Source organism: Heterocephalus glaber, unplaced genomic scaffold (assembly GCF_053883595.1).
Source record: "Heterocephalus glaber isolate CG9 unplaced genomic scaffold, H.glaber_assembly_v1.0 deba00000818, whole genome shotgun sequence".
Taxonomy (NCBI): domain Eukaryota; kingdom Metazoa; phylum Chordata; class Mammalia; order Rodentia; family Bathyergidae; genus Heterocephalus; species Heterocephalus glaber.
The window spans coordinates 2,254,594-2,326,682 of NW_028258164.1; the positions used below are offsets into that span (position 1 = coordinate 2,254,594).

Here is a 72,089-nt window from a genome sequence, read left to right on the forward strand (position 1 = left end):
TAGGGGTGATCTCTGCAGAGTTGTATTGCAGGTTCCAGCTGCCCTTCCCCTAAAAATAGTCCCCATCCTGATGGGAGGTGAAGATGACTCCAACTTACCCAATACAGTGGCCTGGTGGTCTGGTGTCCTCTGCGTGTTTGTAGTGTGGAACCAGGTGGCTGTACAGAGAAGAGGCCAGAGGAGCGGGGCGGGGGCGGGGGGGGGGTCCAGTGGCGTGTTCTGCACGACTTGCGACCTTGGTATGGTGTCCGCAGACCTGCCTGTCTGCAGCGGGCTGAGGTTATTGATTTTTTGCACTATTTCTCATTTCGTTCATGAAGTCGTTGCCTACCCTTATGTCCTCAAGAGTTCAACCTATTCTCTCTTCCAGCATATTCATTGTTTCTTTGTTAATATTTAGAACTTTGATCCATTTTCATTTTAGGTTAGTACATGGTTAGAGATATGTGTCTAGTTTTAAATCTTTGGCATGTAGAAAGCCAGTTTTTTCAGCACCACTTATTAAAGAGGCTTTCTTTCCTCCAGTGAACATGTTTGGCCCCTTTGTCAAAGATAAAGGTATTTTTCTTAAGGCACCACAGCTAGGAAATGGAAGGGCTTGAACTCAACCCCAAAATTCTTGTATCAAAATCTGTTGTTCTTTCACAGCAATTTTGTCATTTAAAGTAAAATATTTTTTAAGTCAGCGAGGATGTAAATCACTTGACTACTGCATTGTTTTTCAAAGTGAAATCATGATCTGTAATCCAGGTCAGTAGCTAAGCAACCCAATAACCAAGCAACCAATATACCAAAAACATAAAGCTACCTGTTCTCCACATCCAAAAGCTGCGGGACCCTTCAGGAGCTCTGAGGGAGTCAGCAGCAGTGTGAGGCAGGAGGTCAGCTCCAGGGCAGTAACTTAATGATAGCCAGGGTTAAAACACAGGAAAGCTAGGACAAGCTGGGCACTGAGGAGTCAAACCAGGGGTCCATATCAGAGTCTGTGCCGTGTCAGGCCACAGCATGAATCACATGAATGTTTCAGAAACACTGAAAATAAATAATGCACAACTCACAAATTACTCCCATCACATCCTGTGCTTGCTCTGCCTACACACATGCACACCACACACACACACACACACACACACACACACACACGACCACATGCTTGGTCCCATACTCTTTCCATGGTGACAGGCACACTATCTTCCTGTTCTATCATTTTCCTGTAAATATGGGGTATTAATTCCTACCTTATAAAATTCTTGAGAATATTTAAAAATAGAATGCCATGAGAAATGCTTAGAAATAGAGCTGGCAGGAAAAAATTCTCAATAAATATAGCTGCTGAGGTTTTTTATCATCATTATTGAGAACCCAAACCTTAGAGCTCAAAATCAATATTAACAAGATTTTACTCTTCCAAGAAACTCTCAGTTAAGAAGATAAAGGAGCAAATAACTCTATTTTTTTGTTTGTTTCAAGAACTTTCATCATATCCATACTTTCAAACTTTTGACTAATGTTCCTTACTTCCTTTCTCAGGACAAAAACAAAACAAAAAACAAAACAAAACAAAACAAAACTAGCCTTACCAAGAAACTACTTACTCTCTTTCACACTCACGCAAAATCCTTGCCTCACTGAACGCTCTGATTCTGTCCTCTTATGTCACAGACTCCGCATTCCTATTATCTCTGCACTGAAGGGCTTGCTTTAATCCAGACCCCTCAAACGTCATCACACTCCTGTTTTTTACTTCTCTCCTCTGAACGTCTGCCAAGACGTCAGCAAGATATTGATATGTGCTATTGACTTAAGAATCAAAGTTTGTTTCATTTTGTTGGGTTTTTTAGTGAAAATGTCAGAGAATTGGAGAGGAGCATCCAAAATGATGTTTCACTTACCTACTCAGTCCACCACAAAAATTTTAAAAAAAGGGAAAGAGGAAAATAAAAGAAAAAAGCAACCAAAAGCTCTTCTATGCAGAGCTGCTTTGGCTTGACAATACATCAATAAATGTAATTCTCAAGCTCCAGTAAGCGAAGTAGTACCTTGTCTGATCCATAGGACCAGCTCAAATGCATTGATGTACTATTATCATTATGAGTTAAAAAGAAAGGTAGAATGAAGAAAAATACAATGCCGTATGAAATTTGAATGAACTCTGCTCCTTTTTCACTCACTCTCAATATTACTTTCAAGTAGGAGTATCCCCCAAACCTCTTAAAGCTCCATAGTGGCTTCAGACAAGATCAGTACCTATGAGGATCTACCTTTTTTCCTCACATCACACTAAACTTGTGAATGTACAATAAGAGAACAACAGCCCAGGAAAGGGAGCTGACAGACCAGCCCTGAGACAGTAAATATCCTGTTCTGCCAGGGGAACCACAGACAAGAGAGCTTCAGGACATGGAGCAATTTTGTCTTTAGGATCTGTGTCTCCTAATTTAAGGAAGAAAGAATTCAATGTAAAATCCTTTCAGAATTCAGCCTTAAAAATCTTTAGGGACAAATTTGCAAAACCAGATATTGAATTTGTACTTCTGCCTCTTTGCTTAGCAACATGCCCTGCTAGCAGAACACATGCGCACGTGCACTCACACACACACACACACACACACACAAAGAAGCTGGGATGATAAAAACTTCCTTTGTTCAATTTTTCTAATGTATTCAAGTCCTGAAGTCTCACCTTAAAAATCACTAGTGTGAAAGAAAATTGAAAGTAGTGTGTGCCCATAGGTACTCCAGACCACTTTAAAATCATGTTTTAATTCCCAACACCCTAGGTTTCTATTTTTGAGTCTTCTCCAATGTAGCTCTCATCATGGGACTCAGTGACTCTGGTTAGTCTCTTCCTCTGGTCACTTCCTGACCCACCATCATCCGAACTCACTCATTTACACCTTCATATCAATTTCAAGTCAATTTGCTGTACTCCCAAGGATTGGGGGACTAAGCTGCATCTCCAAAATTGGAATAAATAGATGTGACCACCACTAATGACATGATAGGTTTAAAAGAAACAGGTAAGAAAGTTCCTGAAATTCCCTTTCCGCTATCACCCTAATAAATCAAAGACTAAAAATATTCTTTCTCTTCTTAACCCCAGAGGACTCTATAATGGGGAAATTACTTTTAATAAATTGCCTTGCCTTTAACATTTTTCTCTATGTTAGCTTCATAAAAATTTGTAAGTACTAAGAATGTTTTTTGAGGAAGAAATTGAAATCAAAGGACAAAGCAGGTTGAGACATGTCCACAATATTAGGCCAAGAGGACAGGAGAGACCAGACTTCAGTCACATCTACCTGAGAGCTTTTGTCCCTGTGCAGATGCAGATTTCTTTCCCAGTGTATATTGAAACTCCACCAGGTCAAAACTTGCTACATTCTGTAATTTACGTGAGAGCTGGAGGTTTCATTAGCATGGAGTATTCCAGTCCTACAGATTGCCACTGGGATCATCTGTCTCCTAACTCCCTTTCCCAAGAATGTCTTTGCTCTTGTCCTTCCTGCTCCATATTGAAAACTGCTTTATGTGTATTCTTTAAGTTACCAAATCCTTTTTTTTACATAAAAGCTTGCAACCTTGCCTACTCCAATCCAAATTCCTGGCAAAGAACTGATGTAATCCCTTCCCCATTTAGGTTTTCAGCCTTTAAAACTTGTTTGAAATAGGTAAGACCATGGAGCACAAATGCATGAATCTGTTTTCTTGAGTTATAAATCTAATGATCTAATAAATTCTTTGTTCTTAATCAGTGACTCAGTTTCTCTTAAGGGTAGACACTAAAAAAAACCCCCAACCTACCAAAGTCTAGGTTAACTATATTCTGATCTGATTTTTGACAAATGCTACAGGGTCATGAAGATTGAATTGCATCTGAGTTGGAGTGTGAAACCCAAGTCCCAACCACTAGCTAGAGTAATGGCTAATCCCACAGGGCTGGTGTAATAACACAGTAAGGCAACTCATTTTGAAAAATAAATTCTTATCCCCTACAATATGTCCAACATAACACATGAAAAAACTTAGGAAAATCCCTAGCCAATGATATGATCCTAATACACATGACTATTACATATAAAATTACATCTTGCTTTAGAACATACTGATTTTTGAGATTCACTTTTACTGTCTCTCAGCCCTAACATTGTTCTCATCGAGCCAGATTCTGCTTTAGTTGCTATTTGCTAAGGAGAGTCTTCAAGAACATGTAAATTTTGATGCTTTGATTTCATTCTCTCTAAACTCCCACAGAGGGAAGTTAGTTCCTGTTATGGTTTAGATCTAAAATATCCCTCAAAAGTCTCGTGAGTTCAGAGGTGGGGCTTGTGAAAGGTGAATGGACTATGAGGACACTATACTTATCTGTGGGTTAATCTATTGATAGGTTCATGTGTTACTTAGCAGGTGGGGTCTGGTTGGAAGGGCAGGCCACTGGGAGTGTAACCTGTGAGGGTATATTCTTTTCCTCCTCTGGTTCTCTCAGCGCTCTCTGTTTTCCAGTTGCCAGGAAATGAGCAGCTTTCCTCCACACCCTTCTTCCATGACATTTCTGCTTTGGAGCCAGCTGACCATAGACTAAATCCCCTGAATTCTGAGCCAAATTGAACCTTTCCTCCTTTGAACTGTGTGTGTATTGGATACTTTGTCCTACTGATGGGAAAGCTGACTAATACACTCCCCATGTCTCAGAACCTTCCACGTGTTATTTTGTGTCTGGGCTGCTCAAGGAGGGCCTCTGATGACACATACACCCTTCTGAGCAAGGGCAATTTACAAGCAGTTGCTCTCCTCGATTTTGGGAAACAAAAGTAGCATTTCCTTGAAATTCAAGGCAATGTCATTCCCCAAAATGAATGATTTCATGATTGGACCCTTTTGCGATCAGCAAGAAGAGTAACAGGGATGTCCATGGTATAGGGCACATACCTGGAATTTCCTTTTTACACATTATAATGTGACAGGAAGGCTTTGTGATTGGCATTTAAGATACCAGGCAAAATCCAGAAGCAGTGAAAACAGAGATTCAAAAAGTACTTGTCCATCAGGGTTTACAGAAGCCTTATTCACAGTAGCCAGGAGGTAGAAACAACATAAATGTCCTTTGACAGATGAATGGGAAAACAAAATGTGATATATTATTCAGAATAGAAAGGCATGGAATTCTAATACATGCTATAACATGTATGAACCTTGAAAACACTTTTCTAGGTAAAATAAGCTCGGCACAGAGGGTAAACATTGTATGATTCCACTTATATGAGGTATCTAGAATAAGAGAATTTATAGAGACAAAAAGTAGAGTAGAAATAACCAGATATTAAGGAGAAGAAAGAACTGAGAGTTAACATTTAATAAGTACAGAATTTCAGGTTAGAATGATAAAATAGTTCTGGAGATGGATAGTGGTAATGGCCATTTTAGATGTATTTTACTCCACCGAATAGCATTTAAAAGTGGCTAAAATGCTAAACTTCATGTGATGTATATTCACCACAGTAAGAATGTTTCAGATGGTGCTTCTCAGTTCTGGAGACATTGTTCACGGGCTCATTCCATCCAAAGTGAAGTTGAGTCAGCTGAGTTGTGTTGAAGATCCGTGTCGTTTGTCAGTGCCAGGAGTGTTTTACATTTTTGGTCTTCTGCTCATTTTGCATCATAGATCATTTCCAGTGTTCTTGCTATATCCACTGTTTATTTAAGGCTCAGTCATTTTCCACTTGCACTATAGCAAAAATCCTCTAATAGGTTTGCCTAATTCCATTCATTTTACTCCATGTTTGGTCTTCCTATATTTTAATTCTAATCCCCGAATTAAGACCTTATATCCTAAATATTAATAATCAAATACCTTAGGCCAGCATGTAATTCTCAGCACCCCTGTAGTCTGACTTGAACTGCAGCACCTCCTGCTTGTCCTCACCGTGTTCCAGCCAGGTTGGATCACTCATTGACCTGCCTTCTCCCTTCATGCCATCGCCTGCTTGTGAGATATTTCCGTGGTCCCCATGTGGTACTTTTCTGATAGCATCAGACTGAGACAGTGTGAAACAGCCACCTCCACAGGAAAGATATTCATGACAATCCTGATGGGTTACTTTCTCTGGCCATAACCCCTCACCCTGTGAAAAGTCTGAAGCACGGTTCCATGATGTGGTCTATGACTTACCATTTTTACCTCACTTCAGGGGGAACAACTTCAGACAGGTTTCTGTCATGGGTCTCTGTCCTTAGGGAGGCAACCTGCTGTCTCCTTAGCTGACTTGTATATTTTTGCTCCAGTTCATGAGGTACTGATTTCCAGTTTTATGTTTCGAGGGCCACTCTGCCCATGCTTTCAAGTCAGCTCACTGTCATAAAATGTAACATCAGATCCTGTTTTGTTTTTGTTTGGTTGGTTTAGGTACAGAGCATTGAACCCAGGGCCTTGTGCATACTAATCAAGAATTCTATTTCTGATATGATCCAGCTATTTCCCTGCTGGGTATCTTTCAAAAAGAATTAAAAGAGTCATACCACAGTGATATACGTGTTCCCATGTTTATAGTGGCACAGTTTGTAATAGCTAAAACTTAGAAACAGCCCAACTGCCTATCAACTGGAGACTGGATAAAGAAGATTTTTTAAAAAATAAAATGGAGTACTATTCAGCCATAAAGAGCAAGAAACTAGAGACATTTATACTAAATGTATGCACATTGAGGCCATACTCTTCCCCTAGGAGCTTGGGCTGGCAGCGGGGGAGCTTCTTTCCGGGTTCTCAAGGCCATACTCTTAAGTGAAATAGGACATACATGCTCCCTGGCATGAAAAACTAAAAGTGTAAATAAGGATCAAAATGTATAATATTATGAAATAGGAAGAAAAGGTCCAGAGGAGTAGTGGAAGTGAGAGGGGTAGGGGAAAAGAAAGAAGGGAAAAGAAAAAATATGAGAAAAGTAAAAAAATGAAACAATCTTTGTAAATAGGGAAGGGTGGAGGGGGTGAAGGGAGAGCAGGAGAATGGGGAAAAAATAAGAACCAAGATACATTGTGTAAAGGTACAAGATCTCAATGATGAATGTAACTGTATTGCATATCTAAAATGTACCAATAAACTTAATGAAAAAAAAAAGAATTCTATGAGCTACACCCACAGCCATTTTTAAAAATGTTTTTGAGACAGGGTCTTGCTAAGTTGTCCAAGCTGTTCTCAAATTTACTATCCTCCTTCCTCTACTCTCAAATAGCTGAGATTACATGTGTGCACCACCATGCTTGGTTTTGTGAAACCTTTAATAAATTCTCCTATATAACTTATCCTAGCTTATTAGCTTCATGGAACACAGCCAGACAACTAATTACCACATTTCCAGTACCTGTTGGAAGAGTTGAACTACAGAATGTTGCTTCAGTGTGACACTGAGAGATTTATTATCAGAAATATATGTGTGTTATATGTATACATAGAGTTGATTGATTGCTATATTAACACTAACAATTCGATTCTTTAATACCTAAACTTCATTATCACCAATATCAACTTGTTTACATATAAATATTCCAATATATAAATATTGGAATGCATATTTATTTATATATAACCTATACTGTATATACATATATAGAGTTGATTGATAATCATGTAAACCAATCATCATCAGCAGAGCTTCAGCTAATCACAGTCATCCAAGAACCAGATCTTTCCTAAATATTACAAATGCCCAGCGATAGCCCATCAAGTACTTTCTCTACTTCCATGTCCAGACTTTGGGAGTTCACTGTTGCTGTGAAATCTGTGAACCGCCTCTGGTTCTGAGTGCTGCCTAATGTCCATGCAATGGCATGAGCAGAAGACACCTTGCAGTGGGAAGAGGACATGAAGGAAGTGGGGGGGGTGACATAGCTCCTGCTGGTGTGTGAGGACTATGAACTTTGTTGCCTCTATGCTCAGTGGCACCATACTGAGGTCCTCCATGAAGAGGTCAAAATTTAAATATACCTTGTTGTTGGTGGTGTTGTCTCCCTTCTCTCTTTTTAAATTTCACTCTCTATACTTCCAGGTACCTGAACTGCAAGTTCTATAAATTCCACCTTTTAGAAGACAGTAGATAATACATGATCTTTATCTGTTTCTCTCTCAGTGGAAGGCATTTCTACAGCAAGAGCCTCTCAGATTTTACTGAAGAAAAGAGAACTGACTTTCTCATATAGTTATTCACTGATATGGTGTGAGTGTGGTTTATTCTCCAAGGGCTCATGTGTGGGAAGGTTGCTACCCAGTCCAATGATATTGGGAAGAACCCTGACTTTTAAGAGATAAGACCTATGGGGTTGGTTGGGTCACTGTGGGTGCTGTGTCGAGAAGTGATTCAGGCAGCTTTGTGAGATCCCGAGTTCTTGAGAAATTGGTTGCTGTAAGAGCCAGCCTGACCACTGAATTGCTTGTTTCAGACTTTCTGTCTGGCAACATGATCTCTCCTTCTTGCGTACTCTTTTGTCCTGAGGTCCTTGCCACAGCCAAGCTGATACTGGTGCTATCCCCTTGAACTTCTAGAACTGTGAACCACTTCTTTCTTTCCTTGTTTGGACTATGAAATCCTGGAAAGCAGAAGCTGATTTATATTTTGTAGCAATTTTATGCCTTATACAGCAGTCAAATGTGAACTAGGTAAAGAACTTTTCTCAGTGCGTCAACCAATTCACACAATAGTGTGGAGAATAGGAAAAGTACTCAGTATGGTGAGACATGTACCCAAAAGAATAAAAATAGTTTCTGCCCTTGGGGAGTCAGAAGGATTAAATTAATACACCTAAAAAAGCTTAGGAAATATGTTATCACTGTCTGGATCTATCTATAAAACTGTTCATAGAGATTAGAGGCCTATATGCCCTGTAATTGGTAGGGAAGTTCTAGTAGGACAGGTAAAACTTGATGTGGCTCTTTGTGAAGGGGTTGGCTTCAAATAAGCAGTGGGAATATAAATTTAACATCTGGACTGGCAGTGCTAACTTCTAGAGAATGAAGGATTAACCCAGTATAACATGGTAGAAAGAGCAGGAGCATTCGGGTTGGTGGGAACTGGGAAGGGAAGAACTGTGGGAGAGGTAGGAAAAGATGACATGGACCCTATGCACATGCATCAGACACACATTTCTTTCTGTCAGACACTGGGTAAGGAAAATACTTTATTCCAGCTTTCCCCTGCTTTGAAATTCATGTTCCTTCTCAGGGCTCTGTCACCCATCAGGTGCCACAGACTTAGTAGGGCCTTGGGATTCCCCAAACTGCAGACATAGGTGATGAATTTGGGAGACAGTCTGGAGAAAGAGAGTCACAGGAACAGATTTTTCAGTAACATTCATTTCCTGTTGTCCCATCAATATGATACAACTGATAGCACATAAGAAGAAACGTCCCTCTTCTCGCTAAAGAAAAGAGATAGGGTGGGATGTACCTAAGCAAAAGGCTATATTTTAAGTGAAAATGCTTGCAATATGGGTAACTATTTTCCTATAGGTGGAAAATGAAACAAAATTTTGAAATAATTCTAAAAGGAATAACTCCATGAATAAAGTCATGAAAAAGCAGTACTTTTTTCCAACAGTTTTTTTTTAAGGGAAAGAAAACCTCATTCTGTGTTAATAATGTAACAAAATCTTAATTAGGTTATTTATAGTGACTTCATGTATTGTCCTGTTTTAAAGATTCACTTATTAATTCTATTTTTGCAGTTACTGGAATTTAAAAGATCATAACTCACAAAAAGTATTCTTCAGAGGGTTTTAGATTGACATGCCCATCGTATCCAACAAAAAATTATTAATACTCACTTAACAGTATTAACAGTGTTTGGCATGTAGTAGATGCCTCATAAATATTTGTTCACCTCAATTAGCAGGAGACTTCAATATGTTTTGCTCCAGACTCTCAAATGCCAGGCCTAGAAACTGTTTTGTTTGTAGCAGCAGTGATAAAATATATTCATAACAATCTATTCTCCTCTACTAGATTGTAAATTCACAAGAGCAACAATTTTGCCTGTATTGTTTGTTGTCTGGTATACATCAGGCTCTCAATGAGTATTTATTAAATTAATTCACATATAAAACTGACCTACTTAAGGGCTAGGGATTTAGCTCAGTGGTTCTGCTGTCTGCCTTGCAAGCGCAAGTTCCCGAGTTCAATCCCTGGTACCAAAAAAACAAAACAAAACAAACAGACAAACAAACAAAAAAACTGATCCACTTAAAATTTATGTGTGAGAGATTCTTAGTAATTTATATTTACAAACTTACAAATTTACCTCCCAAAATTCATGTGTGTGTGTGTGTGTGTGTGTGTGTGTGTGTGTGTGTGGAGTAGTGCAAGGAACTGAACCCAGACCCAGGGTCTCATGATGCTAGGCAAGCACTCTCTCAATGAGATACATCCCCCACCCACAGTACTCATAGTTTTGGTAGGAGACCTCTTTTTATTATCTTGCTTTAAAACTACTCAAAATGTTTTGACCACCACAAGTAGACAGAATTGGACTGTATCAGATTCTGAATGGATTGGACATAATTTAGAACTTTCAGGAATTAGATGTCATATCAATACTCATTTTTTTTTCATTTACTGACTACTGAAAACTTGGTTTCTGAAAAGTTCTGAAGAAGTTCCAAATTAAAAGCAAATATAGCATTAGCTCTGATTGGGTAATACTCTTACTCAGGCCAAATTTCATAAGAGAAAATGCTATGCTTTATTACAATATGAAAATCTTACTTAAGAGCTATTGAATACAACAGTTTGAGACAAAAATAAACATAATAGAGTGTGTTTTTCTAGAAATGCTCCATCATAACTCTTATATCTGAAAAACTTTCATTGATTCTTCATTATTTGCATCAGCTTGGAAACTTTTTACACTTTTACATAATTCTTTCAGAGAAAGTTCTTGGGAAACTTTAGTGTTTACTGTGAAAGGGAGCTGCTCTGGCAAAAAGCCGGGGTGAGTGAGAAGCTTACGGAACCTGGTGCCCACACTTATGGCCAGAAAGAGCTTGTTTCTAAGTACAGGCTTCCACTAACTGGGCTGAATGGTTGCCCTCCATGCTTGAGGATCCTTTCCTATAAAATGGAAAACATTCCCCGCCTTGTGGAACTGTCAGAATGAAAGGAGATGATTACTGGAAGTGTCCATTTGAAAAGCTGAGATGCAATAAGAAGTCACTGAGTAGCATTGTGGCAAAAAATGTTGGTGCCCTTGGCCACTCTCTGCAGATAGCTTGTGACCACTTTAGTACACTTCACCCACCCTCCACCTTGCACTGGCTTCAAGAGAGACCAAGGAGGAGCCCCAAGGTGCTTGAATGTAATTTACATTGATGAAATTTACCTCACCAACTCTTGTCCCAGGTCCAAAAACATGTGAGGCTCTCCTCTCCCTTCCTGGTGCCCCATGCAAGTATCAAGGAGGAGCCACCCCCTGGAACTGTCTGAGAAACCATCTCCCATATTTGGCTTCCTACCCTTTCCTTTCCTGGTGTCTTGCTCCCTTCTAGGCCTTCTGAGATGTGCTTCTTTAGCAACGCATTAAAACATAAATACTCTTCTCAGGGTCTGCCTCTAGGAATCCAGCCCAACTTCAAGTCAAGCTATGGTTGTTAGCATCATACACAATGTACTCAATAATAAGCTTAGCCTCATTTTCAGACACTTACCCCATAACATCCTCTCCATATCCTTTCTAATTAACCCAAAGAGGCACTGTGGAACCTCTAGCATATGATGAATGTGTTGTTCTTCTTTCTGTTTAGAATGAATTTTCCTGTAAGAGACACCAACTGTCTTTCAGAACACAATCCCATTCCTTGGTGACCTGCCCTGAAATGCCAGCAGAAACCATCATTCTCTCTCTTAACTTTCATCCATGACTCTTCTATAGACACTACATACAGTGCTAGTGAGTATGTCTTGGAACTCTTTGAGGTAGGTGACTCTGTTCTGTCTTTCTATTTCACTCAGCTCCCCTCTGGTCATACTCCAACCTGCCCTCACCTGTGTCACATACATATCAAAAATCCTTTAACCGCTGAGGACCAGAGAAGCTTTGGAATTTGGAACTTTCCAAAGATTAAAGCAGCTATATTACAATCCATGTACCACAGGTAGTAAAGGCCATATATACCACTCTTCATAGGCTGTGGAATAGCCTGTACAAACCATAGTATTTCATAGATTCTTCAATGACAAAATGAACATTCACATTACATGGCATGAATGAAAAATGCACATACTTTTGTATCCATTTGGGTCAAATTTTGCCACTAAATAAATTCAGGCTTTTTAGAGATTTTTTGGCTTTCACATTTATAGTTAAGAGGTTGCAGATCTTTTAATAGAAGCCCGACATGTGTTTATTGAGCTGGGTTCAAGAAAACATGCCTTCATTGCTGTTCTCATTAAATCTTCTTTCCACTTAAAAAAACAACTTTTTTAAAGAAACTGGATACAGCTGCTTCTTCCACCAAGTCAAGATGAACTCCTGAATCACCAGATTCCCTCACCCAATTCCTGCAAACACAAATTTTTCTATTTGCTATTATTGCTCTAAGTGCCAGACCTGTGAAGCAAGATCTTCTGCAACAATGCACAAAAATTGCAGAGCCTGGAATAGTATGACATGGACTACCAAACCTGCATCCAGCAGTCACTTAAATATCGTGTCTTTGTTTCCATTTGCACCTGGCTAATAATAATATCTCATGCACGGAAATTAAATCTTCTAAAGAGATGGAATCATATTAAATCACTAGAAGCATGTTTGAGGGTACCTGATTCAACACTTTCACTTTACAGATGATAAAACCCAGGGTCAGAGAGGTTTGCTGGCTTTCATGAGTTCACACAGCAGGTCAGTGGCAAAGCTGATTCTAGAATCCAGCTTTCAAGGATGAGTCGTTGATTTCCTACTCTATGTTGTATCAATGGAATAGGAGTTCTTTTGATCCTGATTCTTAATAACATCCTGCTTTTCTAAAGGGACAGTTAGTCTGTTCTGTTCTCTGAACATCTGCATTGCATTATGTGCTTCCAAGTTTTACACAATAAGACTTCATTTAAACAATCAACATTTAAACATCAAGGGACAACCTACAGAATGGAAACAAAAATTGCCATCTATTCCTAAAATCTAGAATATATAAAGAACTCAAAGATATTGGACAGCCCTCATTAAAAGATCCAATTAAAAAAATGGATAAGTGAAGTGAATAGACACTTCTCAGAAGAAGTACAAATGCCCAATAAACATGAGAAAAATGTTCAATATCTCTAGCAATTAGAAAAATGCAAATTAAACAACGCTAAAATTTTATCCTACACTGGAAAGAATGGTTATCATAAAGAAGTCAAATAACAAATGCGGGATGGCTGTAGTGAAAATATTGTTGATGGGAATGTAAACCAGTGCAATCATTGTGGAAATCAGTACAGAGATTTTTCGAAGGACGAAAACTAGAAATTTCAATTGATTTAGCTATTCTTCTAGGTGTCTTCCCAAAAGAGCTAAAAATGCGATATTACAGTAATACATAGATACCAATATTTATAGCAGCACAATTCACAATAGCTAAATACTGGAAGCAGCTTATATGTCCATCAACAGAGGAATGGATAAAATGTGGTTTCTATACATAATGAAATACTACTCAGGTATAAAGGATAAATTTGAGATATTTGTAGGTAAATGGATACATCTAGAAAATGTAATATTAAGTGAAATAAGCAGACACATGATATGACATCTCTCAATTGAGTAAGGAAAGAGCAAATTAAAGGATTGATAGATGGAAACAGGGAGATTGATCTTTTTTAAATGGGAACGGGTCTAAGAGACTAAGGTTGAAGGGAGGAGGAGAGAGGAATAGAAAGCAAAGAAATTTAAGATGGGTCATTCACATATGCCAAACACAATGAATGTAAACATTATACTTCGCCGGTTCATCCAGAGCCCCACTCCATCCAGCCCACGCCACCCACACCAGCGGGGACCAGCCGGATGGTGAGGACCCCCCCCCACTGGCCACAACCATGACAGCAATCCACTTCCCGCCTCTGGCCTCCTGGCTATACAGCTACCTGATTCCACACTACAAAGACACAGGGGACACCAGACCATGGTACTTTGTAAGTTGGAGGGATCATCACCTCCCATTGGAATATGGACTATCTTCACAGGAAGGGCATCTGGAACCAACAGTACAACCTTGCAGAGTTCAACCCTACAGGAGGACAGGGAGCTCAACTTGGGACATGCTGCCAGAAATCTGCCTGAATCCCATGGGTCTGTAACTGGCTTGCTGAGACTCACTGACTTATATCTGCACACTGCTGCTCATGCTGTCTATTATGACAGCAGAGACATATCCTGAAGGAGGCCCTTCACTCTCATTTTTATTTTTTATTTCCAAAATTATTATTATTGGGTTTTTTCGCTCTTAGTTTTAATTTTATTCTACTCTTTTCAATTTTTTACTTTTCTCTTCTTTTTTCCCCTTCTTTTCTCTTTCCTTTCTCTCTCACTCACTCTCTTGCTGTTCCACATTGTTCTCCATCTCCCTTTTTGTTACTGTTCTGCTCCTAATTCATATTTCTTCTTTATCTTTCTTTTCTTCTCTTTCTTTCTCTTGCCTGTGCCCTCTGGCCTCACTGCTAACCTTTCCCTATCCTTCTACTTACCTATCCCTCCCTCCCCAACTCCTAACTCCACATCACAAAGGGTAAAGTTGGTATATTGAAGAGTTTATTCACTATAAACATATGTTGGGTTGGTCTTCAATTTTGATTTAATTCACACAGTTAAAGGTAATAGATTAATAACTTTCACAAATTGTCATTTTCTAAGGTGTACTTGATGCAATGGTGTTGCTGATCATATCACTTGGGCTAAGGTGTTCTGATTGATCTAGTTGGTTGTCCTTCTTGGTATAATGAAAATGAAATAGCCTCAGAGTCATTGGAGACTCAAAACTGAAAAAGCACCTATATTTGGAAGACACCTCTGAGGAGCAATCTCATAAAGGCTCTAATTACAAGCAACAAAGATACTTACAATAAGCAATTTTGAAGTATCAACCCAAGAATTAAACCAAGGACAGTACCAAAAACAAAAATGAGAAGACATTTAAGCAAGGCACAAAATCAGACTTCCACCCCACCAAGGGTAAATTCTGGGGGAAAGGAAGTGGAAAAGTCTGATAATCAACCACTTGGACACCCTGAACTGATAGTACAGGAAATAACAAAACAGGTAAATGAGGCTCTAGAAAAATTCAAAGCAGAAATAATCTCTCGGATATCTACAGAGATGGTGAGCAGAGTGAAAGACATGATTAAAAGCTCTAGAACAGAAACAGATTAAAAAAAAATAGATGAGCTCAGAAACATTTTGGAAACCATGAATACCCAAGAAAGAAATAGAAACCATGATTGCCTAATATAAGAAAGAAATGGAATCCATGAAACAGATATGCAGGAGACTAAAAATTCCATTGAAAGCATGCAGAGCAGATTAAGGGAATCTGAAGATAGAATATCATATATAGAAGACAGGATTGCTGTGAAGGACCATGAAAACAGAGATTTCTTAAAAATAGTAAGGGACCATGAGAAATCAATCCAGCAGCAGCTAGATGATGCAAAGAAGAATAACATAAGACTGATAGGAGTCCACATAAAAACAGGAGAAAGTACAATTGACACACACACAAAAATGTTCACAGAAGCAATAGTTGAAAATTTCCCAGACAGAAGTAGAGAATTGAACATACAGATAAGTGAGGCAGGGCTGGGGATTTAGCCCAGTGGTTCCGCCGTTTGCCTCGCAAGTGCAAGGACCTGAGTTCGATCTCTGGTACCAAAAAAACCCCAAAACAAAACAGATAAGTGAGGCATATAGAACTCCAACTAGCCATGATCAAAAAAAATCTACACCTAGACATATGATAGTCAAGATCTCAGAAACCCAACAGAAGAAAAAAATCCTACAAGCAGTTAGAGAAAAGAAACAAAAAGCCTACAAAGGAAGGCCCATCAGAATCACAGCAGACTTCTCAACATAAACCCTCAAATCAAGGAGAGCCTGGAGTGAAGCATTTCAAGCCTTAAAAGAAAATAACTTCCAACCTAGACTGTTGTATCCTACAAAATTATCTTTCAAAATTGGTAGGGAAATTAGATACTTCCACGACAAAGAACACCTGAGAAATTTCATGCACACCAAACCAGCACTCCATGCAATTCTAAACAATATCCCAGAAAAAAGCAATGAAGGTCACAACTCCATGAGGCCCAACAGAGGGAAGCCATCAGGCAAGGTAAGAAGCTAAAGAGAAAGGGGGAAAAATAAGAAATAGAGGAGCCAATAAAATTAAAACATCATGACAAAGATGAGTCAGTATCTATCAATTACAACCATCAATGTTAATGGCCTCAATTCATCAATCAAAAGAAATAGACTGGCAGAATGAATTAAGAAGCAAAATCCAAGAATATGCTGTAGACAAGAAACACACCTAACTCAAAAAGAAATTCATAGACTGAAAATAAAAGGATGGAAAACAGTTCTCCATGTGACAGGAACCCAGAGAGAAAGCAGGGGTAGCAATCTTATTTGCAGACAAAGTAGATTTCAAACCAAAACTAATTAAGAGAGACAAAGATGGTCACTACATCCTTGTGAAGGGAACAATCCAAGAGGAAGAGATGACAATCCTAAATATATATGCACCAAATACAAATGCCCGAACTATACTAAACAAATATTAATGAACATGAAAAACCAAATAAGTACTAATACAATTGTTGTGGGGGACCTCAATGCCCCACTATCATAAATAGACAGATCATCTAAACAAAAAATTAAGAACAAAATTCTAGAACTGAACCAAGCTATTGAACAAATGGCCTTAATAGATGTTTACAGTGTGTTCCACCCCACAAAATCAGAATACATATTCTTTTCGGCAGCACACAGGTCATTCTCCAAAATAGACCACCTGCTAGCTCTTAGGACATTTCTAAGTAAATGTAAAAGAACTGAAGTTACCCCCTGTATATTATCAGACCATAGTGTGAAAAAATTAGAGATCAATAACATAAGAAACTGAAACCCCCCCCAAACACATGGAAACTGAATAACAAACTCCTCAACAACCAATGGGTCACAGAGGACATTAAAGAAGAAACTAGACAGTTTCTACAAGTAAATGATAATGCCAATATAACATATAGGAAACTGTTGGACACAATGAAAGCAGTTCTATGAGGGAAATTCATAGCAGTCAATGCCCATATTGGGAAAACAGAGAGAACTCAAATAAATAACCTAATGCAGAACCTCAAGCTCCTAGAAAAAAACAGCATAACAAACCCAAACAAAAAAAATCAATGAATCAAAAAGTTGGTTTTTCAAAAGAATAAATAAAATCAATAAACCTTTAGCCAACCTTATCAAAAAAGGAAAGAAAAGATCAAATCCAAACAATTAAGAATGAAAAAGGTGAAGTCACAATAGACCCAGCAGAAATCCAGAGGATCATCAATACACACTTTGAGAACCTGCACTCTAATAAAATGTAAAGCACAAAAGAAATGGACAGATTCCTAGATCATATGAATTGCCAAAGTTACATGAAGAAGATATAGAAATTCTAAACACCCCAATTACAATGAATTAAATTGAAAATGTAATAAAAAATTTACCAACAAAGAAAAGCCCAGGTCCTGATGGCTTCACTGATGAGTTCTACAAGATATTTAAGAAGAACTATCGCCATTACTCTTTAAGCTCATCAAGGAAATTGAAAGGGAAGCAATACTTCCAAATTCATTCCTGGAAGCAAGCATCACTTTGATTCCAAAACCAGAGAAAAACCCAACCCAAAAAGAGGACTATAGGCCAATCTCCCTGATGAGCATAGATACAAAAATCCTCACAAGATACTGGCGAACAGAATACAGAGGGTCATCAAGAAGATCATACACCCTGACTAAGTTGGATTTATCCCAGGGATGCAAGGATGGTTCAACATATGCAAATCAATAAATATAATATACTATATTAACAGAATCAAGGACAAAAACCATATGATCATCTTAATAGATGCAGAAAAGGCATTCAACAAAATCCAACACCCATTCTTGATAAAAACCCTACAGAAAATTGGAATAGAAGGTGTTTCTCTCTACCTTATTAAGGCTATCTATGAAAAACCAACAGCCAACATCATACTAAATGGTCAGAAACTGGAAACTTTCACACTAAAATCAGGAACAAGACAAGAATACCCACTATCACCACTCCTGTTTAATATAGTTCTGGAAACATTAACCACAGCAATTAGAAAAGAAAAATAAATAAAAGGAATAAATATAGGAAAAAAAGAATTTAAACTGTCACTATTTGCTGATAATATGATACTTTACACAAAAGACCCAAAAACTCAGCCAAAAGACTTCTTGACTTAATTGACAGATTCAATAGAGTAGCTGGACATAAGGTCAACACTGAAAAAACAATAGCCTTTTATACACAAATAACAGACTCACTGGGTGAGAATTTAGGGAAATAATTCCTTTTACAATAGAATCCAAAAGCATGAGATATCTAGGAATCAATCTAACAAAGTAAGCAAAAGACCTCTACACTGAAAACTAAAGCACTCTGAAAAAGGAGATTGAGGAGGATATAGGAAAATGGAAAGACATCCCTTGTTCCTGGGTAGGAATAACCAATATAGTGAAAATGGCCATACTTCCAAAACTACTATATAGATTTAAAACAGTGCCAATTGAAATTCCAACAGTATACTTCACAGAACTAGAGAAAACAATCCAAAAATTCCTTTGGAACAAGAAGAGACTTAGAATAGCAAAAGCAATTCTAGGCAACAGAGACATGGCTGGGGTTATCACAATCCCCAACTTGAAACTATACTACAAAGGTACTATGATAAAAACAGGATGGTACTAGCAAAGAAACAGACCTGAGGATCAGTGAAATAGGTTAGAAGATGGAGAAATAACTCCAGTCATACTCACCCACTTCATCTTTCACAAAGGAGCTAACCACCCTCATTGGAGGAAAGATAGCTTATTTAATAAGTGGTGTTGGATAAACTGGATTTCAACCTGCCAAAGATTAAAACTAGACCCATACCTATCACTATGCACTAAACTAAGATTGAAGTGGATTAAAGATCTAAATATTAAGACAGAAACACTAAACTCGCTGAAAGATAAGTTAGGTAGAACTCTTGATGACATTGACATAGGAAAAGACTTTATGAATAAAACCTCAGTATCATGGGAACTAGCACAAAGAATCAATAATTGGGATCTCATCTTATTAAAAAGCTTCTGCACTGCAAGATCAACCACCAACAGAGCTAAGAGACAATTTACAATGTGGGAAAAAATTTTTAGCAGCTGTACCTTAGACAAAGGACTACTATCAAGAATATATAGAGAACTTAAAAAAATCAGACCCCCCAAATTCAAAGACCCGATTCAAAAATGGGCATCTGAAATGAACAGACATTTCTCAGATAAAGAAGTAAAAGCAGCAAATAAATATATGAAAAAATGTTCAACATCACTGGTCATTCGAGAGATGCAGATGAAAACAACACTGAGATTCCACCTCACCCCAGAAAGAATGGCTACTATCAAGAAATCAACCAATAACAAATGCTGGCGGGGGTGTGGGGAGAAAGGAACACTTCTCCATTGTTGGTGAGAGTGTAGACTGGTGCAACCACTGTGGAAATTAATATGGAGATATCTCAAAGAACTAGGGCTGGAGGTCCCATTTGACCCAGCTATTCCCCTGCTGGGTATCTTCCCAAAAGAATTAAAAGAATCATACCACAGTGATATATGTGCACCCATTGTATAGCGGCACAGTTTGTAATAGCTAAAGCTTGGAAACAGCCCAGATGCCCATCAACTGGAAACTGGATAAAGAAGATGTGTGTGGTTTTTTTTTTTTTTTTTTAAATAAAATGGAGTACTACTCAGCCATAAAGAACAAGAAACTAGAGACATTTATAGCTAAATTGATGCATATTGAAGCCATACTCTTGAATGAAATAAATAGGACACACATGTGTAAATACCAAATGATTTCTCTAGTGTAAGAGACTGAAAGTGTAAAAAAGGGTTAAAATGATTAAAATGAAAAATTGATAATTCGAAATAGGAAGAAAAGGTTCAAAGCAGTAGGGGTGGTGGGTGGGGAAGGGGAAAGGAAAGAATGGAAAGGAAAAATTATGAGAAAAGGAAAAAAAATGGAATTGAAGTCTATGTAAATAGGGAAGGGTGGTGGGGATGACGGTTGCACAGGTAATGGGGAAAAAATAAGAACCAAGATACATCATGTACAGGTACAAGTACCCAATGATAAATGTAAACATATTGTGTACCTAAAATGTACCAATAAAAGAATTTAAGAAAAAAAGCATTATACTTTGTAAAATTGAGCTGAAAAACAATAATAATAACAATAATACTGAAAATGGGGAAAAGAGATCTAGAGTTGGAAGGAGAGAAGAGGGTGGGGAGCGAAAGGGGAATAATAAAGAATCAGGATATATTACGTATATGTACCTACTTCCCAAGATGAATGTAAACTTCATTCACTACAAATATGTACTGATAAAATAAATTTTTTTAAAATGACTTCATTGGAAAACAGTGAGCGTAACAGCTTCCCCTTTGAAACTACACAATATTTTAATTTCTACACTGAGGACCTAATAAAAGGAGAATACAAATGGAAGATAACATTACCATAGGAGATTATGATTTTCACAAACATACATTAGAGGTTTAATAAAATTATTCTTGAAAATGCCTTTTTTCTTTAAATATACACATAGTGAAACAAGCCACATTAATTAGGATCATTAATCACATTCTTAATATGAAATGATTATAGAATTCAAGTCCTTCATAATCATTTTATTGAAATATTGTCAGTAATTTAAGTGCTCCACACATTTTAATTTGCTCACTCTCTAGCATCATTTAAACAGGGATTTTGTATTAAATTCTAATCACTGAATTTGACCAGGAAAATATAAGTTCAAGTATATAGCTAATTTTCAGTATATAGCATAAAACATCAACATGATTTAAAATTCTTGTTTAATGAATTGCAAATATCTCCCCCCACCTTAGCTAGCATTAAACTTCATAAACTTAGAAGAGGTAGTAATTTTAGCTGAGTTTTATACATGGCAAAACTGAATTCCAGAGAGGGAAAAATAAATTTGCATCTGTGTTTTCTATCACAGAGTATGCACAGATGATTTTCCTCTCCCTGAACTAGCCTCCTCTTTCCTACTTTGGGAAACATGAAAAGAAAAAGAAAGATGGTCAAGAACAGACATGAGCGTACGTCTGCTCAAAGAATGTAAAGACACTAAAATGGGAAGAGAAAAAAATGAAAAGTTTGGAACATCAGTGCTCCTCTTCTTCAGGTCATTTGGAATACAAATGAAAAAGTCTTCCATTTCTAGATGAAAATATTCTTCTGTCAGTTTGTTTCCTTTTTCTTAAAGCATTGATTATTGTCAGTAAAAACACTTGAATCCCTCTTACAAATCAAAGCTATGGCAAAATAAATAATGAACCATCCTAACTGACCTGCTAAAATGTCCTGTTATTAAAAATATACTGATGACAGGTAAGCTACTCTAGCAATTAACAAGCAAGGTTTTAAATGCATGGCATTTACCTGCAAGAAAATATTGCAAGAGTCCAATATGTAAGGCCCAGCACTACCGAGTTTCTTATGGGCAGGAGGCAATCATAGCATTGATTTTTTCAGAGACTACACTGAGTTTCATTTGAGTTTCTTAAAAGAGCTGTAATATTTAATTTCACTAATGATCAAATTTCCCAGCCACAGTAATTAGAACAACTAGGTCACTGAGAACTCTTAATCAATGAGGAATTCAGAGCCAGTTCTGCATATCACCTAGATCTAATTTTCCATGCACCCTCTGCTAGTCATTTCAACCTAGAAAAGTCTCTGAAATGTTTGTTCAAAAGTAAAATGTTTTTACACAAATTTACCTTCAAAATTTCTGATTTCATATTGCCTATGGCTCTCAACTGTAGGTTCCCTACCACAACACACACAGAATTCTATTATTTCTGTAACCATACTATGTAAAATACTTACTTTTGTTATTAACAAGGATAACCAGTGTAAAATGGGAAGCAGTAACTTGAAGTGACAGGTTGGCAAAAGATAACAAGAAGAAGAAAAGATCTAAGTAAAAATAAGTGCAGTGTGTATTGGTCAGTTTCCATTACTGCAACAAAATAATTAATATTCACAACTTAAAGAAGAAAAGGGGGTTTCTTGGATCAAAGTTTCAGAGGTTTCAGTCCATGGTCCACTGGCTCCAAAATAGAAACATAGCAGAAGATGGAAATCTGCTCAACTCATGCCATCAAGGAAGCAGAGATCAGGGGGAAGAGCCAGAAAGAAAGGGGCCAAGGAGCCCGCAGAGGCCAGGGATCTAACACTATACCTCCATGACACACCCAGAAGCACCAGGAATTTGCTTTACTAATCTAGGTGTTTCTCAAGTTGGTAAAGTTGGCAATCAAGATAAAGCATCACAAATCCACCCTTGTCAACTCAACACATTTTAAGTACATCTACTTAATCTCCAAGCAGAGATAATAACAAGGTCATAATTCCACCTAACACATGTAACTATTCTGCATACAACTGAAAATGCACTAATTTCTTCCCCAATGTCTCTACCATCCAAACATTACTTAAAAGTCTAAGTCCAAAGACACTTTTGAAATCAAAGACAACTCTTAACTGTGAACCTCTGTAAGAAAAAAAAAAAAACCCACCTTAATCCTCAGATACCAAGGCATAGGGTAAACATTCCTATTCTAAAAAGGAGGAATAGAGATATAGAAAGTAACTGGACTAAAGTAAGACCAAAACCCAGCAGGGGAAACATTAAGTCCTATAGCTCCACATTTGGCATCTGTGGGATGTGGTGACAAGATATGAGCTCCAAGGGAATGGGGTCCCCCTGCCTCTATGGCCTTGCTGTTGCAGCCCACATGGCCTCTTTCTTGGGCTGGCTCAGCTAAATTTCTGTGATGGTCCTTTACAGATGTTCCACAGTCCTGACATTTCCAACTTCACAAGGTCTTCAGTGTAGTTTTGGCAACACTCTTTACACATCTCCCTCCCAGAAGCTCCTGGCAGTCTTGTTGCTATTTACAACAACTGGTTATTCTAGGCATCTTTCTGGATATATTTGGGAATAAATTAAAATTTTTCACTGCTGTTCCTCAGACAAAGGTCTAATATCTAGAATCTATAAGGATCTTAAAAAAATCAGACCTCCCAAATTTAAAGGCCCAATCCAAAAATGGGCATCTGAAATGAACAGTCATTTCTCAGACAAAGAAGTAGAAATAGAAAATAAAAATATGAAAAAGTGTTCAACATCACTAGTCATTAGAGAGATGCAAATGAAAACAATGCTGAGATTCCACCTCACCCCAGAAAGAATGACTGCTATCAAAAAGTCAACCAATAACAAATGCTGTCAGAGCTGTGGGAAAAGAGCAACACTGCTCCACTGCTGGTGGGAGTGTAGACTGGTGCAACCACTGTGGAAATCAGCATGGAGATACCTCAAAGAACTAGGGCTGGAAGTCCCATTTGACCCAGCTATTCCCCTGGTGGGGATCTTCCCCAAAGAATTAAAAGAATCATACCACAGTGATATATGTGATATAAAAGGATCAAAATGTATAATAGACAGTGTTAAATAGGAAGAAAAGGTCCAAAGGGGAAGGGCAAGTGGGAGGCATAGGAGAAAGGAAGGAAGGGAAAGAAATAAATATGAGAAAAGGAAAAATAGAAACAAAGCCTTTGTAAATAGGAAGAGGTGGAGGGGGTGAGGGTAGGGTAGGGGAATGAGGAAAAAAAATAAGAACTAAGATATATCATGTAAAGGTACAAATTCCCAATGATGAATGTCATCATATTATACACCTAAAATGTACCAGTAAACTTAATGAATAAAAAAAGGAAGTAAATAAATAAATAAAAACTTTTCAAGTTACTTTGTGACTCTGAAATTATGGGAGGACTCAGAAGTCTGAGTCATAAAACCTAATAAATAGACTTCTGTGACATGGCCTGAAGAGCTTCAGTAAAATTCTTACAGAAATACTAATGTAAATAGTGAAGTGCTTCTCCCCTAATAGGGAAAGTCATCTTGGAGAAAATGATCAATTAATAAAAGTAGCTCCCATCTTGAATTTTCTAAATCAATCCTTATAACATGCTTTTTCAAGTATCCCCTTAGCTCATTTCTAAATGTATTCACTTTAAAACAGTTCTTACGTTATCCAGCCAGTTTGTGGAGGAAGATTTTGACTCACCTTGAAAACAAGTTTAATAAATTGCTTTTTACTGTCTAGGGGAAGTCTGAGAAAACCTGCTAAAATGCAATAAATTAATTTTCTCGGTTGTAAGTTTTATGTGCTCAACTATTCATATATTAAACAGTTGTCAGAACCTCTGTTTTCTCACAGCCCCAGAAACCCCTTTTCTGCAAACATCTTCAACAAGTAACAATTAATGATGGGATAGAGACAAAGATTAGTTATGCCATATGTACAGCTTACATTCAACTATGTAGCTGGGTTAAAGTGTGCTATTTAGGTGCCTAACATACAGGTGTTATAATTTCTACTGTTAAAACCCTAAGATCATTTTAATAAGCTGGAAAAAGCTATTGCTCTTATTGATTTTTAATTAGCTAATGACAAACGACTATGACAATTGATGTCCTTTTTTTGAGAATCAGGTGATGGTGAAAACTGGGTATTTCCACTGGAGGACTGGGATGTATCCAAAGTTTAAGAATTCAAGAGTAGAATAAATAGTCACTGAGGAACTATACAGGTTATGTCTATAGATAAATGGAATAAGATGGTTTATTTTGACTTTTCCTGTTTTTTCAACATTTCTACAGGGTGACACTCATGAAAGACATGTTAAGATACTGTAAACTTGTTTATAAGCTCTTGACTGTCATGGATCTTTAGTTGCCCATCTTCCAACAGCAGAAAGGAAGAGGTCATTTCTCACACCCAGAGCTAAGGAAAGCACTTTCTGAGAATCTTACAGAGAGTCGGAGTCTGGGGGCTTTGTGCCTTACTGCTACCTGGAAATATCTAGAGTGGAGCATGGTTACACTTTCCTTCAAGACAAGAGGAAGAGAGAAAGCTAGGGTTGGAACAGAAATGAGCTGTACCTGCACCATGAACAAGAGCCCAATCAAAAGTGCACTTGAAGGAGAAAGTCTCCCCAGGGTGATCCTAACAAACAGTCTAGCAGGCTGGGTTTCTGCAGAGGAGCTCAACCAACAATGGAGATGCATGAACTAAACAACCCAGAAAGTATTCCACAGGAGAAAGTCAACATTGGATATCTGGCCCATTTAGAACATTTTTTTCTTTTCTCATATTTATTACTTTCCCTTCTTTCCTTTCCCCTACCCCTCCCATTTCCCCTTCCCTTTTGGACCTTTTCTTCCTATTTCACATTATCTATTATACTTTTTGTTCTTTATTTACACTTTCACTTTCTCACACCAGAGAAACCGGTATTTACACGTTTGCCCTATTTATTTCACTTTAGAGTATGGTCTCAATATGCATTCATTTAGCTATAGATGTCTCTAATTTCTCATTCTTTATGGCTGAGTAGTACTCCATTTTATTAAAAAACACATTTTCTTTATCTAGTCCCATCCAGTTGATGGATAATTGGGCCTTTCCCAAGTTTTAGCTATTACAAACTGTGGTGCTATAAACATGTGTATATGTCACTGTGGTATGATTCTTTTAATTCTTTTGGGGAGACACCCAGCAAGGGAATAGCTGGGTCAAATGGGGCCTCTAATCCTAGTTTTTTGAAGTATCTCCATGATGATTTCTACAGTGGTTGTACCAGTCTAAACTCCCACCAATAGTGGAGAAGTGTTCCTTTTCCTCCACAAACCCACTTAGTTCAGTGGCACTGTGCCTGCCTCACAATTTAGATCATTTTAACAGGCAAGAGAAACTTTCAATCACCCCAGCTTCAGCTATCTATGAATGTTCTGCTTTCTTATCCATTTTCCTCCTTCTCAAGTTCATAAGTGCTAGAAGCATTGCATGGGGAGAACAGAAAGTGTTATGACTTATGTCTAGCTGTCTCCCCAAAGCCTCGTGCACTCATTGGTGGGGCTCTTGGAAGTAACTGGATCATGGGCCTGTGATCCTGGTTTAGTTCACTGATTGGTTTAGCACAGTTCTAGGTGTGAAAGATGGGCTTACTGAAGAGTAACCATCCTGGGTGTGGGTGGCACCAATCAATAGCCCTGTAGCTTGGATTGGAATAAAAAGAGAAAGCAAGAAATCTCTCTGCTTCCTGCCTGCTATGCCCCTCTGCCATGACACTGTGCCTTGAAGTTGTTGACCACAGACTGAAGCCTCTACAAACTATGGGTCAAAATAAACTTTTCCTCCTTTAAATTGTGGGTGTTAGATATTTTGTTTCAGCAGCTAGAAAATAACTAACACAGAAAGTATCAGAAGGAGTATTAGGAAACAGAGACTACTCTTTTTTTTTTTTTTTTTCTGGTACTGGGGATCAAACTCAGGACCTTGGGGTTGCAAGGCAGGCACAGTGCCACTAAAATAAATCCCAGCCCCCAACATTTTATCCTATGATAGACCTTGGATCCTGAGTTAAACCCAACCTGGAAGAGAGAAAATGGATTGCATAAGTTTGTGGAATTGATATGAGATTGGACCAGACTTTTCACTCCTGAAACATGACATAATATTATTTGTTAATGCAATCATGTCTCACTTAACCGTAGGGATACCTTCTGAGAATGGGCTGTTTTGGCATTGGGCTGTTTTGGAATTGCAAAAGCATCATAGAGTGTACTTATAGAAACCTATATTGTATGGGATGCTACATATTTAGGCTATATGATAAAAACAATACAAATTAAATCAAACCCAAGAAAAATGTTGCAGTAAAATGGCATGGTAAACAAGAGACATATGAAGCCAGTATAAATGGTAAACTGTTATACAATAAATATCTGTGTGTGTGTGTGTGTTTGTGTGTAAAAGGAGCAACTCTAATAATAAAATGTTTATCAGCAAATAAACATGTAAAGCAGTAGCAGAGTTGTATACTATCACATACATAATTGCATGTGCTATACTTTCATATTTGGCCACACAGGTTAGTTTACACTGGAATCACTACACACATCTAAGCAACGTGCTGTGCCACAAATGTGGTTGGGATAGCTGGAGCATCACTTGGCAACAGGGAGTGTTAAGCTCCGTTATAATTTTATGAGACTACTCTTTTATATGTGGCCTGTCACTGACTAAGACATTACTATGCGGGACATGACTATACCTGAAAACAATTAGGAAAATGAATCCAAAGAAGCAGGCCATTTAAGAAAACAAAATACCAGTTTTGTTAACAACCTGGAAGACCATCAAGCACCTCAAAGCAACCATCTAATGAAATCTAGATGGAGACCATTACTGAAGCTGAAATCCCTACATGAGACTTCTTAACTTGCTCTTCCTCTTCAGTGAATCTGGGAATGTGTCACCATCAAATCTGAGCTGGAGAATTTACCACTGTGACCTAAAAAAGGGCAATACAAACCATACACATTCATGCAAGAACAAAGGAAGGAACCCCAGCATTCAGCACATGTGGCGGTGCTATCTGATCTGTGTCTGGGGAGTAGCCCAAGACAAGCTGGTGTGTGGAAAAGAAAGGCAGGGGATCTTCCAGCAGAAGCCAGGGCCCTGGCATGCAGAGCATGGGAGGCCCATGCTATCACAGGTCTCAGGAGGTGAGAGAGGTGAGCACATCCGTGAGTCATACCCTTTCACGTGGTGGCACATCACCACATCTCCTCAGTGGAGAAACACGGCCCTGTGTGTATTTGTATCTGACCAATCTGGGCTGACTCCTTTCTCCTATAAGGGCAAATCTTGGAAGAAAATGGAAGGTAGGGTATGTTTTTTCTTCCCCAGGGCAGAAAGAGCCCTGACATCATTAGCTGACTGTTTTTGAGACTAGATATGGCCTAGCCAGGCATGAGGGCACACACCTGCAATCCTAGCACTCTGGGAAGCTGAGGAAGAGGATTGAAAGTTTGAGCCCAATCTACACAATTTAGGGATTTAGTGAGAATTTGTCTCAAAATAAAAATTTTTGCAGAAGTTTGGGGTGCTGGGGATGTAGCTCTATGCAAAGGCCCTGGGTGTAATGCCCAGTACCACCAAAAAAAAGATAAAAGAAAAGAATACATATAGACATTTGAGGAATTACACTCTGACTGAAGCAAATAATTTGTCTGAAGTTATGTAATTAAGAGTTCTACTCCCTCTTTCCCTATTCACTGTGAACACCTAATGTTAGCTAAAGATGAGATTGCAATATTCATGATAAGGGCTCAGCTTTTGGCCACCTTGACCTCATGTCTTCTGATCCACTCCAAGAAGAGTCAAACACAAGACAACCCTTCACTAAGTGCTATTTCATGAGCAAAGTTCATGCAAGTAAACGCATTCCAGTTTGTGATGATACTAAACCAAACTATGCTCAATAACATTCACATGCAATACATAGTACACCACCGTGACCAAAAGGGAAGAGAAAAACTTTTGGATTCTTCACAGAATCAATGATAATGACAATGATGACACACTATCGAGTGTTTAGCACAGCCCAGCACTAACAGGAAGCACTCTGTATATTCTATCCTCTACACATACTTTACATAATCATAATAACCCTAGAATTCATTACTTTTCCATTTCAGGACATAAGACTGCTTGCCAATAATAATTATTTATCTAAGGACCCATAGCTACAAAGTAATAGACAAGGAATTCCAATTAGGTCCTTAAACTTTACACCAAAATTCCCCTCACTAGAGTAGAGTTTTGATTCTTACACTGCTCCTGCTATTATCTTAAATAAAACATATTTGAGGGATTGGGTGTGCAGCTCGGTGGTACAGTGTGTACTGGGGGGGTTATTTCTGTGATAAAAATAAGCATGCATGGCTGGTCTTACTGGCAATTACTACCTAAATATAAAGGGCCATTTTGACATATTTTAAATCATGGAATAAATGACAATGACTATCTCAATAGATCTTTATCAAGTTAAAGGAATTTTGGTAAATAGATTATTTTTAAAATAGTAGCTCTACATATCAATTTTATGTATTAGATATACATTTCTGTGTGGGCAATATGATTTTATTTTTTCTAAATGCTTAATAGAAATTTGCTTGAATTAGGAAGATGAGAAAAGGTTTCTGGAGGTAATATTTTCGTGTGTATGTTGTTCTGTCATATAATTTACATATTTATGTTAAAGGGTAGCAGTCTCCCTTTTGCTTTCTGTTGTATATATATAAATAATCTGCATTCCCATCAGTAAGTTAAGAACACAAACCTTGTACTTAGCTTGGCATGGTGCTGCACTCCTGTAATCCCAGCACTCTGGGAGGTTGAGAGAAAAGGGCCACACGTTCAAGCACAGTCTGGGCAATTTATTCAGGGCCCTGTCTCAAAGTAAAACATACAAAAGGGCTGAGGATATGGTTCAGTGCAAAGGCCCTGAGTTCAGTCACCGATATGGCAAAGTAAACAAAAAAACCTTGTACCTTATGGTGCCTGACTTGGAGAAATCTTAGAGTGCTAATAGAATTATTGATTCCTTTATCTCATCCATAAGGATTTCTGAAAAATACTAATATACAGAAGGTAAAAGTAGAGTAGAAATGAGTGGAAATGCTTCTGTTGATGCTCTCACACCAGAGGGGCCATAGTTCTTTTAAACTCAAAATGCCCTGTAAACGGCCACACCACACTAATATCACTGGCATTCCAATAAATGAAAGCCTAACCACTCTTTGGGACAGTGTCTTGCCTCAAAAAAACCTCAAAGCACTGTGCATGTCCTAGGGGCCTCCTGGGAAGTCCTTGTGGAGCTACTGGCATCTAGAGTATGGGCTCCAGAGAAGATGATCAGATCCCAAGGACCCCAGGTAGGTGGCACAGAGCTGGCCCTGAGTTCCCATGTCCTGACCCCCTCTCTGCATCTCCTCTCCTCTCTCACTCAGCATAGAGAGGGACTGCGAGTCTGGCTGCCCCAAGCCCCACTGGACACAAACCACCCTGGAGCTGACACATCAGATGGACATGAAGGCCTTGAAGCACAGCCTGGACCTCAGGGTGGGCTCTGGGCTCAGCCTCGGATAACCTGAGTGGGATAGTGATGCTGTTCTTGTGAGGATGTTCCCAAGTCCCCACAGGTGTTCTCTCACAGGTGTCCGCCCACAGATAACACAGTGCCTAGCAGCAGGATTTAGAGCCTGCCTGGTAACCAACTGGCCAGAAGAATTAACATCTTTACTGGGAAACGCACTGGAAGTCTTCCTCTGGGGCTTAATCAATATCACCTGAACTTGGTTCAGAAAGTAGGAGCCATGAAGTGCTGGGACCTCCACTGAGTTTCCCTGAGGATCCAGGTGCGCTGTCGAGTTCATGGTGACTCCACTGCAGCCCAAGCATCAGCCCATCCCACAGGGCCCTGGAAAATTCTGGGAGCTGCTGATTCCCTCTTCTTCCTCACATGAATCTGAAGCACCCAATCACAGTACAAGGCTGAGCCTGGGAGGTAAGTGAGCATCCATTTGCACTCCAAAGGCTTTTGCTTTTGTTTGGGGAAGACATATCATGTGCTCACTGAACACCCACCTACAATCATCCCTGACACAGAGTAGACCTTGATCCATCTCTTACAGGTTTGTTGAGAGCTTTAAGTTCTCCTCATTGAAGGCTAGTTAACATTTGCCTGCTGAAATTTGAGCCAAGTAGCTGCGTTTTCAGCTGCAGTCAGCATTTCATTTGATCATTTAAATAGAAGAATGGATTTTTCCTCTTCCCTCCTTAATCTTTTCCTTATTAACAAAAAAGGCCTTAGGGTGGAAGGGATATGAAACAAATTACTGATCCCTTTGGAGAAAAGCTCTGTACAAGTATAAGCATTATTCCACCTGGTCCACCTAAAACTGAGCTCCTTGCCCTTTACAAAACTTCAGCTCCTTTAGGGCTTTATGAGTAATTAAAAGCACCCATATTTGTATCTTCTGAAGTACTTCTTAAATATTTTTTAAAAAATTTCAGGACAGTACAGTGGACAGTACAGTACAGTGGAGACAGATTGCTTGGGCACATACCCCAGCTCATATATACATGCCTCTAGGTTACATACTTACACTTACATACATACAAACACACATACCCCTCTCACATACCCCTAGGTTTCTTAATCTTCCATGATTCAGCCATAAAATGGTCACATAATAATACTTCCTGAACCCACTTTCTATTTGTCCTGACAATACTCGTCAGCAGCACATGCAGCTCAGCTCTTATCCATAGATAACTTGCAGATTACAGCCCTAAACTTACCCCCAAAGTTTCCCAAGAAATATCTTGCTTTTATTATTATTTTCACATACTCAAGTATATCAATAGTCTTTGCAAACAAAAGACATCGTTCTATTTTAGCATTCTGATTTTAGTAACCGTATTTCTATTTACAAAAGATAATCAATCTCTCAAATTAGATGAACATTGTCAGCGAGCTGCACTTTGTCTTTCTAAATGGGAAGTAGGTTATTAAGACGTTGCACAGAATGAATTAATGTAAAACACTAGAACAATCACAGGCACAAGGTTTGGGCTCTGTAAGGTTAGCTGTTACCTTTTAAATCAACCTTCTTAAAATGATATATTTTAAAAATAAACATTTAGGTTAAACTAAACAATTTTGTTCTCTTTGCAGTTTATTAACAGAGCACATATAACAGCAATAGGCTCCAAATTTATCATGCTGAGAAAACTTTTTTTCTTGAGTTTTGATTTCCCTCATCTATAATATTAAGATGATTGATGGTGACGATTGCCTTACAGGACTGTTTACTAGCAAACTGGAAAGTGGAGATCTTTGCATGTAGACTCTGAGCCCTCCATCTGACCTAAGGCAGGAAGAAGGTCTGGGCCACTATCTGGATGATCAGGTAGGTGAAGTCTAGTCTAGGATCTTCAAAAGGCAGGCACAGGACTGGCTGAGAAATCAAAATAAAAATAGGTCAGAAAGGAAACAAAAAGAAGGAGGAGGTCCACAATCATGCACTGTGAGGAGGAGACCCATTGCAGCAGTCATCAGACTGGTAAGTGCTACTTGGCTCTAGATCTTGCTTTCCTGAACCATGGGGCCATGGAGGCAACTACCAAACAACCTGAATAAGGATGAGGCCAACACCAGAGAGAAAAGGTAAGCCCAGAAAAATTGGCTGTTTCAGGGAGAAATAATGGATGGTCCAGCAGTGCTAGGCCTAAGGAGGGCCCATGGCTGGTATAAACTAAAAAACAGTTTCACCCCAAGAGTGACTTCTTAATGTTAGAACAGAGTAGGATAAGAAACACAGAGCCTGTGGCTTTCAGAGGTGTCTGGATCTGAAATCCACTGGATTAAATCCAGAGGACTGCTTGAGGTACCACCCTACTGCCAACATCCAGGTGAGACTGGTGGTCTAATTGAATCTCTTGTACCAGTGTGAGCTGCAATGCAGCTCAGCTTGGCAGCAGCTACAATCTAGGGTTTACAGATGGAAGGAGTTCTTGAACTGGGGAGGTCACCTCACAAACCCACAGGCTACAAAGTGGAGCAGAGAAGAGTGACTTGCTGGATTCCAAAGACTTCTGGTCCTGGAAGGAAATCAGTCATTTGAAAGTACACAGGAAATGTTTTGAATCATTTTTTTTCTCTATTGTTTTTCTTTTTTTTTTTTCTTTTTGGTGTTTGGAGTTTCATCTCCTATTTTCTTTTTCCTTAATTTGTTTGGGTACTCTTTTTTCTCTTTCTTTTCTTTTCTCACTCTGTCTTTCAATTTGTTCCCCCTTTTTTCTATGTTTCCTTTAGTTTTTGCTCTGTTTTCTTATTTCTCCTTTTCCTTGTTTTTTTTTTCTTTTATCTAACCTTTAAATTCTTTTTACTCCTTAATAGGCTCCTTTATTTCATTTTTATCACCTCCTTCTCATCTTCTATCACTTAATTTTTCAAATTCTGCTTTTTCCATGCTCCCATTCCTCACAAACTCTATCCTTACTAGTATAAATATTAAGCTTTATTAATTTATAGATAGTTATTTAACTTTATTTTACTACTGTTGAACACTGTTCTATTGTTAGTAGAGGTAAAGTTCCTCCATTGAGTAGATATTTACAGTAGGTCAAGATCCGATTTGCCTTAGTGTTCATATTATAATCATAGACCTCTATTCTATGGGTAAGTATGGTACATTATTTATCTTTAGAGGGTAAGTATGGTACATTATTTATCTTTAGAGTTCATTAATATCCAGTTTATATTTGAGAATTGTTGTTGCTGATTTTATTACTACAGCCAAGGTGACAGTTTTTTGCTGTTAATTGGTTTTCCCAGTATGCCAATATCTGGGTTTCCTGGGTGTCATAAACAATACTGTAGCCCATTCCTGAAGAACTGGGCACCAGGCCGAATAAGCTGCAACCTCTCTTTCTAAATAAATGGAGGTGGCTGGATCCTGGGATAGAGGCAAAGACCAATATTTAGCCATGGTCACAGCACATCTTTGAAAATTAGAAACTCACTAAAGAGGTATCTATACTAGCAAAAAGGTTACCCTTTATATGAAATCAGCAAACCCCAGCACAAAAAACAAACAAAAAACAAAAAATAGAAACATGAGATGACAAGGCAATAAAATGTCTTCCCAAACTCCCAAATTCCCCAAAGCCAATTCAGGGGCCAACAAGGAAGAGGAAATCAAAGCCACACAGCCAAATTATCTGAAAGGATAATAGTAGAGGTAACAAAACAGATCAATAAGGTGCTTGGCAAATTCAAAGAAGATATAATTAAACAGGTAATGATCCTAATGAAACAATCAGCAAGTCCACAGAAGACACTAATAAAAAGGTACCAGAGCTAAACAATGAGATGGAAAATTTGAAAGCTCAGCATAAAAAAGAACTGGAGTTCATATAAAAGCTCCAAGCAGATATCCAGGAGAACCTCCCCAATGTGAGGATGGAGTGTCAGATCTAGAAGGCAGGGCTGTGGTTGGTGATTAATCAGTGAGTGATAACTTAAAAATAAAAAGAAAACATTAAAAATGGATCCACCAGCTGTTATATGCCATAAAGAAGGCTAATCTACAATTAATTGGACATAATGAAAAGTCAGAAGACAGCACAAGGGATATAAAAAAACCTGTTTACAGAATAAATAGCAGAAAACTTTCCAAACATAGAAAAAGAATTTAACATACAGAAAAGAGAGGCATATAGAACTCCAACTAGCTATGATCCGAAAGGAATCGGTGCACATCACATTATAATCAAAATATCAGAAATTCAGCACTAGAGAGGAATTTTAACAGCTGTTACAGAAAAGCAACAGATCACTTATAAAGGAAAACTCATTAGAATTGCAGCAAACTTTTCAGCACAAACCAAAAGGCACAGATTGCTGGGGATGAAGTGTTTCAAGCCTGGAAAGAAAACAACTTCCAACCCAGTCTGATGTAGCCTGCAAAATTATTTTTCAAAATTGATGGAGAAATAAGATATTTCCACTTGACAAAGAGCACCTAAAGAGATTCAGGACCACCAAACCAGCACTCCAAAAAATTCTCACGGAGCTACTAGAGAGAGATAATGAAGCTACCAACGCCAAAATGTCCAGTTGAATGAATGCACCAGGTAGGGCGAGCAAGTAAGTGGAAGGTAAAGAAAAGGAATCATCAGCAGGAAAGTAATACAATGACAAGAATAAGTCAGTACTTCTCAGTTAGAACTGTCAGTGTGAATAGTCTCAATTCCCCAATCAAAAGACAGGCAGAACATCAAGAAACAAAATTGAGTGGTATGCTACATACAAGGAACACATTTAACCCAAAAAGAAACTCACAGACTAAAAATCAAAGAATGAAAAATAGTATTCCATGCAACCAGAACATAAAAACAGGCAGGAGTAGTTATCTGTTTTCAGACAAAGTGGACTTTAAGCCAAAACTAGTCAGGAGATTCAAAAATGGATGCAAAAATCCTCCACAAGGTACTAACACAATTCACCAAATTATCAAAAAGATCATGTATCATGACCAAATAGGCTTCATCTCAGGGAAGCAAGGATGCTTCGATATACACAAATCAATAAATGGAATCCATCGCACAAACAGAAATAAGTTCAAACCTCACATGATTTTTCCAATTTCTTTTGTTCCCAAACCAAGGTCCCTACAGTATATAATGTTTCTTAATCTTCACAGTAATGCTAGCTGAGTGCTATGAAGAGCCACATTCTTTTGTGAAGGAAGAAAGGAGACAAAGGAGAGGGCACAGGGGAGGGTCTGGTCACAGAGCACACGTCGGTATCCATAGATTGGCACTGTACTCTGTCTCATTCAGGTCCTCTTTCAGCCTCTCTGTTAGTGAAATATGGCCGGGAACCAGCTTAATGGTCTTACCCAAACTGAATAACACTAGGAATAAGTAGACATAGCAATTATTCAAGTTGGTCTAACAATTATTAGCACAGAATTAGTTCACAAAACTCCCCAAACATGGATTGGCCTAGCTACTTAACATGCACTGTTTGGGATTCAGAAGTCAAGGCTGCTCTGCCCTGGTCAGAAGAACTTCTGGCAGAGCTTCCAGTCCAGGGCACTTCAATTCACACTGCCACCTGAATCACCCAGGTTCTTGTTAAAATACAGATCCCCTCCTCCAGAAGATTTGGGGAGCGGGGCTGAGGCTCTGCACTTCTGAGGCAACTGTGGCTCTTCTGAGGGTCCAGCTGGGGGAACAGGTCTCATCCTCCAGGTGAGTCCCTCAGAGAGAAAGTGTTGGGGGGGGTGCTGGTCTCAACAGGAGAGAGTTTATCAGAGGTAATAGGTCATTTACTGCTAATCTATCTGAAGCTCTCCACAGTGGAAAGGGTGTGGCTCCTTTGCCCAGGTCCTATCTCTGAGACAGGGCAGACTTGTCTCCATCTCTCAACAATTTATATGTTGGGAAAAAGATGTTAGACTTTCCTGCAGACTTAGTTTCTAAGTGCCCTGCCCACAGCAGTTGTCTAGCATATGTGTTCTACAGATGTTAAGAGTTTCCCCCTGAGGGACCATGTCACTCTCTCTACAATCAGAGGAATCTGGTCAAAGCCAGGGTCAGATCAGTTCCTGGGCTGGAGCCAGAACACCCAGATCAGGTGTGATTAAACAGTCCCTGTAGATTTGTCTTACTCAAATGTGGCATAACTCTAGGCTTTAGTTTCCCTTATCAGAGTTTGGAGGTTTTGTATCTTTGTTTCTGTTTGTTTTAATCAGAGTTAATAGGCAATACTCAAAACAAAATCGAGGATGTCAGTACTGCATGCTTGTCTGGGTGTGGAAGAGATGGTATCCACCTTGAGACATCCTGGTAAGAAGAGGAGATTAAGTAGGGCATGCAGTTAACCAAGGAAAAAATACTTCCCACAAAGACTGCTTCAAGAATTTCTGAAAAAACATGTCACTTGAATTCCTTCATTTTTATGGCATATAGAAGTAAATTTTCCTTTTTACCTTGAACATTAGCATATGACAATTCTAAGCAAAAGGAGATATCCATCTCTATATTTCAAATGTCATATGCTCACCACCTTCAAACCTTGGCTTTTCCTTTTGCTTTCCCAGGAGTGACTATCCTCTTCTACCAGACTAGAAAATTTAGTTGATCCCTTTGGTTATGATCTTTTGCCAATCACTGTTAAGGTAAGCCAACACCTCAAAAGGACAATCTCTTCCTTTTTTTTTTACTGAAAAACTTAGAATCAAGTTTAGTATGTAGGACACACACACACACACACACACACACACACACATGCACACACACTTCTTAGTCTTATAAATCCAAAGCCCTGATTCGATTGTCAGGAAAAGAGAAAAAATAAGAAGGTTAAAAAGAGGGAAAAAGAGAAACATTTGTGCATATAAAGTTTCACATTATGCATAGCCCCTGCTGGATGTCTCAGAGATTTCAAAGTTTTAGAGTAATCTTTACTAGCTAGTCTAGTCATGCTAACTAACGTGAATTGTTTCATTGGGAAGGTATTTATAATTAAAACAGAAGAAACAGAGTTGTAGTAAAGCAATTTAGTGAATATGATTTAATAATAGAGGAGCAAATCAGATGAGGATAAATCTCTTATTTTCCCCATATTAACTACAAATGTCTTCCTCATTCTTTATCCATCAGTGTGTCTCTGTCTCTGAAGACAACAAAATCTCCATAGCCTTTCAAGTACTGACAAAGCAAATTCCATCATATCAAGGGCTCTCACATGCCCACAGAGAGGCAATAGTAGAAATAAAGAAGGGAGCTCTTAGCGGCAACTGAAGCGGTGTCACCTGCAGTGCTGAAGAGCAGCATCCTCATCTCTGCTGGCTTCTCCAGTCAGTGAAGCTTTCTAAGTGCACAGCTTCCTTGTCCCAGGCCTGCTTGAACTCTCCACTGCAAAGTCCTTCATTTACTACTTTTCCACGGGCTAGCGTTTTGGGAGACTTCTTTTTCATGCAGAATGTATCACTTTAGGTAGCTGGAAAAATGTTCTTTTTATTACTGCCTTCCTCGCTCAGTAATCTATTTAATAATTATAGTAATATCTTGAATTTTAACAGTGCCTTTAGCACTTCTCTCTAATTCATCTTTGATAGTTTTCCTTTGGAGGACTACATATAAAATAGAGAGATACTGAGGGCAGAAATTTTGAATTATAAATATTGCTTTATAGGACCACTTAGTCAAATACAGCAATACCCAGAACAAATTACTGCAGATTGTTTGGTGATTTATGGCGTAGGTAACAAATTGTTTATAAAATTCTGGGTCAGTAAAAGCCCCAGGCCTTTGAAAGGAGATCATCTGCCACAAACAGAGACCATCAAGAGCACACAGGGCACACAATCTTCATGGGGGATGCAGCCCAGGGAGAAAGAGCGTTAACTTCAGAGGTGGAAAGGCTGACAGTGAAATTGAAAGTCTGGCTCTACCTTTAGTAGCTATGTGAACCTGGACAATTCTCTTAGCTCTTTATAATTTAGTTTCCCTTGCAGACTACATTAGGAATGATAAACAGGGAGAAGGCACTCATTCAAAAGTAGTATTTTTACTATTCTTTGAGTTTCTAAGGTATCAGCCCTTCAGCTTCTATGGTATATTACTGTGAACAAAATGGCCATATCCATTAGTAAATCATATACTTACTAGGCATATTGACCATTTAAGGTGTGAGAAATTATTTCCATAAAGACAGGCTACATACTATGATAGAATACTTATTAATCCCCATTTTATAATTAAAAATACTAAGTAAATCAAACTTTTAGTGTTCTGTCTAAAACCTTCAGAGGTTTCCCATTGTTACTGGAATGAAATCCTCTTATCCAAGCTCACCGAGTCCCCCAAAAGCTGCCCATGCCTGTCTCTGTGACCTTTTTGCCTGTCTCTACATCCCCATCTTCTACCAGCCTCGCCTCCTACCAAACTCAGGGAGACTGTTCTTTCTAGCTGTACAGTCTTTGCATTGAGGGCCTCCACTACCTATCCCAAATTCTATTTTTGCCTGGCTATCTCATTGTCATTCAGATCTTGGAATAAATGCCTTTTCCATACATGACTTTTTGACTAGCTAATCACTACTAGTCACTGGATCATTTTTTGTGGTAGTACTCGATGTCAATTTTCTGTGTAGTTCTTATCACTCTCTGATTTTTGTCTTGTTTAGTTATACTTTTGTTATCTAAGTACACATGCACACACACATACACACATACGCATACACTCATGTGTGCGACTGTCAGCCTCAGGGGCCTTGAGAACTTTGACACTTTTGTTTGCCACTATATTAACACCTTTTAGAACATGGCCAAATCCTTCTTTGGAGCTCATAAATATTGTTGACTAATTGGATAAATAGATGAAGTAGTGATTTTATTATTTGGATGTTCCAGAGGCTTTCCTGTGTCTAGGTAAAATTTAAATTTAAATTACATCCTCCATTTTAGTTATCTATCAACATGATGGAAAAGCAATGCAACTCATACATCAGCAGTCCTTTAGTTGTTCAAACATGGTAACCACTTTGGGCCTCAGATTTTTAAACAGAAAGCTTAAGACCATTACCTCGCATACACAGATCTACTTCCTTTTCCTCTTTTGCAACTGAGTTTGTTTTACAAACTGATTACTGTTGCATTGGTTCCTGCCTTGGTTTAGAACAAGTCTTTCCCAATACCTAGCCTATCATAGACAGCTGTTGTCAGAAGGTGTAGTGTCTGGTGGTTCCAGGTTCTTGCTGTTCCATCCAAAGAATTGGCTGGAACAAGTGATGAATGTGAAAAAGTAAACATTATTTAAAGTAAAAGAAGAAAAATTAAAAAGGGAAGAAAAGAAGTGCAAAAAGAGGCAAGAATAGTAAAGATATATACTGTGCTTGGGATGGGCCACTGTGAGAACAGGAAAACAGTAGTGGCCCTGAAGTCAGTCTTTTACATCTTTTCAGATCCAGTCTGTTGGAAGTTGCTCTGCTCGTGTGTATTCTGTGCATGACATGATATTTTTTTATGATTGACAGGTTATGTGTAGTTGCCCAGTCTCCTTTCCAGTTCTCCATGCTTGGCAGGTTACATCCTGTTGTCCAGCCAGATTGCCAAGCCCTCATCTCCCACCTCAGTATTACTGGGGCTCCTGGGCACCACTCTGCACCTTTGGTGCCCATCTCAGGAGGTCACCCAGCACTGGCAGTGATCATGACACCACGCCTGCCTCTCTGTGCTGTTCCTCAAATTCCCAGTCCTGGTGAGCAATGTTTACAGCCAGCTGAGTCTCGGAAGGTTTTCTCCTGTCATAAGAATAGGTGTTCTACTGGGTCCTAGTGGAAAGTAAGTGAGAGAAAGTATGCAAGGTTCCTGTGAGCCCTAAAAACTGGGCCCACTTTATGTTTCTAAGAAGAGATGAACATCAAGAAAGAAAAATAAAAGAAACTTCTTAAGGTTCCAACAAACCAAACAGTTCTCTGGGAGGCACAGATTTATTCTGCTTAGGGCTTTTTAATAAATAATTAACCTTATAGCTGCTATTTGCTTATAACTAAGAGGAATCCTGCCAAGTAGCAATAAATTATTGCTGTAATATAGGGAACAAAACAGAATATAGCTTGCATTTTTAAAGGTATATAGTTTAGATATTTTTCTCCAAAATAATCCAGTTGAGCTGTGCAGAGGCTGTCTTAAATCCTGTCCACATGCAATGAACACTTTGGAACACTGCTAAATTCAGTTAAGATACATAAGCCCTAGAAGCAAAGCCACAGTGGTGAAGAGGGAAAGATCCTGAGGGACAGTAGCTTGTGTGGGTGAAGAGCCTGACTTCAGTAGAGGATCACAGCCACCCAAGTTAGAGGGCTTTGGTTAATCCTGAATATTATTAGTTCAGAATCAATTAAAGTTTTCACAGGATATAGGACAGATTTCAGTGTACAAAAGTGAGAGCCTCCAAAGGAAACAGAGATAGAAGATAATTTAGAAGCAAATCCCTTTTAATTCACATGCATTCCCAAGACAGAGTTAAATGTGAGCAAACACTGAAGTTAGATAACTGATGGAAACTGAAGATAGATAGACATACAAGTACTATGGCTGAAAAATTCAACATTTTTCATTAATTCAGTTCCAGTAATGCTTATTCAGTACCCACTAAATGTGACACCACACCTACTTCTCTATCACATATCTTGTGGATCTCAAGACATCACTTCATTTAAAATTCCACAAATTTTTCTCAGCTTTCAATTTGGGCTTAACAGTCTTCATTTATTGATTATAGATTGTGAAACTTTTTCTGAAAAAGCTGTCATTACTACAATGTCATTCTTTATATTAGTTGCTTAATATTCTATCATGTCTCCCCCTATACACTGTAATTTAAGGAGATAGCAATGGTATCTGGTCTTCCATAAACACCCCAAACAACTAAAAATATGGGTAAATTTGCTGAAATGAATCTTCTGCCAAAAGCTATGCTTAGAATATATGTTTGAAAGATAGTTATTTTATGTACCAGAATTTTGTATAGTATTAATAACCCATTGATTGTAGCAAAGACTACTTTTCCTGATTCATTTCTGTTCCATTTGGTGTCCCCGATAGCCTTTTAATTAGATGGCTTGTTTGTTAAATCCCAGTTTGTTATGCTTGTTCTCTTTCATAGATTCAAAAATAATCATGGCAGGTATTGTATAAATTGTATAGGATGACAGGCTGATATGATCAATTGCTAATTAATTTCTTATTCTTTCTGGTTCTGTGATATGGGCACACTCTCTCAAATGAAAAACAATAAACAATTACTACACATTTAGTGTAGAGCCCTTCATAACTGATAGCATAGATGGGATGAATTTTTAAGCAAGTGTTTTCATCCAGCTGTTAACAAAAACTGTTGTCTAGAAACCCTTGTTGATTTTATATTTTATTCTAAGAAGTCAATGACCATGCCTATAAATAATATATGAATATATGGGAAAAAAAATCCTCTGGGCACTTGCTTGGATCTTCTCAAGTATTTCATACTAACACTGACCTTTAATGAAAGAAAGAATTATATGAACCACCCAAGATGTAAACAGGTTGATAGGGAAAAGTTTTAGATAACTTAGTGGATTGAATATTAAGGTAGTTGTAGAAGCACAATAAGTAATGTATTCCTTAAAATTTGCTTTTCCTGTAACTCTTATTGTTTAAGGTGATGGTTATCTGATTCTTTAACCAGTAACTTCATTATAGATAACATTTTAACCCAATAAAGTTTCAATACCTGGGTAAATTTACAATGTATATGTGCTTATCTTATGTTTGTGACTTGTAAATAGGAAGTGGAATTGTATTTACACAACAAAGACCACTAGGGATGAGATAATGGCTAAAAAGGATATAAAAAGGAAATGTTGAACAAAGGGAGCGTGGACACTGACCAGACCAGTTTCTGGTGGTCCTGCCTGCTTACAAGTAAACTTTTATTATTTTACCCGAATTCTGTGTCTCTGTGTATTTCTTTCTGCAATTTTCTGGAACAAGGTCAAACCAAATAGGGGGTGCTTTGGTGTGATTTTGGGGGTCAGTTGGGAGGCCCCATTCTACCCTAAATAAAATACTGAGATGTTAAAATCAAGGGAAAAAATGCAGCAATGGAGAAGGGTTCCTTTCTCCCCACAACCCTGCCAGCATTTGTTATTTGTTGCTTTCTTGATAGCAGCCATTCTTTCTGGGGTGAGGTGGAGTCTCAGTGTTGTTTTCATCTGTATCTCTCAAACAATGAGTGAAAGGAACCCTTCTCCATTGCTGGTGGGAATGAAGACTGGTGCAACCACTGTGGAAATCAGTATGGAGATACCTCAAAGAACTAGGACTAGAGGTCTCATTTGACCCAGCTGTTCCCTTGCTGGGTATCTTCCCCAAAGAATTAAAAGAATCATAGGACAGTGATATATGTTCACCCATGTTTATAGTGGCACAGTTTGTAATAGCTAAAGGTTGGAAACAGCCCAAGTGCCCATCAACTGGAAACTGGATAAAGAAGATGTGATTTTTTTTTTATAAAATGGAGTACTACTCAACCATAAAAAATGAGAAACTAGAGTCATTTGTAGCTAAATGGATGAATATTGAGGCCATACTCTTAAGTGAAATAAATAGAACTCACATGTGTAAATGATGAATAGTTTCTCTAGTGTGAGAAACTGAAAGTGTAAATAAGGGATAAAATGATTAAAATGAATAATTGTTAATTTGAAATAGGAAAACAGGTCCAGAGAGGTAGGGGTGAAGGGAGGGAAAAGGAAAAGGAAAGACAGGAAAGGAAAAATTATGAGAAAAGAAAAAGAACATGGAAGTGATGTCTGTGTAAACAGGGAAGGGTGGAGGGGGTGAAGGGTGCACATGTAATGGGGAAAAAATAATCAAGATACATCATGTACAGGTACAAGCACCCAATGATAAATGTAAACATATTGTATAGCTAAAATGTAATAATAAAAGAATTTAAGAATAAGAAAAAGAAAAAAAAGAAAGAAAGGGGAATGGAAGGAAAAGAAGGGAGAGAGGAGAAAGGAAATGGAGAAGAAGAAGAGAAAAGTAATAGGGATCAATTTAGTTTCAGAACACACTAATGTTAGAATCTGGATAGAAATAGAAAGGCAGAGTCTAAATAAATGCTAACAAAATGAGAATAGTAGCTTGTTTTTAAAGTGAATGAAAGAACGCGTTTCAAGAAGGATTGAGTGTTTCTGATGCCATCAAGTGGTTGAGTAATACATATTAGAGTGAAGAAATATCCACAACAAACTTTCATAATTACACTGAGGTAATTATCACTAATGTTTCTACTTTAAAACTGAGAAAACAGATCAGCCCGCTGCAGACAGGCAGGTCTGCCCATACCCTACTGAGGTCCTGAGTTGCGCAGAAGACACCGAATCACCCCGCTGTAGACAGGCAGCCACCTGATTCCACACTACAAAGATGCAGAGGACACCAGACCACCAGACCAAGATACTGAGTCCCACGGTTCCTGGCCCAGAGGTAGGGGCTTCTGAGCCTTCATCCCACTGCTCCCAGCCTAGAGGAAAGGGCTTTGGGGCCACCTTCTGTCCTGCTGCTCCTGGCCCAGAGGAAGGGGCTTTTGGGCCACCTTCTGTCCCACTGCTCCTGGCCCAGAGGAAGGGGTTTCCCAGCCACCATCCCTCTGGCTGCTCCCAGCCCACAGGAAAGGGCTTTTGGGTCACCATCCCTAACCATGCTCCCGGCCCCTGTCCCACCTCACCCAGCTCAGAGGAGGTAATCCGTGCAGGCACTAACAGCCCCCTGCCCCAGTCAAAATGAGAAAACACGGAAATAAGTCTCAAAACCAGACTTCCAGATCACCTACAGCAACCCCAAAGGGAAATGAGATGGAACACTCTGATACTCAACCACCTGGACCCACTGAACTGGCAACAAAAGGGGATCTGGAAAAAATGAAATCAGAAATAATTTCTCACATAACAGGAGAAATTGTGCCCCTAGTGCAAGACATGATTAATAAATCTAGAGAGGAGCTCAGGAACATGATGGAATCCCAACATAAGAAACAAATGGAATCCATAAAACAGATGCAAATAGATTTCCAGGAGAAGAAAAACTCCATTGAAAGTCTACACAGCAGAATGAGCCAATGTGAGGACAGAATTTCAGATAGAGAAGATAAGATTGCAATTAGTGACCAGGAAAAGAAAACTTGCTTCAAAATTATAAGGGAACATGAGAAATCAATCCAGAAGCTGCTAGATGAGGCAAAGAAGAATAACATAAGACTGATTGGGCTCAATGAAGAAACAGGAGAGAGTGGAGATGACATAAAAAATCTCTTCACAGAAATAATGGCAAAAATCTTCCCAAGCAGGGGAAAAGAGCTTGACATACAGATAAGTGAGGCATATAGGACTTCAAATAGCCTTGATCAAAAAAAAATCTACACACAGGCATATAATTGTTAAGATTCCAGAAACACAACAGAAGAACAAAGTTCTCCAAGCAGTCAGAGAAAAGAAACAAATCACATACAAAGGAAAGCCCATCAAAATCACAGCAGACTTCTCAACACAAACCATCAAGGCAAGAAGAGTTTGGAGTGACATATTCCAAATCCTAAAGGAAAACAGCCTCCAACCCAGACTGATGTACCCTGCAAAACTATCTTTCAAAATGGATGGAGAAAGAAGATACTTTCATGCCAAAGAGCACCTTAGGAACTTCATGAATACCAAACAAGCACTCCAAAGAATTTTACACAATATTCTAGGAACAGACATTGAGGATCACAACCCCAGGAAGCAAAGCAGAATGAACCCATCTGGCATGACAAGAAATTAAATGTAAAGGGGGAGAACCCAACAAAAAGAAAAAGTCATGGCAATGACAAGTCAATATGTTTCAGTTATAACCATCAACGTTAATGGTCTCAATTCACCAATCAAAAGAAATAGACTGGCAGAATGGGTCAAGAAGCAAAATCCAACAATATGCTGCATACAAGAAACACACTTCATTCAAAAGGAAACTCATAGACTGAAAGTTAAAGGGTGGAAAACAATACTCCATGCGACAGGAACCTGAAAAAAAGCAGGAGTAGCTATCCTCTTGACAGATCAAGTAGATTTCAAACCAACACTGATTAAGAGAGATGAAGAAGGACACTACATCCTTGTAAAGGGAAGAATCCAAGAGGAAGAGATGACAATCATAAATATCTATGCACCAAACACTAGTGCACCCAACTATATAAAACAAATATTAATGGACATGAAAAGTCATATATGCACTAATACAACTGTAGTGGGGGACCTCAACACCCCACTGTTACAAATAGATAGATCAACTAGACTAAAAATAAATAATGAAATACTAGAACTCAATCGAACTCATGAACAAATGAAGTTAACAGATGTTTACAGAGTGTTCCACCCCACAAAATCAGAATACACATTCTTCTCAGCTGCACATGGGTCATTCTCAAAAATAGACCACATACTCCCACATAGAACATGTTTAAGTAAGTGCAAAGGAATTGAAGTTATCCCCTGTATATTATCAGACCATAGTGCAATGAAATTGGAGATCCATAGCAAAAGAAACTCAAAAAATTTCATAAACATGTGGAAATTGAACAACACACTTCTGAATAACCAATGGGTCACAGAGGAAATTAAAGAAGAAATCAGGCAGTTCCTTCACTTTAATGACAAGGACAATACAACATATCGGAATCTATGGGACACAATGAAAGCTGTCTTATGAGGGAAATTCATAGCAGTGAATATGCATATTAGGAAAACAGAACGATCCCAATTAAACAACCTGATGCTGAACCTCAAGCTTCTAGAAAAAGAAGAGCAGGACAACCCCAAAGCTCATACAAGGGAGGAAATTATAAAGATCAGAGGAGAAATCAATGCAATGGAGACTAAGAGAATGATACAAAAAATCAATGAAGCCAAGAGTTGGTTCTTCGAAAGAATCAACAAAATTGACAAACCTTTAGCCAACCTTGTCAGAAAAAGGAAAGAAAAGGCCCCAATCCATGCAATTAGGAATGAAAAGGGTGAAATGACAACAGACCCAGCAGAAATCCAGAGGATCATCAATACCTACTTCCAGAATCTATACGCCAGTAAGATGGACAACACAGAAGAAATGGACAGATTCCTAGATACATATGAATTACCCAAGTTGAATGAAGAAGACCTAAAAATTCTGAACAACCCAATATCAACCAATGAAATTGAAAATGTAATTAAAAACTTATCAACTAAGAAAAGCCCGGGCCCTGATGGCTTCACTGCTGAATTCTACAAGACATTTAGAGAGGAACTGCTGCCGCTCCTGTTTAAACTCTTCAATGAAATTGAAAGGGAAGCAATACTCCCAAATTCATTCCTGGAAGCAAGCATCACCTTGATCCCCAAAGCAGAGAAAGACCCAACTGAAAAGGAGAACAATAGGCCAATCTCACTAATGAACATAGATGCAAAACTCCTTAATGAGATAATGGCAAACAGAATGCAGAAGATCATCAAGAAGATCATACACCCTGATCAAGTGGGATTCATCCCAGGGATGCAGGGATGGTTCAATATATGAAAATCAATTAATGTAATATACTATATCAATAGAGCCAAGGACGAAAACCATATAATTCTCTCCATAGACACAGAAAAAGCATTTGACAAAATCCAACATGCATTTATGATAAAAACCCTACAAAAATTTGGAATAGATGGTCTCTACCTGAATCCAATAAAAGCCATCTATGAAAAACCAACAGCCAATATCATACTAAATTGTCAAAAACTGAAATCCTTCACACTAAAATCAGGAACAAGACAAGGATGTCCACTGTCACCACTCTTGTTCAATATAGTTCTGGAAACATTAGCCACAGCAATTAGACAAGAGAAAGAAGTAAAAGGAATAAAGATAGGAAATGAAGAAGTCAAATTTTCAGTATTTGCAGATGACATGATACTCTATATAGAAGACCCCAAGAACTCCACCAAAAGTCTTCTAGACTTAATAACCAAATTAAGTCAAGTAGCTGGTTACAAGGTCAACACACAAAAATCAATAGCTTTCCTCTTCTACACCAATGACAGACTCACTGAGAGACAAATAGGGCAAATAATTCCTTTCACAATACCATCCAAAAAACCGAAATACCTAGGAATCATCCTAATGAAAGAAATCAAAGACCTCTTCTCTGAAAACTATGGCACTCTGAAAAGAGAGATTGAAGATGATATCAGAAAATGGACAGACATCCCCTGCTCCTGGGTAGGAAGGATTAATATAGTGAAAATGGCCATACTTCCCAAACTGCTATATAGATTTAATGCAATTCCAGTTGAGATCCCAGCAGCATACTTCATCGACCTTGAGAAAATAATCCAAAAATTCATTTGGAACAAGAAGAGACTCAGAATAGCAAAAGCAATTCTAGGTAACAGAGACATGGCAGGTTGTATCACAATCTCCAAACTGCAACTATACTACAAAGCTACTGTGATAAAAACAGCATGGTACTGGCAAAGAAACAGACCTGAGGACCAGTGGAATAGATTAGAAGATGCAGAAACAATGCCAGGCACACTCAGCCATCTCATCTTTGACATCGGAGCCAAACACCCTCAGTGGAGGAAAGATAGCCTCTTTCATAATTGGTGCTGGAAAAATTTGGCTTCAACTTGCCAAAGATTAAAACTAGACCTATCTCTCACCATGCACTAAACTAAAATCAAAATGGATTAAAGATCTAAATATTAAAATAGAAACTCTGAACCAGTTGGAACAGAGGTTAGGTAGAACCCTTGAAGACATTGGTGTAGGAAAAGATTTTATGAACAAAACCTCAGTTGCCTGTGAACTAGCACAAACAATCAACAAATAGGATCTCTTCTTATTAAAAAGCTTCTGCACAGCAAGAGAAACCACCAGCAGTGTGAAGAGACAACCCACAATGTGGGAAAAAATCTTCACCTGCTCTTCCTCAGACAAAGGTCTACTATCTCGAATCTATAAAGAACTTGAAAAGATCAGACCTCCAAAATTTAAAGACCCAATCCAAAAATGGACATCTGAAATGAACAGACATTTCTCAGACAAAGAAGTAGAAATAGCAAATAAATACATGAAAACATGTTCAACATCACTGGTCATTCGAGAGATGCAAATGAAAACAATGCTGAGATTCCACCTCACTCCAGAAAGAATGGCTGCTATCATGAAATCAACCAATAACAAATGCTGGTGGGGCTGTGGGGAAAGAGGAATCCTGCTCCACTGCTGGTGGGAGTGTAGACTGGTGCAAGCACTGTGGAAATCAGTATGGAGATACCTCAAAGAACTAGGACTGGCAGTCCCATTTGACCCTGCTCTTCCCCTGCTGGGGATCTTCCCCAAAGAATTAAAAGAATCATACCACAGTGATATATGTGCACCCATGTTAATAGCAGCACAGTTTGTACTAGCTAAAACTTGGAAACAGCCCAAATGCCCATCAACTGGAGACTGGATAAAGAAAATGTGGTTTTTTTTTTTATAAAATGGAGTACTACTCAGCCATAAAAAATGAGAAATTAGAGACATTTATAGCTAAGTGGATGCACATTGAGGCAGTCCTCTTAAGTGAAATAAATAGGACACACATGTGTAAATACTGAATAGTTTCTCTGGTGTGAGAAACTGAAAGTGTAAATAAGGACTAAATGTATAATAGGTAATGTGAAATAGGAAGAAAAGGGGCAAAGGGGAAGGAAGTGGGGGGGCTAGGGGAAAGGATAGAAGGGAATGGAATTAATATGAGAAAATGGAAAAATAGGAATAAAATCTTTGTAAATAGGGAGGACTGGAGGGGTTGAAGGGAGGGCTGGGCAAGGGTGAAAAATAAGAACCAAGAGAGACTATGTAAAGGTGCAAATTTCCAATGATGAATGTCATTATGTTGTATACCTAAAATGTACCAATTATTAGAATGAATAATCAATAATGTAAAGTAGGAAGAAAAGGTCCAAAGGGGTAGGGGTAGTGGGAGGGGCAGGGGAAAGGAAAAAATGATGAGAAATTGAAAAAAATGGAAATAAAGTCTTTGTAAATAGGGAAGGGTGGAGGGCGTGAAGGGAGGGCTAGGAATGGGGAAAAAATAAGAACCAACGTGCATTATGTAAAGGTACAATTCCCAATGAGAAATGTAATTGTGTTGTATACCTACAATGTACCAATAAACGAATTTAATACAAAAATAAATAAATAAAAAAAATCAAACTGAGAAAACAGGAGTTTTATAAAAATATCGCTTAAAAAGAAAGTTCTGAAAACTGGATTCTAAGGACAAGAAGTTTGTAATAAGGAAGTAGAAACTGAGAAAGCACATATAAAAGGTATGCTTTGAGAGAGAGAACTGATCAGGATCAAGATTCAGGATCCCAGCTTAGGTTTAGGAGAGTGAGCCATCACATTATGTAACACGAATGATTCCTTCCCTCACAGGTATGTCCAGAGTGTCCACTTTGTGTCACACACTGCTTAGGCTCCGAAACAGTAGTTTTCTAGGTCCTGCCCTCAAAGACCTTGCATTCCAGTGAAGGAAACTAACAATAAGCAAGGAAGTAAATAAATAACATTACAGTTTCAGGCAGCAACTATTGTTAGAAAGGAAGGAGTCTAGAAGGGTAAGGTGGAGAATGAGTCAGGAAGGGATAATATTTGAGCAGACAATTACATGAAGTGAAGGAGCACGTGTGAGTAGATGCAGGCGTAAACCTGTTCAGGGCTGGAAATGGATTGCAGTTTAGTCTGCCTGCCAAAGAGCTCCAAGGTAAGGAAGTTTGGTAAGGAAGTCTGGGCTGTGGGAAGGGACTGTGTGTGGTGTAAGCCATGGCAAGGAGTTTTCATTATAACTTAAATGCAATGTCTTAAAGGAATTTTAAGCAAGGAGAAGATATGTTATGATTTTTATTTTCAAAAATTCACTGTGCCTGCTATATGAGAGAGACTAAGTACAAAACAGATGCAGGGAGACTAGTTAGAAAGCTATGACAGTTGTCCAAGTGAGAAATCTGTTACAGCTTTTCAAATATAAGCTAAAACTTTAAATTCTTATAAATCTTAGGGATGCTGAGGATCAGAGTCCCCTTGATGTGTGATTGACATATGTGATTAAGAAAATGAGTGAGATTACAATGAGGTAAATCTGCCACCACCAACAAAATCATTTCAACCACAATTAACTGCTGCTACGGATTGAATGACCTCCCCTATTCATGTATTAAAACCTCAACTTCCAGTGTAATGGTATTAAAAGCTGAAACCTCTGGCAGTTAATTAGATAATGAGGTGGAGCCCTTATGAAAGGGATTAGTGCCCTAATCAAAAGAAGAAGAGGTATGCAATTTCTCTCCATGCTGTGAGGATACAGTGAGAAAATAGTCACTTGCCATTGTGGAAGAGAAGTCTCACCAGAATGGAATATGTCAGGTACCCTAACCTCAGGATTCCCAGCCTTCAAAACTGTGGCAAGTAAGTTTCTTTGGTTGAAGCTGCCCAGTGTCTAGCATTCTATTAAAGCACCCTGGCCTGACTGAAGATCACCAATGTACAGGCATTGATCCAAACTTAAGCTGTAAGATTTCTTAGCCCTTCTTTATATTTTTATAAGCTATAATAGGGTAAAATGTTTCATTTTGTTCTTAGATTTTAATTTTAAAATGTTTTATAACTTACAAGCATCATTTACATGGATGTTAAGACACATCATCATTCACATATATTGAGCAAAAAAGAGAAATATTATGAACTATTCAAATATTTTATATGATTACATTTCAGTGTTATAAGAGAATAAAAACATCAAAACACATGGAATAAACAAACATATATTACAGAATAATCCAATAAAAATTAACTATATTTCAAAAGTTATGAGCTTTCAATAATTTCTTGCTGTTAGTTCTAGGGAATCATAGCAACCTACCAGAATGGTAGGAAAAAATCCCTAAATATGAACAAATTTCTCTAGAAGAAATGAAAAATTACTTGTCTTTCTGTGTGCCTAGTATTAAGAACTCCTAAAACTCCAGTTAACTGAAACTAATAGAAACCTACCTGGAATTCCATTTTATGCTTATAAATTCTGAAATACATTTTTACTTAAGAGTATTAGTCCTAAATAAATCATGTATATTTATTGATATAGCAATGTTATTCTAGTTTGTGCAAGTGTTGTCTATCTTAAGCTGATTGAAAATACTTTCAAAAGACCCAAATGAATATGAAGGAATATCCTAGATTACTTTCAATATTCTTCCCACAGAGGGTGGGTTCAGAGATGCAGCAATATTAAATCCTTAGAGTCTCTACTGCTCAGTAAACTGGAGAATAAAAGGTGTCTTAGTCACAACACAGAGTAGGAGTTTGCTAAGCTACAAAAAGGGATAAAGCCACTATGAACTGTGGAAAGTGAAACGCAGGACATTTTCAGGCGACGTAATCTTAATACTTTTGGATAAGCAATAGCCTGAAATTAAGCTATATTTTAGAAGTTTTTGAGTATTTGATTTAAGTAATGAAATATTTGTACTAATATTCTGTGAAGAAATGTACATTTAAAATGTTCAAAAAAGAGAAATTTATATTTGTAAATCAATTTAAATATATCCTGAACAATCTTTTTCAACACTGTTGATTTAGAAAGCCAGCATTCTGATTATTTCTGGCAGAAAGAGTCAATGTAATAAAACTGACAGAGACCTGCCTCAGGAATCACATAGGTCACTAAGTTTTTAGTAGTTGAAGCTTCAGTGTTTACATATGAAAACCATAAATAATGTCTAAATCATTATATTTTCATAAAACTTAAATAAAATAGAGCAAAAATCTTAGAGTAAACATGTTTGTTTTTTATCCTGTCCCATCACTGAAATGACAAAAACTCACAGGAGTATGATCTGAATTAATGAAGCACTGTCTTATGTAAGATGCTATTAGTGAAAATTTATTTCTTATTGCATAAACCAACAAAGGATGTTCTGCCTATACTAAAAACTGAAGAAATAAATGTACAGAACATATACACTGCAGAAAGGCAAGAAACAAAATTAATGAAAGGAAAATCTAAGGAAAGGGAAAGGAAGAGAATTAGGTAAGATGAATTCCAGATAATAGAAATACTTCCCACTCTAAGAATGTAGAGACTTATGGAAAGAGCAACAGGAGGGTATTCCAGACACAACAAGGAAATAGTACTTAACATTTATAAAGGGCTATTAAATATTAGCATAAAAAATTGACACTTCCATGGAAATGTGCCAAAGACATTGACAACTAAATGAAAACAAATTTAAAATATCATTATATACATAAATAATTGCTCTGCCTTTATAAGAATAAATTAATTGAAGTATCTTTTGTCTATCAAAGTAAAAGACCTCTTAAAGGGATAAAACTCAATGCTTACTGATGAGAAACAAATCTGGAAATATCTATAGAAGGCTGTTAAAATAGTTTGTATTCTCTAAGTAATTCTGTCTCTAAAAAAGAAATCAGGTGTGAAAATTATACATAAGGTGTTTTTTTGGGTTTTATTGGTACCAGGGGTTGAACTCGGGTCCTTGCACTCATAAGGTGTTAATTTAAGCACCAATTTATAACATAGAAAAATTAAAGTGACCTATGTATCCAAATAATAGATTGAATAGAAACAAATGGTAGGTAAACTATGATCATCTAGATGGTGGAGTATTAGAGAGTTAGTAAATATATTCTTTTGAAATTTTTAAAAGAATGGACATTGTTTTCTTTATCCATGAAAACACAGCCAAAGAATAATATACAGATGTAGCTCAGGAAATTGTACAATACTGAATTGATTCTATGCAACCTTGTCATAACATAGATTTTAAAAATATAAATATTTAGGCTTAGATTAATAATATAGAGATAGGGAAAGAAGAGATTGGTTGTGTCTTTTTTTGGGGGGCCATGAGAAAAGCTCTCACTATGTAGTCCAGGCTGGCCTTGAAATCATTATGTGACAAAAGAAATCCAAAAGTAACCAGGGGTAGCTATATTAATATCCAAAACAGCAGTTTTCAAGACAAAATTAGAAGAGTAATAAGGTCAGTACATGTTGATAAAGTAAAAATCCACCAAGAGGATTTGAATATATATCCTCAATGTTAATGCACCCAATTTCATAAAACAAACACTGCTTTGCATGAATGCATAGACAGACTCCAGTACAATTAGAATTGATGACTTTAATACCTCAATCTTAACAGCTAGGTCATGTGGACAAAAAACTCAATGAAAGGAAAGAAGGGAATGGAATTAATATGAGAAAATGAAAAAATGGAAACAAAGTCTTTGTAAATAGGGAGGGGTGGAGGGGTTGAAGGGAGGGCAGAGGAAGGGGTAAAAATAAGAATTAAGATATATTTTGTAAAGGTACAAATCTCCAATGATGAATGTCATTATATTATACACCTAAAATGTACCAACAGAGTTAATAAAAAAGCTCAATTAAAAAATCAGAGATAAATATATTATAGGCCAAATGGGTTTAAAGGACATGTATAGAATATTACATTGAACAACTACAGAATACACCTTTTCAGTAATCAGCTCATAGGACTTTCTCCAAATTGCATCATATTTTAGGCAATAAACTTGTTTTGGCAAATACAAAACTTGAAATGATTTTCTGCATGTAATAAAATTTAATGGAATGAAACAAAATTGAAAACAAGATAAACTACACAAATACATGCAAATTGAACAATACACTTTTGATTAATCAGAGGGTCATTGGAGAAGTGGGATGAGAGGGAAATTCCAAAAATCAATGAAAATGTCAACAAAACAGCTGGGCATGGTGTTGCACACCTGTAGTCCCAGCACTTGGGAGGCTGAGGCAGGGGGACTGCTGAGGATTCGAGGCCAGCTTGGGCTACATTGGGAGTTCAAGGCCAATTTGAACTATGTAGTGAGATCCTGTCTCAAAAAACAAAAAACAATACACACACACATAAACACACACATTTAACTAACAAAAGGGGAACACAACATACTCGAATCTCTGAGATATAGAAGCACAGTCTAAGAGGCAGGTTTATAGTTATAAGCGGCTACATAAAAAAAAATCAGAGAAATCTCAAGTAAATAACCTAATATTGCATCTCAAATTCTTAAAAAAATCAAGATCAGGGCAATCTCAAAACCAGCAGATAAAAATAATAACAATCAAAGCTGCAATTAATAAAATAGAGACTAAAAGAACAATTTAAAGGATCAAGGAAACAAAGAGTTGGTTCTGTGAAAAGATAAAATTGATAAACCCTTAACCAAATTAACAAAAAGTAAGAGCCGTTCCAAGTTAATAAAATTAGAGATGAAGAAAAGAATATTACAAAAGATACTACTAAAATCTGGAGGCTAATAAAGGATTATTCTGAGAACTTAAATTCCAATACACTGGAAAAGCTAGAAGAAATTGGTAAATGTGTAGACACATGACCTCCCACAATTGATACAAGAGGACATAAACATCTCAATAAATCAATAATGAGTAGTTACATTGAAGCAGTAATAAAAGTCTTCCACAAACAAAAGTCCAGGACAGGAAGGATTCCCTGGTGAATTTTGCCACACCTTTAGGAAAGAGCTAACACCAATGTTCCTGAAACTATTGCACGAAATAGAAAGGGAAAGACTCCTTCCAAACTCATTCTATAAAACTATTACCATCCTGATACCAAAACCAGATAAAAACAAAATTGAAAAAAAGGAAAACTGTACACCAATCTCCTGGGTGAACATACATGCAAAAATCCTCAATTAAATACTTTCAAGTTGAATTCAACAACACATACAAAGATCATACACCAAAATCGTGTTCCAAGGATTGTTCAACATATACAAACCAATAAACAACACACCACATAAATAGAATTAAGGATAAAAATTGCATGACCATCTCAATGGATGCAGAAAATGCTGTGAACAAAAATTCAACATCCCTTCATGCTTAAACCCCTGAAGGTATCACACTTGTTTAAATATTGCATTATTTCTCCTGTGTGAGAAACTGAAAGTGTAAATAATAAGACCCGAATGTGTAATAGGTATTGTGCAGTAGGAAGAAAATGTTCAAATGGGAATGAGAACCAGGGAGAGGGGAGGGGGAAAGGAAGGAAGGGGAAAAAAGAATAAAAGGAAAAATGGAAACAAAGCTTTTCTAAATGAGGAGGGGAAATGGAGCTGAAGTGAGTGGAGAATGGGAAAAAGAATCAAGAAAAAATATAATGAAACATAATTACATAGAAAAATATAAATTGTAATAAGTATACTAAAAAACCCATCATAGATTCAGTGCAATCTCTGTCCAAATACCAATGGCATTCTCTTCATAGACTAAAAAATAAAATCCTAAAAATTCATATGGAAGCACAAAAGACCCGGGATAGTCAATGTAATACTGACCCAAAAGACCAGTGCTGAGGTATCATGGTACCCAATTTCAAAATAGACTGTAGAACCATAGTAATAAAAACAGCATAGTGTTGGGATAAAAATGAACAGTTAGATCAATAGAATAGTGAACCTAAGAATAAATCCACACAGCTACAGTCAACTGATTCTTGACAAAGATGCCCAAAACCATACATCCGTGAAACGAAAGCCTTTTTAACAAGTGGTGCTGGGGAAAGGAGGCATCCGCATGAAGAAGATTGAGATAGATCCGTATCTTTCAATCTGTAGAGAAATAAGTTCAAACTGGATCAAAGACCAAGATATAAGACCTGTAGCCTTGAAACAGATAGGAGAAATACTTCAAGGTATAGGTGCAGGCAATTAGTTCCTGAACAGGATTTCAGTAGCTTAACAAATAATATCAAGAATATAAAAGTAGATCACATCAAATTAGCAATCAACAAAGTGAAGAGACAGCCTACAGAATTGGAGAAAAATCTTTGTCAACTACCCTTTCAACAGAAGATTAATACCCAGAATACATAAAGAATTCAAAAAACTTATACCAAAAAACAAATAATCCTATAAATAAGTTGACAATTGAAGTGAACAGACAATTCTCAAAAGAAGTACAGTGGCCAATAATTATATGAAAAAATGTTCAACATCTCTAACCACCAGAGAAATACAAATCAAAATTACATTTTATTTCCATCTTACCCAAGTTAGAAGGGCTATCATCGAGAATGCAAAAATAATAAATGCTGCAGAAAGTACACGATAGGTGAGTATAAATTAGTACAGCCAAAATAAAAATTGGTATGCAGTTTCCTCAAAAAACTAAAGTTAGAACTACCATATGATCCAGCTATACTAGTCCTCAGTTACCTGCAATCACCTTGCTATAGATAGGATTCTAGTTTTCAGTGGACGTGTTAGAAGAGGTAAGAATTAGCATTAAAAGTATAAATGAAGGATATCGTTTAACAATGAAAGTTTTCAAGACAGGAAAAATCAATTTAAGTGTCTTACTGAAACAAAGGTCCTTTGCAAGCTTAAAGAACTTGGGGGTTGTGCTGGGCAGAGCAGATTGTCATCTTGTTTGGTTTTGGGATCCACCTGGGGGATTAGTAGAGCACACTTTTGGGTGTCTCTTGGTGGTTCATGGAGGCATGGTCTTTGGATCTACATCTGGTCTCTCACCCTTTTCTCTCCAGTGCTGCTTCCCACCCACTTTGAATTAAGTAGCTTTGCTCCAATGCACATTTCTGCCATGATGTTCCTGCCTTGGAGGAGCCAGTCAGCTATGGACGGAATGTCCTGAAACAATGAGCCTAATGAAACTTCTCCTTTTAAAAATTAGGGGTGTTGCGGATTATGTCTAGAAATAGCAAAAGCGAATACAGGGCTCAACTCTGGTGAATATAGATATCCAAAAGTTTGATGTGGATGGTGGGACCCAGTGGCAAGTAAGGAGAAAAGGGAGTAGAAAGAGGCAAATTTACCTCTGGCTTAAAGCAGGGCTTCAAGTGGTAGCTGTAATGGAACCACCTGTGGTGAAGACAAGAACGATAGAGGTAAAGCCATAGGGAGAAAGAGTTATCAAGGGCTGACAAATTTCTCAGGCTTGAGAATCCCATGTCTATCCTGTTCTTGGGTGTTGGGGATCAGGCTCTGTGACTTGGGTCCCATAGAGTCCAAGGCTGATATAACTTGTTTCAGGAACAGAAAAGCTAATTTAAAAATCCACAAGCTTTCTGGCTCTGTGGGGGAAAACTCATAAACACAGCACTCCTAGGGCAAGATAGCTTTTGCTGAGGACAGTGCATAGAATGTAGGCATCTGGGTAGAGGGGAGGTCTGCTCCTCATTAATCTTGTCCCCCATTACTCATTAGTCATGCATTTACTGACATCTATTTGCAGTTACTGTTCCACAAATGATGCACAATCCCTTCCCGCTAAGCTTCTTGCTGGCTAGTAAAAGCAGGTCCACTGGAGAGATTTTTGAGAGTGTCCGCTAGAGGCATATCTCTCTTTGGACCCCCTTGCATTCTAAATCATTGTCTCTGTCTCTTTTATCCTTCATTGTGCCCTCACTCAGGCAACAGGGGATCTGATCAGCCCCCAATACTTGGAAGTTTCTAATTTTATTTCCAAAAGACATGTAAAGAAGTTGTTATTGACCACTATTCCAGTTTAGGGTTCACCCTAAAGAGCATCACACTTCTAACCTCATTAATTCTCCAACTTTCTTTAAGCTTATGGGGATCCTGTGGTACTACAGATAGGTTGGTGATGAACAAAGAATAAGAGAAATAAACATGCTTGTTAGTATTGCAGAAAAGATGAAGTGGGCCACAGCATACACTGTACAGAGGATGAAAAGGAAGTTAATATTGCAAAGGTAGACAAAGACATGACTAAGAAGAATTTTTTAAGTCACCTCCACATTTGGACTTTCGTTGTTCTGAAGGCCCAAATGAGCAACTGAAGTAATTTTGCAAAGCAACAATACATTTGAACAAGGCATTTAAAAAGTCTAATTGTAGAAAGAATTTTGAAGAAGCAAGGTTTTAAGACAGGGACACCCATTAGAAGACTATAAAAATAGTTAAAGAAAGAAATAACAATGATGACCCAAGACTGAGCAGCAGTAATGGAATGGAGAAAGAAAGGAGAAGAAAAGTTGGGGAAACAGAGCTCTTAAATGTGGGATAGAGAGAAACAGGCAATGAGTGATGCTTGTAATTTGAGATAGTGAGAAGGATGTGGCAGAGGAAGAAAAGGAAAATGAATTTGGTTGAGGCATGTTGACTATGGAGCAGCAATGTAAATATCTATAAATATTAATGTAAAAGAATTAAGGTCATTTTTTATTCTCATCAAGCAGGAGGCCAAAAGAAATTGATATCTTGAGACCTGAAAACTAAACGGTTATTTCTCACATTACAAAAGGATTCCTTACTCTGTATAAAATGGTTCAACTAGATTCTTCTAAATCTTGGCTTTTCCCAATGCATTGAAACCATGATTAGGTGTTTAAATGCAGGTCTGGAAATTAATAAGAGGGATTACTTTGGGGTAGGATAATGTTAATGGAAATAAAAATTCTCTAGAGAGAAAAAGGAGACAACTAAAAGATAGGAACTGAAGAAAAGGGGAAGACAAAAATGAAGAGAAATGCAGAGAAAAGCACAAAAGAATATCATGAATTCAAGAGCAAGTGTAGCAAGCTCAGGAAGGTAAGGGTGGATCATGTAAGCTTTGTAGAAGAGTGTGGAGTCATACTAAGGACAAAAACGACGGGGATCTGAAGGACCAAGCAGAGTTCTCTCTTTCTCAGAACCCAGTAGTGAGCTGGCCAGTATGCTTGTGTACTTTTGGGGGTTGTAGGAAAGGCTCTTCATAGAGGAGGAACTTTAAACTAGGTTTGCCATCTCTGAAACCCTAAATTCTGCCTCGATTAGCACTCTGACCTTAGATTTGACCTTAGTCTCAGCATCTAGAGCTGTGAAATATAAGCATTACCTAAATGATTGATGAGACAATTCAATGAGATCATGAAGATTGGTATCTGGCTCATAGAAAGCATCCCATAAATGATAGTTATTATTGTTAATAGAAAGTGAGTGCATGGATTCCAAACAATTTAATATTCCATCACACACAGTACTTTAACTCATTCATCCTTCCAACAGCCTGGAATTCTGCCCTTAGAAAGTTGGCTCTTCCACTCACTAGCATTACAGTGTGAAATTCTCAAACAGACCTCATCTTCCAAGTAGCAGAAGGGATTTAGGCCATCACAGTTCCAAAGTAGCATGCAGAATAATAGTTTTTTAAAACTGCAGGAGAATTGGAGAAAACATAATTTTACAATTTGGAATTATATCTTCTAATTTCAATTGTAGGAGAAAATATTGTATAATTCTGGGGATTTTTTGCACATAAAGGGTTTATTTTAAATGTTTTAAGGATAGGATAGATATACATCATAATTATAAAAGTTACAGAATTAACAGATTTATATTGTGTATATTTCTAAATGCAAAGAACAGGAAACTGTCTACATATTGTATAAAATAAAATTAAAATTAAAAATGAATTCAAGCTTGAAAGATGAGGTCATTTACCTAGTTTTAAAATGTGAACATGAAGACCTCTGAACTATGCACATTCATCCAAACTGCACTCCAATGATGGAAAATACAAAGAGCGCAACATTTCCAAGGAACCACAGATATTTCAACCATAATCAAAATTGTTTCTGTTTTTGTCTTTGGAGAACTTGCATTTTTTAAGACACTCATCTTAAGAGTGTTTTCAGGCACTACAATTTGTGACAATTAGAACAGTCTTCTAATGGGTCTACAGTGTTCAGAGATTCAAGCCCAATGCACTTCAGGATTTGGCACATAAAACAAGAATAGAAATGAAATCTGGTTTAGAAGTAACTGTGATTTTTAAATAATGCACAGTCCCTTCAAATGCTGCATGACATATACAACGGGAAAATCACCTTTTGTTGGCACTACATTTGCTTCACCAGTGCATTTTCATCCTACAACCACTAGAACAGCACAGTAAGCAAATATACAGGAAACTGAAAACAAATAAAAATAAAAAAAGAAAACAAAAAACCCTAAATATCTTTAACATGCAATTTTAGTTACACTGAGCATTCTACTTAGAAAAGAACATGTAAAAAAGGATGGTCTGCTTTTAAAATTCTTTCTGAAAGTTTTACGTGGCAGCCTGACATCACACACGCATGTACACACAATATAATACTAGAGCAGGTAAATGAAAGGCCAACAAATTTTATACATAGATTCATGTCTTGTGTTGTTGCAAGTCCCATGATAATTTTGGAAATTAATGTTGAATTCCTAGAACAGGAACCAACATTCAGATACCAGAAAAATGCAAGCAGTGCATGCAGGTCTGAAACATGAGACTAAAATGAAGCTCAAGACACATGGGCTCCGGAGAAGAATTAGTCACAGCATTAAATGAAGTGTAAGTCACCAAAAGAAAAAGAATGGGAAAAAAGATGGTAAAACAACAATAACAAAAAACCCTTCCCCTTCCCTCAGCCCAAAAAGCAATAAATGAAACAATGATTAAAATCATCACCATGTTGCATTCCTCTAGGGACTGGGAGATTATGGGTATATTAAAAGTTGCTAAAGTTGCTTGCAGAAAAACCACAATGCAAGTTATTAGGTAATGCTAGAAATGTATCAATTGACCCAACCCTTGGGATACTTTAAAAGGAGCTTTATTTTCAGCCTGAAGTCACTGCACCACATTCTGCACAACCTCTGTGCGTGCTGGACACACTCACCATCTCGTGTCACATGTCAGTATGGGCTCTGGGAGCCAGGCTCAGCTCTGGGATTTACATGCAGGGAAACAGACAACAGATCTGCAGGATGACACCTGTTCACACACGCAAGAGACATCTATGACTGGAGCATCACACTGCTTTGAGCTTGCCCCTTGGTGAAGCTGCTCATAGTGAAGCAATGGGCATAGGACGATTGCAGCTTGGGACAAAGAATTGATGTACTATGTTCATATGGTGAGCAACCATTACCATCCAAAAGCACAAGGCACAAGTCTTCAGGAAGGCAAAAATGGGCATCAAGCAAACCATACATTGTGAGGCCCTAAACTGGAATGATTGCTAACATAAAGAACAGCCCCCAAAGACATGGCAAGGACTTCAAATCCAAACCTCTGATGTTTAGTAAGACAGCAAGCCCATGCAGGCTCTGCATAAACCACAGGTCAGATTTCCCATCTCTACAAGACTGGTTTCCAATGCCACCTTTCTCCTGGTTGTCAAACCAACTTGTGATTCTATTTCGGTTTTGAACAATCTTATGGGAATAACCCACAAAAAGACTCTGTGGTGAAGGGCTGCTATTACACTGGCAAGCCAACATGGATAAGTAGGCCTTCTATGGCAACGTATCATTGACATGCAAACCTCCATGGGTCACTGGAGGAAATGAACCCACATTAACAGCACCCCTGGTGCAAGAACACACGCTTGTACTACCACAAAAGATTGAGCTGTTTATTATGTCCAGACATTTTTTGTGGGGCAAAACTGGGGGGAAGGGATAGGGAAGGAGAAAAGAGACCTTCTGACCATAATCGTATACTAGCAATAACAGAAAAACAAAACAAAACAGAAAAAAACCAAAAAACAGTTCCAAAGAACATATTAGAAGGCAACAATGCCATTCTTAAACTTACATTTTAAATACAAAAGCACTGTTCTTCCAGGAACTCACCACATACACACAAGCCATTGATGTACTGTTGCCTTTTAAATCCATGAACTAAAATCGATTACTAGTTTGTATAAGTAATGGGCTAAATGTACCATCCAAGACACACCTATGTTATTCTGAGTGAACAAAGGACCTGGACTAAGCTAAAAAGTATTTAAAATTAAAATGTAAACAAAACAACTTACAAAGTTTAGAATTAAAGGCAGCCTTTTACCCAGATTTCTCACCAGTCAACCAAATGTGGGTCATGAACTGTTCATAAGTAATTCATATTTGGACTTACAGTTTAAAGCCTCCAGATTAAAATAGGTGCTCTGAACTCCTGATTTTCAAAATAACTGAATGTGCCTATGTGCTTCCTGTGCCCCAATTTAATTTTAAATGAAGAGCAGGAACGTCATAAACATGACCAACTTGAGTCAAGCACTCTGGTTAAATTGGAAAAAATTGAATCATCCATCCCAATCCATGAGGAAAGGACGGCCAATGGTGTGTGTGTGTGTGTGTGTGCATGTGTGCCTCTGTGTGTGTGTGCACATATATATGATATAGATAGGTAGATATAGATACATATATCTCAAAAAAAAGGCAGTAACAAAAATACCAAACTATGCTTGCATTGTGGCAGAATAAGATGGTGTTAAAGTGAAGGGGGGAAATGATTAAGATCTATTACAGATTTAAATGACTATGATACTAGCTTAACTTTTACCAAACTTGCCTGTAACTCCTCTCCCAACAGACAGACTTCTTGTAAGATGAAGTTCTCTTTACACAAAATGCTTTGTGTTCACATCAATCTGTACTGTTCAGAACAAAACCAGTTCTGCTGGCAAAGACTGTGGGTTCGCAGGGACATTTAAGTTTTCATTAAACTGGAAAGCAATCAAGTCTTTATGTCTACAAATTATACATTTAATAGTTTCACAAATCTGGCAGAGTTTGTGATGACATCTAGGATGTTTTCACCAAATCGTAGACATAAATATGGAAATCATCATCAAATTTGATGAAATAGATGGATGGTTTGGCTTCTACTTGATGAATGACCATGCCAGTCCTTTTCGAGCCATCTTCTTTGCCATATTCCACATGTTTGCCTACCAGGCTGTCCATAACTTCTCCTGGCTCCCTTTCTGCTGGAGGTGAATCATTAGAATCAGCCATGATGCAAAGGTCACCCTCTTTGTAATCATCTAGGAGCTGGTACATGTACAATACAGAGTCTTTCTCATATGTGATGTAAAACCATGTGTTCATGACAGGTGCTCGTGCTAAGACCATTCCCCTCCATTCATCTTTAGAGCTATCCTCTGTCTCGAACATATGCTCCACTGCTTTACCAATCATTGTGTCTGCTAAGTGTGCATCGCTAATTCGAGATGTTGCAACTCTATCAGGGAGTACTTCGAGTGCAGAAACTCTTTCATCTTTATTAAGTTATAGTCCATAAACACAGTCAAATCCATCATACTTTATAAGATACAAAGAAGGATTTACGGGCATCTGGTCCAGGACAGTCGCCTTCTGTGGGCAACAGGGAAAGGGGATGTTACTAGAACCTCTTCAGTAAGTCCTAGTCTCCTGGGAGCCATGGCAGCACAAGGTGAATTACAGGAAAGGTAAAAAAATGAGACTTTGAAAAGAAGCTGAGCTTTGGGTCTGATCAGTGCTGCTTTGGGCAGCAAAGACGAAAGCCCCCAGTTTACTGCACCTTTTATTCAGTACATCAGGAGAAACAGATGTAACAAATGACTTGCAGAGAGTTCAGTACATCCACATAAACAAGATGTAACAATCCAAGAACAATGAGGAACTGAGTAGATGAAGATTTTGTTCCTTCCAGGATGTCTTCAACTGGTGTAATCTTGTCCTGGAGAATCACAGCATCATCAGATCATTGAGGTCTCAGTTGTGACCAGAGTGGAAAATGGAATTATGTCTTGGAATGCTATAGCTGGGCTGTAGGAAGGAGAAATAGGCTAGCCAAATGATTTTTCCCTAAAATTATGTAGCATTGCTCTTGACACCCTTCCACTGGGTGACAGGGCCGTTGTCCTCTCTCCACCCATGCTGGATCCTGCAGCCTACGATGTTCCGCCGGGGCTGGGACACAGGTTTGCTTGGCCCCACACCGCTCCGATGTTTTGTGTGGGCTGTCCTCTTCTTCATCATGTTTTCAGACACTCCAGCATGTCCTGCATCAGCTCTGGACCGCTGGCCAGGTGACTTTCCGAATCGGGTAATTCATCTGTATTTACGTGAGCAGCAGAGCTGCGGGACTAGGGTGAAAATTCAGTATTCTCCAATTTGATACTTTGCACAAAACGTCAGAGTTCTTGTTAATCCACCATCCAAGTGTCTCTTTCACAAGCTCAGCAAAACCATATGGAACCAGAAGCACTCTGCTGGCCACCGAGGCCACCGTCCTGAGCCCCCTTGGTCCTCCGTGGCTCACTCACGCTCCCGCCGGCCCAGCCCAGCCAGAAGGCACTTCCCCGCCCCAGCTCCTTGCCGCAGCCGCCCCCCGCCGCCATAATTCTGTTTTTTAAGCAAACTTATTATGTGTAAGAATCATAAGATTTCAAAGAAAGTGTTAAAGATGAGGAAGCTCAGCTTAGAAACATAAGGGTTTTAAAAAGATGAATTTGTGATTCTGAACTTAGAGAAACCAACGATATAAACCTTGTTAGGAAGGACTATGCCCTGTCTCCTTCCTGTTGGTACAATGACATACTTTTCTTAACAAATGAATGCATCTGAAATACATTGATAAATTATATTTCATGTACACACATACAGTGATACACTGATTACACTGATGGCCCCAATTTTTTCTCATTGATTCAAGCCCAATCTTTGATTCTGAGTTTAGTTGTGTTCATGCTGACTGGCTCTGGCCAGTGGAGACATATTAAGGGTAGAGGCTTAGAAAGCCTTTCAACACTTCCTCTTGCTTGCTCTTGCATCTCCCTTCTTGCAGCTTGGCTCTCATAACCCTGGGAATATGCTTTGGTTACTTTTGGTTTTAGAGGTTGAGACAAGTAGGGCTGAGCTGTATCTGCCTTCATCCTAGCTGAAGCCTTCCCAGTCCATCCAACAGCCAGATGGCCATCAGATATGAGAACACACAGCCTGGGTCTGCAGCCAATCCACTGCTCACTACAAATGCACGAGTGAGTGCAGACGACATCGGCAGAACCTGCCAGATAATCCACAGACTGTTGCGTAATTATGTGAGCATGTCATCTAAGCCACTAGTTTGGGTGTGATTTGTTGCACAGTATTATCATGCCAATAACTATTTGTTACCCACACACATACATACACATTTCTTCAAAAAACTAAAATCTTTAAAGTTCTACTTCATGCTTTTCATTCCCCCTTAGCATTATTTACCATGAACACAGTTGATATTGTATAAAAACTCACTGCCTTAGTCATGTTCTCATCCTGGGACAAAATACCCAACATCAGCAACTTAAAGGAGGAGAGGTTCATTTTGTTTTTTTCTCTTTTTTTTTGGTACTGGGGATCAAACTCTGGTCCTTGCGCTTGCACAGCAGGCGGTGAAACCACTAAGCTAAATCCCTGGCCCAGGAGAGGTTCATTTTGGATTACAGTTTTTTGAGGATTTGGCCGCTTGCTGGCTGGCTCCAGAAAGGGTATGGTGGAAGGGCCTGGTGGAGGAAAGCTGCTTACATCATGGTGACCAGGAAGCAGAGAGAGAAGGGAGGGCCAGGAAGAGAGATGCACCCTTCCAGGTCACACTGCCAATGAGCCCCCTCTTCAGACCAAGCCCTACCTCCTAATAGCACATTCAACTATGTGCCACCCTCCTGTCACCTTCCAAAAGCCCCACCTCTGAGGCATGAGACCTTTAGGATGTTCTCCATATAAACCATCACTCTCACCAAAAAACATGTTAAAGCTGGGCAAGAAGTTCATAGGGTGCCTTCCTCTGCTGGAGCTCCACTTTCTTATCAAAATCAGTGAGAATTGTCCTCAGAGTCCCATCCTTGGTCCTTCAAGTGGAATGAAGCTTTTTGAAAGTGACATAGGAATTCACCGGGTCTTGGTCTTTGTTTCTTCAGAGCCTAGTGGGTCATCAACAGAGGTGGGAAGTGGCAGCCTTGTAGGATCTCCCTGTGATAAACAGCTCTGGGACAGTCTCAGGGCCCTGGGCCATTCAAAAATAACCCTTGGGGATAGGGTGGAAGCCAGCTACATGAGGGGGCTCTCACATGCCTTTCTTTTAAGCTAGTATTCTTCATTCCTGCTTATAAGCAAACTTGATTTCAAGGGAGAAAAAGGAAGCTGAGCATGGTGGCACACACCTGTAATCTCATGACTCTGGGAGGCCAAGGCAGGAGTATCCCAAGTTCCAGCCCACCCTGGACAGCTCAGCATCCTAGTGACACCCTATCTCAAAAACAATAAAGGGCTAAGGACATTGCTCAGTGGGAAGACTATGGGTTCAATCCATAGTATAGCAAAAAGAAAAAATATGTTATGAGTGAATTATAGATTAGTTCTGATTATCAAATTTTCAAATGCACTCAAGTGTTCTAGCAGAGATTCTTTTTAAAAAAACCTTATGACTTTTTCACTTTCAAACATTATTGAAAACCCCCAACAGAAACTGTTTATGTAGACTATATCTGTTGATAGTTAGTATGCAATAAAGTAAAACAGAAAATTTTAAAGTGCAAGAAAACAAACACACATGCAATTGGCCACCAGAAGGGTGACATCATCAACATGTGGCCCCTGACCGAATATTTGGGAGAAAATGAGGGTGGAAAAGACAAATAAATTAAGAATTGCAAAGGATTTAAAAAGAGTACGTGCAAATAGTAATTGCTATATGAGTGTCAAATAAACAAAAATATCATGACATGGTTATCCTGTTTGTTCAAGGAATATTGCTAATATATAGTTTTAAAATTATCAAATACAAAGTTATTTAAAATAAGATGCTTGCCAATGAAGGGATTTAATACTTTCTGGTAGGATTTATTACATCATCCACCTTGCTACAGATCTTTTTCCTCATGCCAATTTAATCTGGTTGTTACTTTTCTCATTAAAAAGCAAGTCTGATAAAAAAAATTGTGCATTTCAGAGGCAAAACACACAGGCAGCTGAGTAAGAAAACATGCAGATATTACACAAAGCCACAGCTTGACACACAAAGAAATCGGCTTTCCTGTATAAGAATTGATTAGCAGCTTGCATTTTGTGATTATGTGGAGGGATACAAAGCTCATTGTTCCATTTTCCTTCAATTATAAAGCCTGATCTAATGCCCTGCGTTATTAAGCTCTTGAAAGTTTCTCGTCTTTGAACTTTCTGTTGCCTGGGGTGTGGCTGTGAGGTCTAGAGCCCCCATAGCTGTCTCAGAGCACACAAAGCATGAAACTAGGAAACCTGAAGCTTGGAAGCCAGACTCTGAGCAGGATATGGTAGCTTGTGTTGCTAATGGAAGCAAGGAGCTGCCAGACAGTGCTCAACTACCTTTCCCCATGACTTTTACATGAGCAAGAAAGAACTTCTGTCCTACTAAGCCCCTGCTCTTTTGGGGTGTTCCCTTAGTCACATAGGTGCAGCCTACTTAGTCCTGGGTGATACAGCATATGTATGATAATGCACTAAATGTTTTAGGACTGGTGGTTTTAAAAGAAAAAGAAAAACCAACATATGAAAGAGAAGGGGCAGTAGATTTGAAACAGCAAAGGAGTGAAACATAGAAAAGGACCACCCCGCCCCCCCAAAAAAACCCCAAAAGCAAACAACCAAAAAACTTCTAACAATATTTGACTAAATGTTTGCAGCTATTTCAGTTGAGATGAACTGGGAATTAATAGACACTCTGGTACCTGCAGAATGTCATTTGGAGAGAAGTCTAATTATGTTTTATATTAACACAGATTATATGTTTTTGTCAACCCTGGTGCTTTTTTAGTTAGGGTACACTAAAATTTTTGCTGTCTTCATAAAGTTTGGTTCTTTATGAACAATTTACTCTGGAATGTTTAAAATAGGAATTAAAGCAAATAAAATAACTGATTAACAACAGTAAATTCTAGGTAGTAGGTCCAGGGTTGTTTATGATTTTTTTTTTGGTTTGTTTGTTTTTTGTTGTCCTATATATCAAAAGAATTTTTTAAAATGAAAAAATTTATGACCCTTTCTAAATGTTCACAAGCATAAAAATGTGGAAAGTTTATGCTTATGGTAATCTTCAATTAGAATAACCAAGAGCTAGATTCAACTCTGAGAATAATGTTTTATCAAAGATTTTTCTTGTCTTGGTACATTATATCTTTTAATAATTCTAAGTTAAATTAGTAAAAGAAAACAAACCTCAAAATTTCCTTCTTTCCACTAATCATAAATCTTCTCTGATCAAGGCACTAAAAAAATCACAAAATTATACAATAGGGATAGAAAGGAACTACCAGTAATGGTGAACATTTTAGAGCTTTCAGTGATAAAAAAGAGCCCTCTGCTGCATGGCTGTCAAGTATGTTTGCCACCACCAACTAGACCGTTTCTAAAATTGTTGGGCTTTAAAAAAATATCATTTTGTTAGATGTTTCTTCATCCATTAACATTCATGTTTAGTTTTGAAAATCAATTTTGTTGTAGATTACCAGTCATAAGCATATTTGTTCATATTGCTCTTCCATTTTGTTATTTTCAAAAGCTGTCAGGTTTTTAAGGAGGAAAAACAATGGTTGAAATATAAAAACATACATCCCAAACCTTTTATTTACATATTACCAACAAATTATGGTGGAAAGTAGAAAAGAATATTTGAGTAAAAATCATGCTTTATTGCACTGAGAAAAAATTTCAACCTAATGGGTAGATAGAGCCATGAAGTTGTGTTGTATTTCTTTCTTTGGTCTCTCTTGAACTTCTCCATTGTTTAGTTTCTTCATCTGGAAGATGAAAACAAACATACAAGTGAACTCTCTCTCACTTCAGCTGAAAGTTGCTCAATGAAAGTATAAGCACAGAATGTGTGAGCTGGGCACCTAGACAAGTGCACTGAACAGAAAACTTAACTAATGGAAAACTTAACTTTGGTGAGAACAGCCTTTACAGACAGTGACATAGGAGAATACATCTTATGGAATAGTTTTAAGTAAATTAACTCCCAAACAAAGTCCACCAAAATTATCAAATCATTAAACTTCAAAACATCTAGGATTTATCATAATCCACAATGGTTCATCTGAGATGCTGGTTCCTGCCAGGTTTCCTTTGAGAAGACATGGGAAAAGACATGGAGATTGTAACTGATGGTATACTCAGGCAAAAACAAGGTCATGTTTTCGGGGAGAACATGAAAACCATAGAACGTTCTCAGATAAAGTACATGATTTAAAGCCTGAACAGTGATGGAAAGGAATTTTATGGAAAATGGCTATAAAATTATTTAAGGTATCAAGGGAGTGGAGCTGATATTAAAATTATGAATAATAATGCTCTAACCTTATGAAGTCACTATTGTTTGTCTATTTTCAAGATAAATAAGCTAAGGTTTATAAACAATAAGTAACTTGCTCTTAGTCACAGGTCAATCAATATGAATATAGGTGTCTGGGAATCCAATGATTGTTCTATTATTATAGCACAAACTGAACTTATATCCCTTGTTCTCAAAGAGCAGTACTATCCCCTGGAGAAAAGAAAGGACTGTGTACAGACACAATGCAAGGACATATACAAGTCCAAATCTAATAAGAAGTGGGCAGAAACAGGGAAAAGGAGCAATAACTAACCACTGAGATGGTTATACAGATGACAATGGAGAAAACACCTAAGTAGCATTGTGAAGGACACAATGTGAGAATTGGAAATGGGAGGCATACCAAGTCAGAATGACAGTATGAAAGAACAAAGGTTCAAAATGATATTCACACAGCAGTCTCTTTAAGCCAATTACTGCCCAGTGTTTGACACATAGTGACTCATTCATTTAGATCTCGCTACTGTTTAATCCTGTAAGATAATCCTATATTTACTCACTAGATTTTTCTGGGAACAGATAATTTAAGTAACTTGACTACAGTCACACAGCTGATACTAAGTAGAACCTTAGGAGTATAGCTCCAAAGTCTGGACTTTTTGCCTCATCCCAGTTGCAAATACAAGATTTCATCAGAACTGACAAGTAGTCAGGGGTTGGTGAAGTGTAGAATGAGTGAAAAAAAATGAAAATGAAATAGGTAGATTGGGGCTAGAAGATGGACCCTTGAATGTCATTCTAAGGAGTTTTATTTTCTTTCTCTTGTCTAATTGCTGTGGCTAATGTTTCCAGAACTATATTGAACAAGAGTGGTGATAGTGGACATCCTTGTTTTGTTCCTGATTTTAGTGTGAAGGATTTCAGTTTGTGACCATTTAGTATGATACTGGCTGTTGGGTTTTCATAGATGGCTTCTATCAGTTTGAGGTAGAGACTATCTATTCCAATTTTTTGTAGGGTTTTTATCATAAATGCATGTTGGATTTTGTCAAATGCTTTTTCTGCATCTATGGAGATAATCATAAGGTTTTTGTCCTTGGCTGTACAGAGGAACAAGAGGTGGGGGTTCAGTGGATTGTTGCCAGGGTGTGGGCTGATTCGGGGTCTTCCATGCGACTCGGGACCTCGGCAGGGCATGCGCAGACCTGCCTGTCTGCAGCCGAGCTTTATTTTATGTAAGCAGTACAAAGTTCTTCAAAAGAATGATAAAATATTGAGAGTTGTAGTTAAGAAAGATTTCTTTAAATAATTCTATGGAAAATGGACTGCAAGTTTTAGAAAATCATTTGAAGTTTACTTATGCCAATCTCTGTTGTAAGAAAACAATGGTGTAGAATAGGAAATATCATACCTAAGCCTTCTCACTGAAGTTGCATGTCCCTTTGGGGGTCTAGAAAAGTGCTTGACAAAAGAAATAATCTTGTCACCATTTTTTCCCCAGTATCTTACTTGTAGACTTGCAGATTTAATTCAGATCTATTGTCATTTCACTGGAGGTTTTTAGAAGGAATGTCAAACAAAATAATCTTCACTAGTAAAATCAAAGAACCTTAAGAGTATAAGTTATATTTCTTGTGAGAAAGCACAGGTGTAATAATCATTTATTGATTTTTATTTTTTTTTAGTTGTCATGGCTTTTTATTGATTTTTTTTAAGAATTGAAGGAAATAATATATGAAAAATGCTTAGTATATTGCATAGAATTGATCCACTGAAAAGACTTAAAAATTATTACCTTCCATATTATTGCTTTTATTATAGTTTCACCCATGTCCTGTTTCATCAGCCTTTGCTCTCCCCAAAGGAGTAGGGTGGAGTTCTCTTCTCACTGTAGAGAGCCTAAAGTCACTAGGATGCACTGTATCACTCAGTGTTCTCCAAGGACCTGGGGGTGGGGGCATCTTTTATCAGAGAGTAAGATCTACACAATCTGGAATATGGTAGGTGCTCAGTAAATGTAAAATACTCCCCCAACTGAATAAATGTTTCCTTCCTCCATCCATTAGCCAGGAAAACAACCAGAAGAAAAGAAGAAAGAAACAAAGAGTCATCTGGAGAGTAAATTTTAGTTCAAAAGGAAATAATTATTATAATGATTATGCAGCTATACTGATTAGCACAAGAAAAAAATGTAAGCTGAGCAACTCATTAAAGGGAAAGTCCTAATGAGTTGGTTTTTTTTTCTTTTTCAAAAATAGGTCGCAATATAAAAAGCAAAATGTGGAGAGATTCTTACTAAGCCTTTGTGAAAATCAAATATAATGAATTACCTTCAAAGAATCCCATGGGCCTCTATGAGACTTTGTAAAAAGTACACAATGCAATTGTACACAGATATTTGGAAGGAATGGAAAAGGTATCATTTTGATAAAGGTAGTTTGTTTTACCCAATATGCTG

At 38.0% G+C, this 72,089-nt stretch overlaps 1 long non-coding RNA gene and 1 pseudogene across 2 annotated transcripts; one reads left to right on the top strand and one right to left on the bottom strand.

Annotated features, from left to right (window-relative positions):
* The first annotated feature begins 11,317 nt into the window (after window positions 1-11,317).
* On the top strand, window positions 11,318-42,322 carry LOC110345628 (uncharacterized). Of its 2 annotated transcripts, XR_002389079.2 has the most exons (3): window positions 11,318-11,956; window positions 30,262-30,818; window positions 32,120-42,322. It is a non-coding gene; the product is annotated as an uncharacterized LOC110345628 (long non-coding RNA). The 2 variants fall into 2 exon arrangements; XR_015449947.1 differs by having other exon boundaries at window positions 11,318-30,818.
* A 20,783-nt stretch (window positions 42,323-63,105) lies between these two features.
* LOC101722508 (spindlin-1-like) lies at window positions 63,106-64,389 on the bottom strand (annotated as a pseudogene).
* Between the last annotated feature and the right edge of the window lie 7,700 nt (window positions 64,390-72,089).